General features: G+C 41.0%; 1 protein-coding gene across 2 annotated transcripts; it reads right to left on the bottom strand.

The window, feature by feature from the left end:
* Positions 1 to 12,475: 12,475 nt before the first annotated feature.
* On the bottom strand, positions 12,476 to 54,771 carry CD84 (CD84 molecule). Of its 2 annotated transcripts, XM_049880978.1 has the most exons (8): positions 54,687 to 54,771; positions 29,839 to 30,180; positions 20,603 to 20,854; positions 20,104 to 20,223; positions 19,434 to 19,466; positions 17,824 to 17,921; positions 16,814 to 16,876; positions 12,476 to 15,193 (listed from the first exon to the last, which is right to left on the bottom strand). In XM_049880978.1, exons 1-8 carry the CDS (start codon positions 54,730 to 54,732, stop codon positions 15,128 to 15,130), a joined length of 1,020 nt encoding a protein of 339 aa, XP_049736935.1. In that variant the 5' UTR covers positions 54,733 to 54,771; the 3' UTR covers positions 12,476 to 15,127. The 2 variants fall into 2 exon arrangements, with proteins under 2 accessions (XP_049736935.1, XP_049736936.1); XM_049880979.1 differs by lacking the exon at positions 16,814 to 16,876.
* Positions 54,772 to 60,948: the final 6,177 nt, after the last annotated feature.

Consider the following 60,948-nt stretch of genomic DNA (forward strand, 5'->3'; position numbering starts at 1 on the left):
TCTATGGGGCAGTTCTACTCTGTCCTATAGGGTAGCTATGAGTCGGGATGAACTCGAAGGCAGTGGGTTTGGTTTTGGTTTTTTGTAAATTGGAAGTATAAAACTATCCCTTTTCACAGATTGCATAATCTTACATGTAGAAAATCATAAAGAACTCATCAAAACTATCAGCCTTAATAAACAAATTCAGCCAAGTTACGGGATATAAGACCAAAGCACAAAAATCAGTTGCATTTCAATATACTTAAAGAAAAAACAAACCTGTTGCTATCAAGTCAATTCCGACTCATAACAATTCTATAGGACAGGGTAGAACTGCCCCATGTGGTTTCCAAGTTGTAATCTGTGTGTGTGTGTGTGTGTGCATGCGTGTGCGCGCTTTACGTGAAAGCTTACAGAACAAGTTAGTTTCTCATTAAACAATTAATACACATATTGTTTTGTGACATTGGTTGCCAACCCTGCGATGTGTTAACACTCCCCTTCTAGACCTTGGGTTCCCCATTCTACTCGTCTAGCTTTCCTGTCTCCTCTTGCTTTCTTGTCCTTGCCCCTGGGCTGGTGTGCCCATTTAGTCTCATATACATGGTTGAACTACGTGTGTTATTCTGTGCCACTACCAGCAACACAATGACCAATGATGTTGAGTATCTTTTCATGTGGTCATTTGTGTATCTTCTTCAGTGTACAATTTATTTGCCCATTTTTCAATTGGGTTGTTTGTCTTTTTGTTGTTGAATTGTAGTTCTTTGTATATTCTGTACATTAAACTCTTATCAGATATGTGGTCCCAAATATTTTCTCTCATGTTGTAGACTGTCTCTTCACTTTATTGATAATGTCAATAGATTCACAAAAGATTTTAATTTTGATGAAGTCCAAGTTATTTATTTTTCATTTGCTGTTTGTGTTTTTGATGTCGTATCTAAGAATCCATTGTTGAAAGCTAAGTCCCAAAACATTACCCTATGTTTTGTTTTAAGAGTTTTATAGTTTCAGTTTTTACATGTAGGTCATTGATCCATTTTTAGTTAATTTTCATATATGTTGTGAGGCCTGGATTCCGCTTTATTTTATTTATTTATGCATGTGGAGATCCACTGTTCTCAGCACTATTTATTGAAGAGACTATTCTTTCCCCCATTGGATGGATTTAGCATTCTTGTGAAAAATTAATTGACCATAGATGTATGGGTTTATTTATGGACTTTGAATTCTATTCCATGGGTCTGTATGTCTATATTATACCAGTACAAGGCTGTTTTGATTATTGTAGCTTTATATACATTTTGAAATTGGGACGTGTGAGTCCTCCTACCATGTTCTTCTTTTAAAGATCACTTTGGTTATTTGGGGCCAATTATGATTCCATATAGGGTCGCTATGAGTCGGAATCAACTCGACAGCAGTGGGTTTGGTTTGGATTTTTTTATGATTCCATATAAATTGCATGGGGCTTTTCCATTTCTAAGAAAGCATCCTGGTGAGGATTGGATTGAATATATATGTCAGTTTGTGTTGTATTGTTATCTTAACAGTATTAAGTCTTTCAATCCAGGAACAAAGATATCTTTCTATTTATTTGAGATCTTTAATTTCCTTCAAGAATGTTTAATAGTTTTCATTGAACAAGTCTTTCATGTCCCTGGTTAAATATAAATATAAAATAATGAAATACTTAAGAGTATTGAAAGTATTTTATTTTTTTATATGCAATCTAAATGGAATCGTTTTCTTAATTTCCTTTTCAGATTGCTCTTTGCTAGTGTAGAAACCCAACTGATTTTTGTATGTTGACCGTGCACACTGCAACTTCACTAAATTTATTAATTATTAGCTCTAGTAGATTTCTTGTGGATTCTTTGGAATTTCCTATATATAGGATCATATTATCTGAGAATAGGGACAGTTTTTCTTCTTCATTCCTGGGTTGAATACTTTTTACTTCTTTTTCTTGCCTAATTGCTTTGGCTAGGACTTCTAGTACTATATTGAATAGTAGTGGTGACAGCAAGTATCCTGGTATCCTTCTTCCTAATCTCAAGGGGACAGATCTCTGTCTTTCTCCATTGAGTATGATGTTGGCTGTGGGCGTTTCGTAGATGAGCTTTATCATATTTAGAAATTTCCATTCTAGTCCTAGTTCGATTTTTTATTAACATGAAAAAAGTGTTGGATTTTGTCAAATGCCTTTTCTGCATTGATTGAGATGATCATGTGGTTCTTTTCCTTTGTTCTATTAATGTGATGTATTACATTGATTGATTTTCTAATGTTAAGTCACTCTTGCGTTCTTGGAAAAAATCCCATTTGATCATGGTGTATGATCCTTTAATACGGTGCTAGATTCGGTTTGTCAGTATTTTGTTGAGGATTTTTACCTCTATATTCATAAGGGATATTGGACTGCAGCTATCTTTTCTTGTAGTATCTTTGTCTGGCTTTGATCAGGTTAATGCTAGCGTCATAGAATGAGTTAGGAAGTGCTCCCTCCTCTTCCGTTTTTTTGGAAGAGTTTAAGAAGGGTTGGTGTCACTTCTATAAATGTTTGCTAGTATTCTCCAATGAAGTCATTTAGTCCAGGACTTTTTTTATTTTTATTTTTTGGTGTGTGTGTGGGGGAAGTTTTTAATTGCTGATTCAATCTTTTCACTTGTTATGGGTCTGTTGAGATCTTCTATTTCTTGAGTTAATTTAGGAGTTTATGTGTTTCTAGGAATTGTCCATTTCATTTATCTAATTTGTTGACATACAATTGTTCATAGTATTCTCTTATGATCCTTTTTATTTTCATAGTGTTGGTAGTAATGTCCCCACTTTCATTTCTGATTTTAATATTTGTATCATTTCTTTTTTTTTTTCAGTCAGTCTTGCTAAAGGTTTGTCAATTTTGTAGACCTTTTAAAAAACCCACTTCTGGCTTTGTTGATCCTCTCTATTGTTTTTCTATTTTCTCTTTCATTTATTTCTGCTCTGATCTTTGTTATTTCCTTCCTTCTGGTAGTTTTGGCTTAGTTTGCTCTTCTTTTTTTAAGTCCTCAAGTTGTAAATTTAGTAAATTAATTTCAGATCTTTCTTCTTTTTAATGTAGGATTTACTGCTGTAAAATTTCCTCTGAACACTGCCTTTGCTGCACCTCTTAACTTTTGCTAAGTTATGCTCTCATTTTCTTTTGACTGTATTTTCTGATTTCTTTTTTGATTTTCTTCCTTGACCCATTGGTTGTTTAGTTTTCATATATTTGCATATTTTCCAGTTTTCCTTCTGTTACTAATTTCTAGCTTCACTTTATTGTGCTGGGAAAAGGTACTTTGTATGATTTCAATGTTTTAAAATTTATTGTGATCTAGAATATGGTCTATTCTGGAGAATGATCCATGTGCACTGGAGAAGAACATGTATTGTGCTGATGTTGGGTGGAGTATTCTTTATATGTCTGTTAAGTCTAGTTGGTTTATAGTGTTTTTCAAGTCCTATATTTCCTTATTGATTTTCTCTCTAGGTGTTCTATCAATTACTGAAAGTGATGTATTGAATCCTTCAACTACTATTGATTGAATAGTAGGATTGTCCTATTTCTACCTTCAATTTTGTCAATGTTTACTTCATATTTGGGGTGGCTCTGTTGTTAGGCACATATATAAGTGTTATGTTCTTAATGAATTGACCCTTTTATCATTATATAATGCCCTTCTTTGTCTTTTATAACAGATTTTGGCTTATAGCCTATTTTGTCTGATATAAGTATAGCCACCCATCTCTCTTTTGGTTACTATTTCCAAGGAATTTTTTTCCATCCTTCCATTTTCAACCTTTTGTGTCTTTGGGTATAAGATATACCTCTTGTAGATAGCATATAGATGGGTCATCATTTTTAATCCTTTCTGAAAGCCACTCTCTGCCTTCTGATTGGAGAGTTTAATACATTGACATTTAAGGTAATTACTGTTAAGGAAGGGCTTACCTCTGCCATTTTGTCATTTGTTTTTTGTGTGTCTTATACCTTCTTTTTTCTCATTTTCTCCAATATTGTCATCATTCATGTTTAGTTGATTTTTTTGGTAGTGAACCATTTTGCTCTCCTTCTTCTTTCCTTTTGTGTATGTATTTTAGATATTTTCTTTGTGGTTACCATGAAGATTACATTAATATCTTAGATTTATAACAACCTAGTTTAAATTGATACTAACTTAACTTCAGTAACATGTAAACCCTTTAATCCTACCATTCCTTCCTCCTCCCCCTTATGCAGTTGTTATCTTTATACATTATGAGCCTACTCTAATCAAGAAATGGTGGGAAACCTCCCCAAACCCAAGTTCTTAGATGCCAGTTAAGGGCCAACTTTGTAAGCAGGTCTTTCAAAGGATAGCAGCCTCAGGCCTGTCTGTTAACTCTTTTCTCACAGGAGGTAAAATTAATAATATTTTTCTACTGCATTCCTAATCAAGGGTTTTATAGAACGGCACTGGGTTGGTTTTTATCAAGGAAATAAACTTAAGAGTAAATAAAGTGATATTTTTGTCATTGCAACATGTATTAAAGGATTGCCACATTAAAATGTAAAGAAGTTAAAAGTTGCACAGACTCTTGCATTTTCATTAATTGATCAAAATATTATACATTGAGGACTTTCTCTGTACTGTGTACTGTGGGTACAAATTGTGAGCAAATCCAGAAATGGTCTGTGTCATGATGGAGCTCACAGTTCAGTGGGGACAGAGAGACATTAATCAAATAATCTTACTGGAAAAATATTTAAAGACAAAATTTGAAAATTGCTCTGAGGAAAAGAGGCATGGTACAATGAGAGCAAAGAGGGGTGGTGACTACTATCTGGAGCACCAGGGAGGACTTCCCCCAGGAGGGGACATTTGATCTAAGTTCTGATGGATGAGTGGGTGATAACTAGGTGAAGGTGTGTATTGGAGGTAGTGAGGGCAATGAGGGGGAGGTAAGACTTGTAAGACAGAGGGAGAGTCCTAGCGCCGACGAGTAGATTAAATCAAATGAAATGTGCCATCAGAAGGCACTGGAAAAACACTATCCAAATTTTTGTGAATATTAAGTTGGAGTATAAATATAATAACTGTTATTGTTGCTGTTGTTATTATTGTCTCATGTGGTGGCTGTATCTGCTCACAGAGTTTCTGTACAGGGCCTCTGTAATTCTTGAGGTAGCAGTTTAGTTTTAGCCCCACAAGAAGAGGATGAGGTGATGTAGCTGCGGAGCTGGAAACCAAACACACCTGCAATGAGTGGTTCACAACAGAGGATCTGGGGCTTTTTTATAAGCAGGGAGTAAAGGAAGTGGCTTCTTAGGTCTCGCAGCTTCCATTTCCTCTCACAGGCAACACCATTTAGAAAGTCACTTTCCCTTAGGGTTTTGTAAAAACATGCTGAGGTCCTGAGTCAAAGAGACCCACAGCCTCATTCTCTTCACTGAAAAGTCTGGTTCTTTTATCCCTTTCTTGCAAGTGGCACTGTGGGTCACTCATACAATTCCTACTCTCTGATTTCCTAGACTCAGACTCTGGAAGTTGTTTCCAGTGCCTCCCATTCCCTCTCTTGGTACTCTGGACCCTAATCTGAGTTCAGTTCAACAAACATTTATTAGCCTCTAACAGATTTTGAGGCATTGAGGTTCAGTGGCAGAATTCTTGACCTCCATGCAGGATACCCAGCCTTAATTCCTGGCCGATGTACCTCATGTACAGCCACCAGCTGTCTGTCACTGGAGGCTTGCATGTTGCTATGATGCTGAACAGTTTTCAGCAGAGCTTTCAGACTAAGATGGACGAGGAAGCAAGGCCTGATGATCCACTTCTGAAAGTCAGCCAGTGAAAACCTTATGGATCACCATGGTCTCACCCCTAAACCCTCATGGGGATGGCACAGGACCAGGTAGCATTTTATTCTGTTGTGCACGGGGTCACCATGAGTCATGGGCTGACTTGATGGAAGCTAACAAAACAATAGCAATACTAGTGATTGGCTCCTGTGACAGAGTGCTGTGAATAAAAAGATGAATGAGGCAAAGCTCCTGCCTTGGAGGGGCTTACAGTTTTGTGATGGAGATGAGCCCCAAAACATGTGACTTAAGTACCCGATTTCCTTCTCTCTAGATGATCAAGGTAGAACCCCCTTCTCTCTAGCCACATGATTCTGCTCCACTCTGGTTTCCCATTATTTCAGGCATTTGTACTCCCTGTCTTTTGCTTCTCAGTCCTCTCCCAGAGTCCCAGTCATCTCTCCAACATTGAACCTCCTTTTCTCCCTTCTCTGCCTTCCCATTCTTAATCCCTTGGTCTCCTTGTGTCTACTCAGGGTTTGGATTTTCAGGCTGCACAAAGTCTTTATCATGCTGACTATCTCCTTTGCTGTCTCAGTTACTTTATCTCTTGTCTGAAAACAGAACAAATTAAAACACAAAAAGAATATATGCATTATCAAATAATATTTATTATGTTTACCTGATGAAATGGAGCCTGTAGCCCAATTTCTTAGACACTTACAAGGGAAAATATATGAGCAATATTTTATTAATGGAAATTTACAACTGCATGAAATTGAAGATGACTTGTAGAGAGGATGAGATATCCTGGCTTCTGATACTGGTTCAGCAGCATTCGCTACTAGTAAGCATAATCTTCATGTTTACATTAATTAATTAATACAATAAGCAGTTTTTGAGGATCTAAGGTTTATCAGATACTGGGGACACAAAGATGAGGAAGAAAGGTCCCTGGCCCCAAACAACTAATTGCCCAGTAGGAGACAGTTAAAAAAATACCACAGCTATATAAACATCTTAGGATGTAAAAAGTGCTACTACTATGCACTTCTTTTATAGAAGCTGGACTGTATGAAGAAGAACTCAACATCAGGACTGGAGAAGACCCATTAACAACCTGCCATATGCAGATGACACAACCTTGCTTGCTGAAAGCGAAGAGGACTTGAAGCACTTCCTGATGAAGATCAAAAACCATGGCCTTCAGTATGGATTACACTTCAACATAAAACAAAAATCCTCACAACTGGATCAATAAGCAACATCATGATAAATGGAGAAAATACTGAAGTCAAGGATTTCATTTCACTTGGATCAACAATCAATGCCCGTGGAAGCAGCGGTCAAGAAATAAAACGACATATTGCGTTGGGCAAATCTGTTGCAAAAGACCTCTTTAAAGTGTCAAAAAGCAAAGATGTCACCTTTAGGACTAGAGTGCACCTGACCGAAGCCATGGTATTTTCAATCTCCTCATATGCCTGGGAAAGCTGCACAATGGTTAAGGAAGACTGAAGAAGAATTGATGCCTTTGAATTATGGTGGTGGTGAAGAATAACGAATAGACCATGGACTGCCAGAAAAACAAACAAATCTGTCTTGAAAGAAATATAGTCAGAATGCTTCTTGGAAGCAAGGATGGCGAGACTTCATCTCACATACTTTGGACATGATATTAGGAAGGTCCAGTCCCTGGAGAAGGACATCATGTTTGGTAGAGAGCGAAATAGAGGAAGACCCTCAATGAAAAGGATAGATACAATGGCTGCAACAATGAACTCAAGCATAGCAACAATTGTGAGGATGGCTCAGGACTGGGCATTGTTTTGTTCTTTTGTACGTGAGGTCATTTTGAGTTGGAACTGACTTGATGGCACCTGACAACAACAACACTAAGCACTTGTATACTAAATGCTGTAGGAGTGTAAATACCAATTACTGTCGAATCAGCTTTGACTCCTGGCCACCTGATGTGTGTCAGAGTAGAACTGTGCTCCATAAGGCTTTCAAAAGCTAATTTTTTCAGAAGTAGATCTCCAGTCCTTTCTTCTGAGGCACCTCTGTCGACTTGAACCTCCAACCTTTTGGTTAGCAGCTGAGCTCTTATGTATTTACACCACCCAGGGATTTCAGAAGTGTAAATCGGGAGCTATATATTTAGCTTTTGGTGGGAGGTTTGCTTTGGGAAGTACACACAGAGGAGATGTTCGATCTGGTTCTTGAAGTATGAAACAGTCAGAGACACAAGGGCAAGAAGGGCATTCCAGGCAAAGGACACAAAATGGGCAAAGGATTTGGTGGGAAAGAATTTAGGGGACTCACAGACCTGTGATAGTTCTGTCTGACTGGAACCTAGGAAGTGGGCAGGAGAGGGGACAGGAAGATCCGAGGGGTCAGATTGCTAAGGAGTCTAGTCCTGTAGGAAAAACTTTTCAGTAAGGGAATGGAGTGATAAGATTTGTGTTGTAGAGAGATTGCTTTTTGTGTGATAGCAGCCCAGGCAACATGATGTGGGAATGATCTGAAGAAGTAGGCATGGAGAAGGAGGGTGCATTTTAGAATTAGGTAGATTGAGGGGGTGCAGCTGAAAGGAGCCATGGAGTTGGAATTGACGGTATCTAATGGACTCTGGTGGCCAGTGGTTAAGAGCTACGCCTGTTAACCAAAAGGTCAGCAGTTTGAATCCCCCAGCAGCTCCTTGGAAACCCCACAGGGCAGTCTACTCTGTCCTATAGGGTTGCTAAGAGTCGAAATTATCTCAGCCGCAATGGGTTTAATGGTCCCTGGGTGGCACAAATGATTCAAAAGTTTGGTGGTTTGAATTCACCTGGTGACACTGTGAAAGAAAGACCTGATGATTTGCTTCTGTAAAGATTTCAGCCAAGAAAACTCTGCGGAGCATCTCCTCTGTAACACAGGTATCTCCATGAGTCAGAACTGATGCAACGGCAATGTTTTCTGTGTTTTTTTTTTTTTTTAATGACTGATTGGATGTGGATATGGAAACCCTGGTAGCATAGTGGTTAAGAGCTATGGCTGCCAACCAAAAGGTCACAGTTCAAATCCACCAGGCACTCCTTGGAAACTGTATGGGGCAATTCTACTCTGTCCTATAGGGTTGCTATGAGTTAGAATTGACTAGACGGGAACGGGATTGGATATAGGGGGACGTTAGGGTGACAGGTAAGAAAGAGGGAGGAGCTTGGGTAGACGCCAACTAGTGAGGGACCCTAGAGTAGCAATTCAGCACACAGCCCCTGGAGTTGGAAGTCCTTGGGTTGAACCCTGGCTTTTCTATTTACTTGGATGACTTACTTAGCCTTTTTGTGACTCAGTTTCTTAATTTGTAAACTGGAAGATGATAGTATCCATTTCAGAGGGAGATGGGTTTTAATGAATTTCTTTTGGGTTTTAAGTGAGTTAGTACATTTGAAACTTTAGGACAGAGTTTGGTACATAACAAACACTCAATAACTATTAGCTATTACTATTATTGCAGATCATTAACTAGGATGGGGAAACAGAAGGAAAGCATGTTTGGTGGGGTGGTGATGGTGGTCATGGAGAGACCCATAAGTTCAATTTTGAGCCCACTGAGTTTGAGGTGACTACAGTAAGACCTCAAGAGAAAAACCTGTATTTCTCATTTGCAAAGATATGGCCATTTTCTGATCATATAGTTGGTACAGTCCAAACCCATAAACTTGAGTAGGGGTGTTCAGAACTGTCTGGGCAATCAGCCAGCGAGAGTTAATACTTATCATCCGAAGAGTGGCTAATTATGTTCCCTTATAAATTCTCAAAGTAAATTTCCCAAAGTCAGCACGTCTTTAGAGAATGTACTGATCATTATTTTATTTCCTCAAATCAGAGTTGAGGATTCTAGCTAATGGTCTTTTCATATGTTTTGAACAACAACCAAGGGAGGACACTTGGCCAGGGGCTCATTAAAATCTCAAGGTACACAGCTGATTTTGAAGCATCAGAAACAGTGCAGCAGAATTCCCCAAACTCATACCCTTTCTTCCTATCCTACTCTTCCTGTGATGTTAGTAGTCGGAATTCACACTGTATTTCTCTCGTTTTGTAACAACTCATCAGAAGTGCTGATGAACAGGATCTCTTGCTTGCTATAGAACCAGCTCTCTCAAAATGCAGACAGAGGGCTCTATCCAATCTTCTTTAATAGATATTTCCAACAGGAAAGTTGAGTGGTTACTCAGATGACAACAGGATCAATATTTAGTGCCTTTAAAATATTATTATACACACCTATTTATGCAACAGACATTTGTGACCCACCTATTATGTGCTGAGTAAAGTGCTACACACCTGGGACAAAATGCCAGGTGCTGGGAATCTACAACAGGTAAAGGGAGGCGGTGTGGCAAAGTGTAAGTGCATGGCCCTTGGTGACGATGGTCTTGAGTTCAAGTCCTATCTTCCCAATGTTCTGGCTTTGGTAAGTAAGATATTTATTCTCTTAGTCTTCATGGACATAGAAGAATTAATTTTTACCTTACAGGGTTGTTGGGAGTGTTGACAGTACTGTATAAAGCATCTAGTAAGTAAACTCTAAATTAGTTATTAATTTGGCACAGAAATTCAACTCTAATTATTACAGGCTCCTTGCCCTTGAAGAGCTCGCCATTTTACTGATTATTAATATTCAAACACAGCCCCGCTCTCTCAGTCTAGTTGGAGAGACAGGTAGAGCATCAGATAATTAGAGTGTAATTAGAGTGAGTGAAATAATACAGGGTCCCAGACATTGCATATAACAAAATAGATCTGAATTTAGGAGGACTGAGAGTTAAAAGTTGGGTATATACAGCATTAATATAGCATCGTATCAGCTGCACATCTATTGCAAGAAGCTTATTTCATAAGTTTGGATTAGCATCTTACGAAGGTTTCAGACCTATCAGAATATTTTGGATAGCTAGCATTGACTGAAGGCACTGCCACGTGCAGGCATATTCTTGCACCTCTCATAATCCCCACATTAACCCTACAAGGTGGAAACTATTATTAGTGCTATTTTACAGATGGGCAAACTGAGGCACCCAGAGGTTAAAATAACTTGGCCAAGGTTACATAACTACTAAACCAGGATTCAGAACCAGGCATTCTAACATCAGAGCCTGTGTTTGGCACAGCTCATTACACTTCTTCCTACGGCTTTTGTTTTTTCCAGGTTCACCTTACAACTAGTGGAGATCGTCACTAATTACTCTTAAGAAAATTATAAAATCCAGAGGAATTCAGGGAAAACTCAGGGAAGAAAAGCAGTGGATCTGGAAGAAGATATATCCCAACCCACTGCCGTTGAGTCGATTCCGACTCATAAGACAGAGTAGAACTGCCCTATAGAGTTTCCAAGGAGCGCTTGGCGGATTTGAACTCTTGGTATATATAGCACTTAACCACAGGGTATATATCCCAGCCTTGCTTTTTTCCAGGTGGAACCTAAGAGGTGCTCACAGTTGACTCAGCCCAGACCCACCAGGCTCGTTCTTACCTAAGCCCAGTTTCCAGAGATGGCCCAGCCAAGCTCTGTCTTGTGACTTATAAACTCTTGTAGCTTACAGTGTTTTAGAGATTAAAAAAAAAAATCGTATTTTCAGCCAGCCGCAGTTTCTTCTCCTGAGGGCTATTTGCTGCAACAATTCTCATTTTCTCAGTTCCCCGCTAAGGAAGCACTGAGAGGCTGAATGACTTGTCTGAAGCCAGTGGTAACTTGAAGGCAGAGGAAGGATTGTCCTGGTTTACTGGTGCTTTCCATGAGAGGATTGCCCTGGGATTTCAATTTTGTTGCACGCACATTTTAACAGCTGGAACATCTTGGTCTGGTACAAGATCCTGTTTCCTTGAAAGAGTATTTTGGTTTTATAGTACTGCTGGCCACACTCTAGTTAGTCTGGAAAGTTATGAAGGGGAAAACAAGATTACACTCATTTTACAGAAAAAGAACCTGAGAACTGATACCTAGTGAATGGGGTAAATAGCTCACGTCTTCATAAATCAGAAGATTCACAGGAAAGAAGCAATACATAAGAGCAGGGCGGTCCTGAACCCTCGAAGCCACCTTCAGAATTCCTTGGCACCGGCTTAATCCGATTTCACTCTCCTGGAAGCCCTAAGGAACTCTTGCTCCGGATTCATTATTATTATTATTTTTTTTGGTGCTACATACTGGGACATTACTTCACACACACACCAGTTGCTGTCAAGCTGACTCCAACTCATGGCAAACTCATGTGTGTCAGAGTAGAACTATGCTCCATAGGGTTTTCAATGGCTGAGTTTTTTGGCCTTTCTTCTGAGGTGCCTCTGGGTCGACTTGAACCTCCAACCTTTCAGTTAGCAGCTGTTAACTATTTGTACCACCCAGGGACTCCACTGGGGCCTTAGGACACTACGGATTTGACTGAATGAGCTCATCAGCGAGAGGCAAGGATGTTGCAGAGTGATTCCCCAACTCATCTGCAGGGTGAGGAGTGATTTTATTTCTAGGGAAACTCGGCCCGTTCAGTATCGCTTTGGAACTTTTCCATCCTTTATGTCCAAGTCTCTTTATTCCTTCCTTCCTGCCCCTCCCCAGGACATCTGCCTTTCACCTCCTCACACATGGTTCATTCCTTTAGTTGACCTCTTAGTTGGCCTTTCTAACTGGGCGTCTTTTCTGTCCAATATGCCCTTTCATGAGAACAGGCTCTGAAGCCTACATCTTGATATTTAATGCTTACTATAATTTGACTTCATTATGTGACGCTGAGGAACAATATTGAGTCTACCATGAACTGCCAGAAGAACAAACAAATCAGTCTTAGAAGAAATACAACTGGAATGCTCCTTAGAAGCAAGGATAGTGAGGCTTTGTCTTGCTTAGTTTTGATACAACATCCTGAAAGACATCATGTTTGGTAAAGGGTCAGCCAAAACAAGGAAAACCCTCAATGAGATGAATTGATACAATAACCTCGACAAGACTGAAACGTATAGATCATGAAGATGGCACAGGACCGGACAGCATTGCATTCTGTTATACATAAGGCCATGAGTTGGAACCAGCTCGATGGCAACTAACGACAACAAATGTTTATCGGCTTCTTTCTACTTCTGCTTCTAACAGTTTATTGCTCACAAACTGGGTACAAGATGCTATGGTGGATGCAGAGGTGAATAAAGATAGGAATAAGTCATGGATCTTGCCATCAAGTAATTTACAAAGTAGTGTCGGAAACAAATAATAATCTATACTGTAAGACACAATGAGTTACACTGATGGGAAAAAACAAAACAAAACAAAAACCAAACCCATTGCCGTAGAGTCGATTCTGACTCATAGCAACCCCATAAGAGTAGAACTGTCCCACAGAGTTTCTAAGCAGTGCCTCGTGGATTTGAGCTGTTGACCTTTTGGTTAGCAGCCATAGCACTTAACCACTATGCCACCAGGGTTTCCAGTGATGGAAGGGCTGGGAAAAAAAATGAGTACAGAGTCATGATTAATTTTGACTGGTGATACCAGGGAAAGGTTCATAGAGGAGGTGACATCTGAGCTGGGCATTGAAGGATGTACAAATGGACAGGGTTTGGGGGGTGCATATTCCAGTTCAGGTACTATGCCATGCATAGGCAAAGGACTGTCAACACGTATGGCATGTTTGGGAGGTGCCCTAGGTATACCACACAGATCCAGGCCTCTGCTAGTTTTTTTCATGCTTCCCTCTCTTGAATGCCTCTGCCTTCCTCATTCTCTGTCCAAATTCTATTTATCCTTCAAGGCCCACCTTCAGCCCTGCCTTCCCCACAAGATGTTTTCTGACTGCTCTAGCTCACGACTCTCCTTGCAGCATGCAGTTTGGGATTTAACTGTAGTGTCTATACTGGAATTGCCTCCACAGGTAGACAAAGGCAGACATTATATCCATCTTACACTTTGGGGCCTGAGGCCTTAACACAGTGTTAATGGCAGTTGGTGCTAGATGATTCTATGGGTCCATACCTTCATTTTGCCTAAATGCAGCTTATTTCTGCTGTTTAGCCTGGAATTGTTCAAGGGAGTTTAGGATTTAGCTGGTTATATTTGATAACACTTAAGGGAGTTAATTCTGCAAATGACCATGTGAATGTCCTGTTCAGCTGTGGGTGATCCCTTCCCAGTGCTGGTAACCAGAAGTTAACGTCTGTGTAAGGCTGGTTGTGTTTTTGTGGGTGTTGCAGGGGTGGGGACACCCAATCTCAGCTTGAGCCTCATGGCTCTCTGGGCTGAGCCTTAGGAAATAGAATAAACCCTGGTAGTTTCATCATCCACACCATAATCTTCCAAGTTCTCTCTGTGGAATGACTGCTTCCTTCAACGTCTCTTGTTTTGATGGCTGGGTTATACCTAAAAAACAACCTAGTTCCCCTAAACTGCCTTGAAGTGCTTCTCAATTTCTTGTGAAGAGTAGGGGAACTGGGTAAGGCTTCTACTTCTTGCTGAGGCTGCTTGGAATGACACAGAAGGAGACTTTGGCCAGAAAGAAAACCTTACTTGGCTTCTGAAGAAGAGCCTGGAGAAAAGTGCTGCAGCAGTACAGTCCCTACAGAAAGAGATTTCTCATTTGGAGAGTGTCTCTGCACGGCTGAGATCCACAACTCTTACAGCCATGCCATCACGTGTAGTTGGGTTGGTTGAGCACAAGCGTTCCTGGGCAAAGGGGCTTGGAGAGCTGACATACAGCACCCATTCTGCTTGCCAAGCCATTCACTTGGGTGTGGAGCTGCCTCTGCCCCAGTGGAAGGGTGCCATTTCCTAATTTGCTTAAGCTGCTGTGTGGACTAGTGGAGACCATACATCAGGGCTCCTCACAGAGTGTGAGCAGTTTCCCAGATGGCGTGCCATGGTATATTATAGGTGTGCAAAATATAGATCACCTCCACCCACAGGGTTGCTGAGCAGGGTCGTCAGCTCCAGTCACAAGAAGCCTCCAGGCATGTGCAGTCTACACACATCATAAGCAGTCTTGATTGTTTACCCTAGTGTGCCATAAAAAGATTATTTTCTATGTGTGCTACGAAGTGAAGAAGGTTGGGAAGTACTGTGCTAGGGAATCTGCCTTGTCATTCATCCAGAAGGGAGCCGTCTTGGAAAGGGTGCCAGCCCATTTGTCCATCTAGGCACAAGTTACGCCCAGCTACAGAGGGTTTCCTGCTTTGCTTGCATGTTGGAATGTGGGGATTTGCAATCTTCCAGTAAGACCTGGGCAGAGGATCTGGGTCCAGGACACCTGCCAGTAGAGTTGGTTGTAGTTCAGTTTCTGGAGAGAAAACGCTGCCTGGAGCCTAGATCACAACTTCATAGTTTGAAGTCCCAAGAGGTTTTCTGTCACATGTGCTGCTTTTCCCCATCTGTGCACAAGAGGGAGATGTGAGGACATGTTTACCAAAAGGTGCTGCTGAGGAACTCCAGGCCCATGGGGTACCCAGGGGAGATAAGCAAATAGCGTGGTGATGCCTTTGACTTCACCGGTGCTGGGGAAATCTGGAGTAGCAGATCCTTGTCCTCTGCTGAGTCCCACACCTCTGCTCCAGCCACCCCACTTGAGAACCCTTGGTCATTCAACTTTTTAGAACAGAAAAGAGAAGGAGGAGGGAAGGGGGTGTTATTTGGCATTGATTTACAATACAAGCTGAAGAAAAATTCCAGGCTGAATCTACCTGCCTTCCTTGTTCCTAAGTGAGCCCTAGTTCCTTCTGTACCCCAGTAACTCCACCTTTGCCTGTGCATGGTGGTGAGTCACTAGTAATGTTTCATGTGTTCTGGTCACTTAGAGTGTTACAAACAACATTCCCACTGATTTAAAGAGTCTTAGGGTTTAAATTACACAATAAGTAATTCAACTTGTCTGTAAAGATTTATTTTGAAATGCTTCAATCGAGGACCCCCTAATTAAACCCTCAAATCTAGTCCTTTCCAGCTGAAAAGTCAGGTTACTCATCTTCCTCCCACTCTCCTTCAGATCCTGGCTCAAACATTTTGGGTACCTGGCCCCTTACTCCTTGCTTCTCCTTCCCCTTTCCTCCTCCTCTTCTTTCCTCACTCCTCTCGTTTTCCTCTTCCCTCTCCTGATTACTGAGAAAGCAAAGGTCCTTCGGCCTTATTCTCCAGGACATTTAGTTGATCTTTAGATTCCAACTGAACTCTGCTTCAAGTCCCTCTTCAAATGAAGTGGCACCTCCTTGCTTATCCAGCTCCTAGACATCCTCACTATGGCCTTGTAGAATTAGCTCTTAATTCTTATTTATGGATCCATTTGAAACCCTTTCATTTCCCTTTTCCCCAGACTCCTGGGTTCGAATGTATCTTTCATTATTAACTTCCTGTCTGGTAGCCTAGCTATTAAAAAGGAACATTTACAAAGGATTCACCAAGAGGCCTCAAAGGTGTCCTCCCCACTGTAGCAGAAGTGAGAACCCTCAGACGGTGATGACCCCTTACCGAATCCCCAAAATGTAAAGTCTTTGACAGAGCTGGGTTTATCTTCCCTCTTTGCATATTCCAAAGAGGGAAACTGAGACCTAGACCACTACACATGGTTGTGCAAGTTGTATACTGTGAAAGGGCCGCTGAGAGAAAAAATGGGAACTGAAATTCAGCCTTTGTTTCACTTGCTAATTCACACACCTGGTGTGAGGCTGTGTTTGCCCAGAGTAGGGCACCCCTGTTTCCTAATTGCCAAACTATGACCTACCACTGGCCCTGAGTGTCATGCAGGCTGGAGTTTCTACGCTGTAGTTCAAACATATGGAGGCTCCCGCACTTGAAGGGGGAGATCAGTATCCTCATCAGGCCAACTTATGGATGGCCGTGGACCTGGGAAGCAGGGCTCTGTGCGTGGATGAAAGCAGCCATAAACCAAAGCCCTAGACAACTACTCCTGAGAGGTACAGAGAAGAGTCCCAAGGGATGGATGGAAGAGGTACAAACTGAATGGATGTAACAGGGGTAAGGAGCCAGAAAGGATTTACCTTATCAGAGCACTGCACTATGGAATAAATCGTGTTCACTGTCTCTTCTTTGGAGGGAGGCACCTGTAAAAACACCCGTCTTCCCCTAAGTGAGTGTGCCCAGGCCAAATCTTATGAGTCCCACTTCCCATTTCTGTCCCTGCCCATCACCCCTCCCTGGCCCTACTTTTACTAGGCAGCCTCCTGTCCTGGCTTCAGCTCTGGTTCCATTCAGACCTGTTAGAAAGGATCAGGATCAGGTAGGGGGAGAGTGAGCAGCAGCTGAGCAAGACCTTCAGGCAAATACCTCAGGAGCCAAGAGGAGGGGTCTACATGGTTCAGACTGAGTCTTGCTCAGTCAACATATTAGCTTTCCATGGGCTCTATGGATCCAGGTGCTCTATCAGTCCAAACACAGTGCTAGATTGACCAGACGGACCTGTTTACTCCTTCAGTCCTTGTAGATTTGTGGGGAGCAGGCTGATGGAGGCACAGGGGAAGGACACGTTGGAGAATCCTGATCCAGAGTGGAGGTAAGGGAGGGGCAGGCAGGTGAAAGGCAGGTGGGAGGAGGGAGTACATGACAAAGTGACTTGGAGTCTGAGGAAAGTAAGCTGCTGCCAGCTAAGAAAATCCTTCAAGGGGGATTGTGTCCGTTCTTTGACCTCTGAGAGCCCTTAGCAACCTGCTCACCCTGTCAGTGGCCACATAACAGCTCTCAGCTCACTCCAGGGCTTCCTTGTTGTTTGGCCCCCATAGGAGCTACTCCAATCCTAGTCATGACTTTCCTCTAACATTGCAGCCAGGGCCTCATCCCCTGGAGGCTTCCATGGGGTGACAGTTGACTTGGTCCCTGTCCTCACAGAGAGGCTTGGGGCATCATTTCCCCAACAGTGATATTTCTTGGTTGGACCCTCCAGACTCCCATCTGTGGCTGCTGTCAAAGCTACACCAAGCAGAGGTCAATAGTTACCCTTGACTCCCTGTCCTAGGGCGCAGGGGATGGTGGTCCCTGAGTAGCATCAGCTCACCTTGGGCTGGGAGATTTCATCATAGATTCTGGTCTCTCCTGGCTGGGTGTCTCTTGGAACCGTGATTTGTTCATACACGATTTTCTTTGAAACAGCATCTGTGTCACACACACACATACACAAAAGGCACACAACCACAGTATATGAAAGGTGGATGAATTTTTAGAGATTATCTATTCTAATGCTTCCTTTTTAAGATGAAGAAATAAAGGTCTTAAGCCGTCAATGACTCCTAAATCTTCTTGACTCTGAATCGAGAACTTTTTCCAATATGTCTTGCTCTAGTGACCTGTACTTACCTCCTTCCATGTCCCCATCCAAGGTATACTGGCTCTGACCTCATCTAGATTAAGGCCTGGAGCTGCTCCCACTCTGCCTGGTGCCCACATTCAGGGGTCTCATCCCTCTTGAGAAGGATGCGTGGGTCCTCAGGCTGTCGCTTCCTTGTCTTGGAATTGTATGTGTAGAGGAGGCATCTGGGTCAAGCCTCACCAGAGATCAGTGAGAATTCTCTTCTATTCTAGAGGCTAAAGAAAATTCGCCCAAGGCCTCGTGTTTGCCATCAAAGGCAGCTCTTCCACCCAGGGTGGAATCCCACTGCACTTAGTGACACTGGCTTTTAGCATTGACTGCATTAAACAGCTAGTTGGCTTTTCATGTGAGTGTCTTAATTTCTTAACTATCTTGTATCTAGTTACATGCTGTGTTGGAGTCTTCTGGTACACACCTTCCTATTACTACTTCAAAGTTGAGCTCATAGTGATGCTCCACAAACATTTATTACTTGCTAGATTGATTCACAAGGTCATTAAACATTTATTAAGCTCCTTCTATGTGTCAAGCTCTGTGTGAGGTTGCAAAGAAGCAAACAGGAGAGATAAGTTCCTATTTCTAAGAACTCATTGGCTGATAGAGGCATTCATCCCAGCGTACTCTTTTTCTTTGGTATGACATGGGGCCAAGTTGAAAGGAGATGGCAAGAATTTGGGGCCTTTGTATTCCAGGGCACCTTAACATATCCACAAGTAACAGACCCAGTGAGCTAAGCAATGTCACAGGGCTCCAATGTTTCAGAGTCTAGTCCCATCCCAACCCCTGGTCCAGGCTGGCCTGGACTGAGTACTCCCTCTTATCTCATTTATAGATGCAAAGAATAATCCTTTTTCCTCCCCAGGAGGCTGTCAGGGATGAGGACAGATGTCTTCTGAGGGACCCTGCAGATCACCCATGGCCTGAGCAGGCCATGCAATTCTCCCCATCGTGAGGCCATTTGAGTTCTATCACAAGCCCCCTTCCCCTAGGAGGCCTCCTTCTGTGCTATGTCCAGGCCTTTCAATTATAATAGCTAACATTTCGTGAGTGCTTAATATGTACCAGGTGGCAGATCAATTATTTTGTATGGGTAATTCCATTTAGCCCACTTAATAATATGCAGCAGGCCTTATTATTGTGCTGATTTTACAACTGAGAAAACTGAGATTTACAGTGATAAAATAACCGGCCTAAAATCCCACAGGTTCATTCCAGGCTGACTGCAAAACACATGATTTTAGTCTTAACCCCAATCCCTCCCAATTGTTATCTAGGTAACATTGTGGCTGAGGACTTACCAGAGCTGTTATTGGAGGGCTTCAAGGAGGAACCTGAGGAATCAGACCCAAAGGAGAGTCAGAAAGATGGAAGCAGAGATAGAGCCTCTCTACGCCCTCACTTGTTATTGTGATTGGTGGAAAAGGAAGTGTTTGGGTGGACATGGGAGGAGGTGGAATAGCAGGGTTAATGATTTGCCCAAGGGCCCAAGATCAGGTATTCTGAATTGAGAATGGCATAATTACAGAAGAATCCAGAGGGGTTTAGAGGAATCTAGTGACGGCCATCGAATGCAGAACAAGTGCATGTCCCTCGATGACTCTCCAAGAGTCATACTAGAGTTAGAAGTGACCCTGGAGACCCTCTGGTCCAAACATCATTTCACATATGATGACACTGTGCCAGAGAGGTAAGACACTCATCCAGTGAGGCACAGCTTGTTAATGACGGGACTGAACTAGAACTCATGTTCTGAGTCCACCACACTGGTGATCCTGGGAACAGATTCTGGAAGCCATTCAGGGTACTGTCATGCAGTTCTCAGAGCTATCCTTCTGGGAGGCAGTGATGGGGTGGGGTGGGAGTTGCAGAAGGAACTAAGGACCTCTCCACATCACCTTGGGTACATGACTTTTGTTTCAGGAAGAAGGAAGGGGCATTTCCACATTTTACCATCTGGTAAAATCCTACCTTGTCTTCTCTTGTACAAATGGAGCAAAAGCACTGGAGATAGAATGAGAACAAGCAAAAGGGACACAGCCAGCACACTCAGCAACCCAGTGTGGTAAGTACGAAGGCTCATTGCGGTTTCTGCAAATAGAAGATACAATGAGTCTTGACTTCCCAGGAAATGGACCCAAGGGGCTGGGTGGGCTTGGCTGCGCTCAGGGGTACCATCACAATTGGGTTCCTTCCTGGGGAGTACCAAAGCTCCTAGGGAAACCGTACTTTCTGCTGTTAAAAGCCAGGATTAGGAACTCAGAATCAGAGGGCCATGCCTCAGAACACCTTGAAATGCCTGGCATCGATCAGAAGGCTTTGGGCTCTTTCCCAGTGGGCTTACTGGGAGGAGAAGCCCTGAGGGACCAATTCTGGCATAAGGAGGTACATTCTCCCAGAGAATGGGGCCCAAGTTCAGGTCTTCAGAGTGATTTCTGAGGCTCCAGGGGGGCTGGACAGAGCTGGTTACCTGTACAGAGCTGCTGGGCGGAGATGGAGTCAGAGTTGTTGCTGACAGGATTCCAGGCTGTACAAGTGTAAGTCAACTCTTGGTCCTCAGAGGTCTGGAAGATTCTAAGGACATTACCCTCTTCTCCCAGGGGACTCCATTTGTATGTCACATCCTTTTCTTCTTTCTCCACAGAGCAGGTCAGTGTGACATTACAGGAGCTGTTCATAGATGTCATTAAACTCTGTGTAATTTTTGGCTTCCCAAGCCGACCTATGAAGGGAAAACACACAAGCGAGTAGTGAGCTGGAGCCATTGTACCAGCTTGTAAGAGCCCATTGTTAAATTTTCAGGAATTTTGCAAGATGGTTGTTGAACACAAACATCATTAAAAATTAAAAACTTACAATTAAATTATATTAAAAACAAAGGTAACAAATACTCAAAACTCCTCAGTTCTAATGATTTTTTTGACATTTGACTATTGTTTATGTTCTTGAGGTTATGTACATCTTTTGTTTTGGCCCTTTGTAATGGTGTACTTCTGGGCCTGTCTTTCCAACTCTGCGTGTCTTGAAATCAGCCACAGAAACTGGCAAATGCTACAAACCAGGGCTTGATTTACTATTTTATTGGCTGTCTCTCTAGACTTACAAAATGTTATTAATGCAGATTGAACTTAAAAGTAGATCATGTCTGTAGCCATGATATTGTAAATCGCACACACACACACAAAGTCCAGTATTCAAAAACTTTTATCCAATTCAGCAAAGATGTCGCTCATGTCATTGATGAACAAGCAAAGTTCCAATATATATACATGTCTTTGTTGAATCACTCTTTTCTTATTTTGTTGTTGTTGCTGTTTGGTGCCGTCAAGTTGGTTCCAACTCATACTGACTATATGTACAACAGAACTTAACACTGCACGGTCTTGTGCCATCCTTGCAATCATAGCCATGCTTGAGACCATTCTTATTAACTTAAATGACAACATTAACTAATATTCATTTTGGAACTACACTCACTCATTAATTGTAACCATAGGTTGGCTAGGGATATAAGTGTTTGGAAAAGTAAACAAAAGCATTTTGTGACAATCAATTGGTTATATGGAATTTACAATAAAGAATATTGTATATTTTATTATCATTATGAAATTGTGTTCTACAAAACTTTATATCAGTAAAATCTATAATAAATTTATATGCCCTATCCGAAAGGTCAGCAACTGGAATCCACCAGCTGCTCCTTGGAAACCCTATGGGGGCAGTTCTATTCTGTCCTGTAGGGTCGCTATGAGTTGGAATTGACTTGATGCCAATGGGTTCGGTTTTTTAAATATATACATGTGTGTGTGTGTGTGTGTGCTATTGACCATATAATGGCTACAGACATGCCCTACTTTTAAGTTTAGTCTGTATACAGGCACACATGCCATGGAGAGCTAGTCGAACATTTATCAGCCCACTGCTGCTGGAAGCAATCCTTTAAAAAATTTTTTTTGGTTTTGTTTTCTGGTGTATGTGTGTTTTCCTTAAGTTTTTTTGTTCTGTTTTGTTTTAAAGTGTCCATGGTGAAAAGCTACTTCTTTACAAGTCCGTTTTTTTAAATGCAGCTCTAACTCATGGTGACCCCATGTGTTACACAGTAGAACTGCTTCATAGAATTTTCTTGGCTGGATCACCAGGCCTTTCTCCCACACTACTGCTGGGTGGGTTTGAACTGCCAACATTTAAGTTGGTAGTCGAGAGCAAATTGTTTGTACTACCTAGGGTTACTACTAAAAAATAGTCATGTTTAGGCAAAAGGACAAATATTGTTTAAGACCACTATTATAAGATCTTGAGAAATAGTATAAACTGAGAAGAACACATACTTCTGTGGTTACGAGGGGGGGAGGGAGGGAGGGTGGGAGAGGGTTTTTTACTGATTAATTAGTAGATAAGAACTGCTTTAGGTGAAAGGAAGGACAATACTCAATACATAGAAGGTCAGCTCAACTGGACTGGACCAAAAGCAAAGAAGTTTCCGGGATAAACTGAATGCTTCAAAGGTCAGCGGAGCAAGGGCGGGGGTTTGGGGACTATGGCTTCAGGGGACATCTAAGATTGTTTTTTTAATGTTGAACCATCCTTGTATACCTGGGTATGAATCCCACTTGTTCATGGTGAGTTATTTTTTGGATATGTTGTTGAATTCTATTGGTTAGAATTTTGTTGAGGGTTTTTGCATCTAAGTTCATGAGGGATATTGGTCCATAATTTTCTCTTTTTGTGGTGTCTTTACCTGGTTTTGGTGTCAGAGTTATGCTGGCTTCATAGAATGAGTCTGGGAGTATGCCACCCTCTATGCTCTGAAATACCTTTAACAGTACTAGTGTGAACTCTTCTTTGAAAGTTTGGTAGAATTCTCCAGTGAAGCCGTTGGGGCCAGGGCTTTTTTTTTTTCTTGGGAGTTTTTAAATTACCTTTTGAATCTCTTCTTTTGTCATAGGTTTATTTAGTTTTTCTGCCTCTGTGTTAGCTTAGGTAGGTAGTGTGTTTCCAGAAATTTGTCCATTTCCTCTAGGTTTTCAAATTTGTTAGAGTACTGTTTTTCATAATATTCTGTTATGATTCTCTTAATTTCAGTTGGGTCTTTTGTGATGTCCCCACCTAATTTCTTATTTGGGTTATTTGCTTCCTCTCCAGTTTTTCTTTTGTTAGTTTGGCCAATGGTTTATTGATTTTGTTGATCTTTTCAAAGAACCATCTTTTCGTCTTAACTCTTTCAATTGTTTTTCTATTATCTATTTCATTTAATTCTGCTCTAATTTTTATTATTTCCTTTCTTCTGGTACCTAAGGGCTTCTTTTGCTGCTCTCTTTCTATTTGTTCAAGTTGTAGGGATAATTCTTTGATTTTGGCTCTTTCTTCTTTTTGGATGTGTGCATTTATTGCTATAAATTTACCTCTGAGCACTGTTTTTGCTGTGTCCCAAAGGTTCTGGTAAAATGTTTTCATTCTCATTTGATTCTGCAAATTTCTTTATTCCATCCCTAAGGTCTTCTATAACCCAGTAGTTTTTGAGCAAGGCATTGCTCAGTTTCCATGTGTTTGATTTTTTTTTTCCTTGCTTTTTCTGTTATTGATTTCTACTTTTGTGGTAAGAAAAGATGCTTTGTAATATTTTGATGCTTCAGATTCTGTTAAGGCTTGCTTTATGACCTAATACATGGTCTATTCTGGAGAATGTTCCATGTGCATTGGAAACGAAAGTATACTTGGCTGCTGTTGGGTGGAGTGTTCTGTATATGCCTATGAGATCTAGTTGGTTGTGACTTTCAGATCTTCCATGTCTTTATTGAGCTTCTTTCTGGATGTTTTGTCCTTCACCGAAAGGGGTGTGTTGAAGTCTCCTACTGTTATTGTGGAGCTGTCTATCTCACACTTTTCAATGCTGTTAGAGTTTGTTTTATGTATTTTGGAGCCCTGTCATTGGGTGCGTAAATATTAATTATGGTTATGTCTTCCTGGTGTATTGATCCTTTAATCATAATATAGTGTCCTTCCTTACCCTTTGTGGTGGATTTTACTTGAAGTCTATTCTGTTGGAAATTAATATTGCCACTCCTGCTCTTTTTTGATTGTTGTTTGCTTGATATATTTTTTCCTCCTTTGAGTTTTAGTTTGTCCCTTTAAGTCTAAGGTGTGTCTTTTATAGGAAGTATGTAGATGAATTGTGTGTGTGTGTGTGTGTGTTTTAATCCATTCTGCCACTCTCTGTCTCTTTATTGGTGCATTTAGTCCTTTTACATTCAGCATAATTATTGATAGGTATGAGTTTAGTGCTGTCATTTTGATCTTTTTTTGTGTGTGTCATTGACAGTTTTTTTGTTACACTTAATTTTCTATACTGAGCCATTTTTCTTTATGTATTTTCTTTTCACCTTTTTCATTGTTGTTGGTTTTGTATTTGCTGAGTTTTTATGTTTTTCTTTGTGAATTTCTTTTGCTTTTGTTTTTATTGAGACTTTATTTTATTTTTTCTCATTTTGATGAGTAGGTTGTTAACTTTCTTCGTGGTTACCTTGAAATTTACTCTTATCTTCCTAGGTTTGAACCAGTCTATTATTACTTGGTATCACCTTGCCTTCCTCTCCATTAGAAAGTTCTATACCTACACTGTTTATTCCTTCTTTTATTGTTCTGACGTTGTCATTTACAGATTAACCTCTCTGGCCCTGTTGTAGTTCTTTTGGTTTTGGGTAGTTCTTGAGAGTTCATTTCCTAGGTTGGTATCTGGCTGGTACAATCTTGCATCCTAGATCCAGGCTGTGGTCTGATGTTGTTTGTTCTCAAAATATGTCATCCCATATGTTACCCATAGCCTTCTTGCCTGCATGGTTTCTGCCGAATAATCAGAGCTTAGCCTCATTGTTTCTCCTCTGTATGTGACTTTTTGTTTTTCTTGAGCTGCTGTCAGGATTTTTTGTCTTTGGTTTTAGTGCGTATGATTATGATATGCCTCGGTGATTTTCTTTTGGGGTCTATCCTCCATGGGGTTCGCTGAGCTTCTTGGATAGTCAGCTTTTCATCTTTCATGATATTAGGGAAGTTTTCTGTCAGCAACTTTTCAGTGTTCCTCTCTGTGTTTCTGTTTTCTCCCCCTGTTCTGAACCTCTGATTACTCGCAAATTTTTGCTTTTGATTGTATCCTACACAATTCTAAGGTTTTCTTCATTACTTTTTCTGCTTTTTCCTCAAAGAGGGTTGTATCCAAGTGTTTGTCTTCTGCTTCGCTGATCCTGTCTTCCATCATTTCAATCCTGCTCCTCAGCCCTTCTATAACACTGCCCATCTCTGAAATCTTGTTGTTTAACTTTTGGATTTCTAGTTGTTGTTTTTGTGTGATTTCTAGTTGTGAATTTATTTTGGCATTTTGTTCCTGTATTATTTTCCTGAATTCTTCCATTTTTTTGTCATTATTTTCCACAAATTTTTCTGCCTTTTCCATGAGTTTGTCTGTTTTTTCCTCATTTTTGTCTACTTTTTGCTTCATCTCTTGGATAGCTCTGAATATTAGATATTTGAATTCCCTATCAGGTAGTTCTAGTGCCTTTTCTTCTACTGGAAAGTCATCTGGTGTTTTATTTTGGATGCCTACTGGAACCATCCTGCCCTTTTTCTGAGCGGGCAGGCTGTGCGTTCTTTGTTGTTTAGTCATCTGTAGTCATGATACTTTTCACCTCCTTGTCCAATGGGCAGGGCCAGTTGCTCAGTTACAGTGCAGCAGGGCAGGTCCAGCTGAAGAGGAGGGGTTGGGATGGGTTGTTTGTGGCATGTACTAGGGCTGACAGGGTGGGTTCAGAATTAGTGCTGGGTAGGTTCCAGTAGGCAGTACCTGTGCTGCTCGGGGGTGTGATGTTCAGTGCCTGGTGCAGCTAGGCAGGAAGGAGGGGGGAGATTGTGATGTGTGGAGCTAATACGGGTATAGGAAAGATGAGAGAGAGGAGAGAGAAACAGGAGCCAAAAGCAAAGAAACAAACAAAAGAAGTGCTAAGGGAGCTTGAGTTTGGAGTGATGAGAAACCAAGAAATGGAGAAAAGCAAAAAGGAAAAAATAAAGAAAGAAAAAGGAATAAGAAAAAAAAACTAGACAAAAATTTGGAAAAAAGAAAAGCCCCCAGGGGTCCCACTGGTGCAGCTGCAAAGATCAGGAAAGTGGCTTCTAGCCTGCCCAGTATAACCTGGTTAGAGGGGGTATAGATGTCACCTAGTGCCAGGTATTCAGAAGACAGGAAAAGAAGGTAAGTACTGAGAGACGAGAACTGAGAAATGAAGAAAGACAGAGAGGAAAAGAGAGAAAAAAAAAAGAAAAGAAAAAAGAAATGCCTTCAGGGATCCCACCTACCTGGCTGCATGGATTGGGGAATTGGCTCCTAATCCATGCAGTGCAGCCCTGCTAGAAGGGGCTCCCAAGCCACAAGAAGAAAAGCAAGTGAATAAACCAAACAAAACAGAACAAAGCAAAACAAAACACAGAAATAAAAAAGTCCCAGGGATTCCATCAGTGTGGTATCACAGGCTGAGGGAGTGGTTCCCCAGTCAAGTCATGCTTCACAGCCTTTGAAGAGGAAGCAAAGATGGCATATGGAGCCAGGTGTTTGAGAGAAAGGAAGGGGAGGTAGTGGGAGGCATGGAAGAAACCAAAAGAAATGGAAAAAAACAACATCAGCAACAGACAAATGGCACTCAGAGAGTAGGCTAGTGTGGGCGGGGCGAATCCTAGTGGCCTGGGGCTGAAGCAGTTGCCTCTGGGCCAAGAGAGTGCAGCCAGTGGGAAGCAGAGGAGGCCGGGGGGAGGGGCGAGGAGGAAGAGTGGGGTTCAGGAAAGTGTGTATTGTTGGTTACCAGGTGCTCTGTCTCCTGCTGTGAACTCTGTGAAGCTGCTTTCCCGTACTCCCTGTCCACTGATCTCTGATGTGGATGGGACAAATCCAAGTGGCACGGATGCTGCACTTTCTGGCAGGCCAAGCCATTGCTGCCAGCCAGGAAGCACGTAGGTAGAGCAGCGGGGAGAGGATGGGAAGTTGGAAAGTGTGTATCACTGGTTACCAGGTACTCTGTCTCCTGCTGGGAGCTCTGTGAAACTGCTTTCCTGTGCTCCCTGTCTGCTAATGTCCGACAGGAGTCCAAGATGATGAATCCATGCTGTGTTAGCTGATAGTGGACCTTGCACATATCTCTCCTATTCTCTGTAAGTTTCTTATTCAATTTGTGCTTGGCTGAGTTCTTTATCTCTTCATTTGACACTTCAGGTTCCAGGGCTGATGTTTGTCTCTGTTTTACTTAGTTTTTCAGGTCTTTGCTGTGGAGGGACGGCGTGGTGCTTCTGTCTATGGCACCACGTTGGCCAGAAGTCCTTCATGTTTTTTCTTTTGATTTGTAGGATTGTTAGTTTCCTTTGTGGTTACCTTAATATTTATCCCTATTTTTCTAAGTTTAAACCAATCTTTTATTTCTTTATATCGCCTTGACTTCCTCTCCATATGAAAGATATATGACTACTTATTTTAATCCCTCTTTTTTGTTTTAATGTTGTCATCTTTTACATACTGACATCTCTGGTTCCCTATTTTGAGTGTCTTAGCTTTGATTTATTTTTGTGACTTTGGTCCTTTCTTCTGGGTGGATATCTGGTTGCTCTGTTCTGTGTTCCAGTCTTGGTTGTTATCTAATGTTATTGATTTTCTAACCAAAGGACTCCCTTTAGTACTTCTTGTAATTTTGGTTTGGTTTTTATAAATTCCTTAAACTTCTGTTTATCTGAAAATACCCTAATTTCACTATGATATTTGAGAGACAATTTTGCTGGATATATAATTCTTGGCTGGCAATTTTTTTCCTTCAAGGCTTTATATATGTCATCTCATTGCCTTCTTGCCTTCATGGTTTCTGCTGAGCAGTCTAATCTTAGTCTTATTGACTGTTCTTTGTAGGTGACTTTTTGTTTATCCCTGGATGCTCTTAAAATTATCTTTGGTTTTGGCAAGCTTGATTATAATCTATCTTGGTGACTCTCTTTTGGGATCTACCTTGTGTGGGGTTCAATAAGCATCTTGGATAGATATCCTCTCATCTTTCCGATATCAGGGAAATTTTCTGCCAACAAATCTTTAACAATTCTCTCTGTATTTTCTGTTATCCCTCCCTATTCTGGCACTCCAATCACTCAGGTTATTCTTCTTGATAGGGTCCCACATAATTCTTAGGGTTTCTTCATTTTTTTTTTTTAATTCTTCCATCTGATTTTTCCTCAAATAAGTTGGAGTCAAGTGCTTTATCCTCAAACTCACTAATTATGACTTCCATTGCCTCAATTCTACTCCTATGACTTTCTATTGAGTTGTCTAATTCTGAAATTTTATTGTAAATCTTCTAGGTTTTTGTTGGCTGTCTCTCTGTGGATTCTTGCAGCCTGTTAAATTTGTCATTATGCTCTTCTATAATCTTCTTAAGTTCCTCTGTTGCTTTGTTTGTGTGTCCCTTGGCTTGTTCTGCATTTTGCCTGATCTCCTTCCTGATCTCTTAAAGAATTCCATATATTAATCTTTTGTAGTCTATCTCTGATAATTCCAGGAAATTCTCTTCCTCTGGAAGATTTCTTGATTCTTTGTTTTGGGAGCTTGTTAAAGCCATCATGGTCTGCTTCTTTATGTGATTTGATATTGACTATTGTCTCCAAGCCATCAATGTTATTATATTTATTTATTTTATGTTTGCTTACTGTGTTCTAGCTTGTTTTATTTTGTTTTGATGTGCCCATATATGCTGCTTGTGTGAGCTAGTTTGACTATTGATGCCTTTTTCTAAAAATAATTTTTATTGTGCTTTAAGTGAAAGTTTACAAATCAAGTCAGTCTGTCACACAAAAACTTATGTACACCCTGTTACATACTCCCAATTACTCTCCCCCTAATGAAACAGTCTGCTCCCTCCCTCCACTCTCTTTGTATCCATTTTGCCATCTTCTAACCCCCTCTACCTTCTCATCTTCCCTCCAGGCAGGAGATACCAGCATAGTCTCCAGTGTCCACCTTATCCAAGAAGCTCACTCCTCACCAGCGTCCCTCTCCAACCCCTTGCCCAGTCCAATCCATGTCTGAAGAGTTGGCTTCAGGAATGGTTCCTGTCCTGGGACAACAGAAGGTCTGGGGGCCATGACCACCGGGGTCCTTCTAGTCTCAGTCAGACCATTAAGTCTAGTCTTTGAAGTGCATGTATAACGGATGAAATCTACGCAAGCTCTGTAGAGTGGACCAGTGTCAGTTTCCGGCTTTTGACATTGCACTGTAGCTATTTAAGATGTTAACATTGAGGGAGGCTGAATGAAGGGTGCACAGGACCTCTCTGTATATTTTTTGTTTGCATTTTTCAATGAATCTATAATTATTCAAAATAAAAAGTTTTAAAAAATCAAGCACTTTGTATACATTTTCTCAGTTAATTACACAATAACTCTGGGATATAAGTACTGTGATTATTCCCATATTACAAAAAAGGGAAACAAGGTCCGGGTACAAATTGTTAAAGGAAGATTACATAGCTAAAAACTGGCAAAGCCTGGACTAAACTAATGCCATGTTTTCTTTATAAATGTCAATGATAGTAAGAAGATTTAGGGAATCCAATTGTTATAAACACAGATGTTCTGTAGATAGTAAATTTGCAATGTAAAAACAAACAAAAAGCCCTCTGCCTTCCCACAACTTACGGTAGACTTGAAGGTTGTAGTTCTTGGTGATGGTGTTGGCAGAGGATCGTATATTTATGTCTGCTTGGTAGAACCCTGCATCTTCCATCCTCAGATTGCTGATCACCAGGTTGTAGTTCTGACCTGAGACATTTAATCTCTCATAATAATTTCTGTGAGTCACAGTAACTTTAGGTGCTATTCCTGCGTCTCCTGGTTGCACAAAAGCAACAGACGTTTTGGAAGTCCAAGCAATGTTGATAACTTTTTGTGGTTCTTGGATATTTATGGGGAAAGTAACTGACTCTCCAAGAGTCCCATTCACCACGAGGATGTCTGTTTCTTTTCCAGTTGCTTGTGGCCCTGAGGAGACAAATAGAAAACTGTAGACGTCTGACTGTTGCACCTTATGGAGTTCCCTGTTTGCCTAGCTCTGAGTCTCTCTGAGCTGCCATGAGCCCAGCTCATCCAGTTTCTTAAGGGTGACCTTCTTTTTGGCATTCTAAGTATGTTTAGTATGTTGTGATTACTAAATTTTCTAAAGTATTCTCATTCAAAAACTAAGTTTCTCAGTGAATTTCAAGGGATCCATTTTACTAAAAACACGTTTATTTAGAACTTTTAAACTCTGAGATCTAGAAGAGATTTGAGAGGAAAAGATCATAAATCTCCATGAGGGCCAAAATTAAGTGTGTTCCTTTCCCAAGATCTTATTAACAGATGGTGAAAGAGCCAGGACCAAAGATTGGAAGGTCTATGTTGCTGGACTCTGATCATTGCTTTTTCCTCTACTGTGTTTTCAAAAAGCAAGTTATATTTGTGTCTCTATTCCTGGAAGATATAAGCAAAGGGTGCTTTGTAGGCTCTGGAGTAAATGTTCCCCAAGTTAGTGAATCTTGGGGGTCTTTTTGTTCACTTCTATAGCCCCAGTTTCTAGAATAGTACCTGACACACAGTGAGTGCTTAATAGGTATTTGTGGATTGGAGAGTGTTGTAAGGCAAAATGGCAGATTAGGAAGCTCTGAAGGTCAGTTTCTCCAGCAAAGCAACCACTAAGCTGAAAAAGCCTTTAGAACTAACTATACTAGAACTTTGGAACTTGATAAGGCACTTATAACAACCAGGGGAGGGCTGAATGAAGGCAGAGGCTGTTGTTCTTAGGTAAGAAAGCATGCATGAACCACCTACCATTCTTCATTCCTCAGCCCCACCATGGCTGTTAGGATAGTGGCCCACATTGCTGGACTTGCCAGGAAAGGCAGTGGGGACCCTTTCCTCCAAAAACCTGGAGTTGCACATTTTAACTGGTCTGGCAGTTTTCTGAGGGACTGGTGCAGGCACTGCCCTGGAGGGATGCTGTGGCTTCTCCTGGTGGAATTTAAGGAAATATCTAAAGGAACAGAACCCTTCCCTGCTCCTTTTTGGAGCCAGACATTGAAGAAAATCTTTGTCAGGTCTCTGGCTGACTGCAGAGATAACAATACAGAAACTTCAGTGATCACACACAACAAGGAATGCACACTTTGTGAAAGTAGTTTGGAAAAGTCCCAAACATGGCTGCAGCCCTCAACAAGCAAAAACCACCTGAGAGGTGGGAGAATCAGAGCTGCAGAGTATCATAGTATAATACTTAGAATATTCAGTTCTCAACAAAAAAAATTACAATGCATACAAAGAAACAGGAAATTATGACCCATTCACAGGGGTAAAAATGACGGAAACTATCCCGGAGGAAGCCTGGATGCTGGAATTAATAGTCAAATGTGTTACACCAACAGTTTTAAATATGAGCTAAAGAAAATCATGAATAAAAACTAAACAAAATCAGAAAAACATTATTTGAACAAAATGAGAATATCAATAAAGAGATAGAAATTGCAGAAAAAAAAAAAAAGAAGAGCCAAACAAAAATTCTGGACCTGAAACTAACAGTAACTGAAATGTAAAATTCAGTAGGCTAGCTAACAATGGATTTGAGCAGACAGAATAAATGATCAGTGAACTTGGAGATAAGGTGGTTGAAATTATTCAGTCTAAGGAGCAGAAAGAAAAAGAATGGATAAAAATGAACAGAGTCTGAGAACCTGTGGGACACCATCAAACATGCCAACATGTGCATCATAGGCGTCTCAGAGAGAAAGGGGCAGAAAAAAAGAATATTTGAATATATAATGGTTGAAAACATCCTAACTCTGATGAGAAACATAACTGCAGACATCTAAGAAACTCAACAAACTCCTAGTACAATAAACTCAAAGGGGTCTACACTGAGATAATTATATTCAAATTGCCAAAACCCAGAGACAAAGAGAAAATTTTGAAGACAGCAATAGAAAAAAAAACTTGTTACACGCAAAGGATTCTCAAGAAGATTAACAGCTAATTTATCATCAGAAACCATGGGGCCAAAACCAAACCAAACCCATTGCCACAGGGTCGATTCTGACTCATAACAACCCTATAGGACACAGTAGAACTGCCCCATGGGGTTTCTAAGGAGCACTTGGTGGATTCGAATGGCTGACCTTTTGGTTAGCAGCCTTAGCTCTTACCCACTATGCGACCAGGGTTTTCATGGGGGCCAGAAGTCCTGAAAAAAGAAATAACAACTGTCAACCAAGAATTCTATCTGGCAAAGGTATCCTTCAAGAATGAAGGGGAAATTAAGGCATTTCCAGATAAACAAAAGCTCAGGGAGTTCATTACTAGTAAACCTGCCCTAAAGAAATGCTAAAAGGAGTCCTTCAGGCTGAAATGGAAAGACACTAGACAGTAACTTGAAGCCATAAGAGAAAATAAAGAACACTAGTGAAGGTAGCTATATATGTAAATATAAAAGCCACTATTATTGTATTTTTGCTTTGTATCTCACCTTTTTATCCCATATGATTTCAAAGATAAATGTATAAAACAATAATTATAAATCTGTGTTAATAGGCAAACAATGTATGAAGATACAATCTGTGACAATGACAATATAATGGGGGAGGACAGAGATGTATAGAAACAAAGTGTGTATACTATTGAAACTAAGTTTGTATTTTTCAAACTAAGCTGTTATAACTTTAAGATGTTAATTGTAACCCACAAGGTAACCACTAAGAAAATAAATTTAAAATATACAGAAAAGTAAAGAAGATACGCTACACAGAATCATCTAAACAAACAAAAGGGAAGTAATGAAGGGTTTGAGGAACAAACAAACAAAAAAAACAAGACATATGAAAAACAAAAAGTAAATGACAGAAGCAAATCCTTCCTTATCAGTAATTACTTTAAATGTTTATGGATTAAACTCTCCAACTAAAAGGCAGAGATTGGAAGAACAGATTAAAAAACTCGATCCAACTATATTCTGTCTACAAGAGACTCACTTTAGATACAAGGACACAAAGAGGATGGAAAAATGTATTCCACGCAAGTAGTAATCAACAGAGAGCTGGGTGACTATATTATTGTCAGACAAAATAGACTTTAAGTCAAAAAGAATACAAGAGACAAAGAAGAATATTATCTATTGATAAAAGGTTCAATCCAACATGAAGATATAACAATTATAAACATATATGTGCCTTAACGACAGAACTCCAAAATAAATGAGGAAAAAATTGATAGAATCAAAGGGAGAAATACACAGTTCTACAATAATAGTTGGAGATTTCAATATCCCACTTCTAATAACGGATAGAACAAAAAGACAGAATATTAATAAGGAACTAGAAGACTTGAAAAACACTATAAAACAAACAAACCTAACAAATATTTACAGAACATGCCACCTAATAAAAGCAGAATACACACTCTTCTCATGTATATGGAACATTCTCCAGGATAGACCATATGTAAAGCCATGAAATAAGTCTTAAATTTTAAAATATTGAACTCCACAAAGTATCTTTTTGATCACAATAGAATGAAACTAGAAATCAGTAAGAGAAGGAAATCTGGAAAATACACAAATATATGGAAATTAAACAACACGCTATTAAACAACCAGTGGGTCCAGGAAGAAATCAAAGAGAAGTCAGAAAATACTTTGAGTCAAAAGAAAATGAAACCATAACATACAAAAACTTATTGGATGCACCAAAGGCAGTGCACAGAAGGAAACTTATAACAGCAAATACCTATATTAAAAATAAGAAAGATCTCAAATTAATAGCTTAACTTTACAACTTGACAAACTAGAAAAATAAGAGAAAACTAAGCCCAAAACTAGATTTCTCCTACTCAACTGGCCCTCTGTTAATCTCTGTAAATAGAAGGAGCTAGAGGGAGACTGTAAGACTGGAGGAGAAGGAAGGGACAATAACTTTCCTGTTTGCTTCCTGTATCTAGCAGTGTCAGCCCCAAAATGTATCTTTCTCTGAGCAATGGTAGTTTGTTCCAGTAACAGCAACACCTGATTTCAATTTATAGTTTTTTCAGTGCTCCCAGAACCAGCCTTATTCTGGAAGCACCAGCATCAGTGGATAATGCCTCCTCCTCAGAGGCCTGGGTCCCAGCTCCCTGAGGCTCCTTTCCTGAGCCCCTCAGGCCCCAGTACCAGCTGAGCACTCCCTCCTCTGAGGTCTTAGTTATAGCTCTGTGGGGCCACTCCTCTGAGCTTCTAAATTTTAATAATTTCAACATCTTCCGTTCGTTCCTCTAGTTCTAGGGGTGGTAGCTGTTTCCTGAGGTTGCCGTCTCCATGTTATCTTTTTGCCTTTTTACTTTTCCAGTTACAACCAGAATATTCCTTAGAAGGAAGGATGGTGAGCTTTCAGCTCGCCTACTTTGGACATTCATCAGAAAAAACGAATCACTAGAAAAGGACATCATGTTTGATAGAGAGTCAGGTGAAACAAAGGAAATCCTCAATGGATTGACATAATAGTCACAATGGACTCAAACATGCTAATAATCATGGAGATGACAACGGATCAGGCAATGTTTCATTTTGTAATACACGGGTTGGAGCCGATTTGACAGCAGCTAACAAAAACAACAGTTCTCCAGTACCTAGTTATTAATTATTTACATTAACTTTTCTCTCTCTCATTTGATCCTGACTAATCCAACAGCCAAAATGAGTTTGTCCCAAAAATGCAAGGTTCTTTTAAAATTAGAAAACCAATTACTGTAATGAATGGATTAACACTGAAGGATAAAAAATATGATCATACCAATAGATGAAAAACAAAAAGATCAACAGATGCAATAAAATCCAACATCCATTTGTGATCACAAAAAAACCCTAGGAGAATTTGTAATAGAAGAAAAATTCCTTAATCTGATAAAAGATAGCTACAAAAATCCTAATGCACACATTATATCTAATGGCGAAATGTTCAAAGTTTTATTTTAGGTTTGGAAAAAGACAGTGATGTCTGCTAACACCTCCTTTATTCAACGTTGTAATGTACATCTGGTCATGAAATAAACAGTTAAATAATAGTATAAGCATTTAAAAGAAAAAAGGTTCAAAACAATACTTACATGTGATGTGATTGTGTATATAGAAAATCTAAAAGAATCTACAGGTGTATTTATTAGTATTAATAAGAATCTAGCAAATTTACTGAATATGAAATCAATATATCAAACAAATTTCATGTCTATAAACTATCAATAAACAGCTGGGAAATAAAAGGAACCATTTACATAGGATAGAAAAATTATAAAGTACCTGGGACTAAATCTAACAAAAGATATGGAAGATCTTTCTATGGAAAAGTTCAAGTGTTTAAAATATTAACAACAACTTAAATAATTAAGAAGGTATACTGTGTTTATAGAATGGAAGACTCAATAATATAAAGTTGTTAATTTTCTCCAAATTGACTTGTAGATTCAATGTAATCCTTACCAAAATCCTGACAGATTTCTTTTGTAAAAATTGATAACCAGGTTCTGAAATTTATATGCAAAAGGTCAAGAATAGCCTAGACATCCTTGAGAAAGAAGAGCAAGATGAAAAGACTTGTCTTACTAGATAACTAAACCTGTTATAAAATAGTTATTAAAACAGTGTGGTACTGATGTAGATATGGGCAAAAGACCAGTAGAACAAAACAAAGACTCAGAAAGAGACACATGCATAAATGAACATACAATATAGGACAGAATGGCATTGTGGATTGTAGGGAAAGGATAGGTCTTTCAGTAAGTGGTGCTAGGATCATTGGGTATCTACCTGAAAGAAATTTAAAAAATCAATATCTTCCTTATACCATATACAAAAATCAATTCCAATTGGTTTAAAGATCTAAATGTGTAAGTCAAATGAAAGGTGAAATATCAAACTTCTGGCACCATAAGGAAAAAAAAACGTTAAACTACTTTAAAATTAAGATGCTCTTAATGAGAATGAGAGTCGGAGAAGAAAGCTGCAAGAAACGTAATTGAAAAAGGATTAGCATTTAGCGTGTACAACTATGTTCTATGAATTGAGAAGAAATATAACCCAGTAAAAAATTGACCAAGGGAAGAGAGAAAATTGAAATAGCCAACAAATACATAACATAAAGGCAAATTAAAACCACAACGAGATACCATTGCACACTTACTATTTAGTCACATTAAAAAATTCCATTCGATTTTGATTGAAATTACATTAAATCTATAAATTAATTTGAGAATAGACATCTTTGCCATATTAAAGCTTAAATTACAAACTCTGTAAAAACGGTATGTATCTCTCCTTATTAAGTTTATGTAATTTAATTAAAATTTCGCTAAATGTATCTGGTTTCTACAGGTAAGTATTTCACATTTCTTTTTTATTTGGAGCATAAGCCCTATTTTATTCATCTGGAAAATTGAGGTAACGTTTGTTATCTTCCCTGCCTTGTGAGGATCAACTGAGGTAATGAAGAACAGTATTTTTAAAATGGAAAAAAAAATTAAGGTTTATTTTCTCCGTCTCCCCCTTTCCTCCATTTCTTTGTGAGGATAAATTGATGTAGAGTTTATAAAATGAAAGGCAATATTATAAGGTGTTATTTTCTCTTCATCCTCTTCCTCTTCCTCCTTTATTATCCTGTGTGAGATAAAACTTGATTTAGCCTTTGTCTTTGGTTCCTGAAAGATAATTCTTAGAATTTCCTGAGTAATCAAGGTGTCTTTGTTATTTAAAACCATCAGGCAACATTTGAGAATCTGCAAATGAGTAGGGGCTACACAGACTCCACCTGGCCAGCTAATCTCAGGAAGGGAGGAGAGTATGATCTAATCAATCATGCATATTCAGTAAGTCAATCAATCATGACTATGCAGTGAGGCCCCAATAATGACTATGCAGTGAAGTCAATAAGAGGTCCTGAACATGAAAGTAGCTTGGGCATTCCTGTTGGTGAGAACGCATGGAAGAGGCCCATGCATCCCTGGGGACAATGGAAGCTCTGCTCTGAGGCCCCTCCCGGACTTTACCCTCTGCATCTCTTTATGTGTATCTTTTTTGATTATAATAAATAACTGTAAGTATAGATTCTCTCCATGAATTCTGTGAGTTGTTCCAGGGAATTAATGAACCCACAGGGGCTGTACTCTACCTATTTGACAGCCTGAAGGACTGTGTTCTTTTAACTTGTGTGCCTAGCTCGAGGTGGCTAAGATCAGAGAAGGCTCAACTAATCTGAAGTGGACAGAATCATGTGAATTTCCAAACTTGTGGTTAATGCCCACTGACCTGGCCCCAGGTGCTAGGGATGAGGGAGAAGACACCAGTTGGTGTGAAGTGGAGGGAGTTGGTCCAGCTACTAACCAAAAGGTTGGCAGTTTGAACCCACCAGCCACTCCACGGGAGTAAAGACCTGGCAATCTGCACCTGTAAAGATGAAACCCAGTGCTGTCGAGTCGATTCCGACTCATAGCGACCCTATAGGACAGAGCAGAACTGCCCCATAGAGTTTCCAAGGAGTGCCTGGTGGATTCGAACTGCCAGCCCTTTGGGTAGCAGCTGTAGCACTTAACCACTGCGCCGCCAGGGTTTCCCCTGTAAAGATTACAACCTAGGAAATCATGTGAGGCGGTTCTACTCTGTTCTATAGGGTCACTGTGAGTTGGAATCGACTCAATGGCACACAACAACCAGAGTCTCCAGAACTGTAAGAAAATTAATTTCTGCTCTTTAAAGCTACCCACTTGTATTTCTTTCACGGCAGCACTAGGAAACTAAGACAGGCTAGCATGGGTAACAGTCAAATTATTTAGTAATCAATATGACCTGGGCACTGACCAATTAGAAAAATCAGCCATCAACAACCCATTGGCTGTTAGGATGAAACTGGCTGCATGTCAGCCTTGAGGATCAGGGTCACTTTATTTTCCGCATAAGTAGGTTCAGGCTGGCCCCAAAGTTTATCCAGGGCTCCACATATTGGGATCAAGAATAAAGGTCATAGAGCATAAAGGTCACTTTGGGATGTCACTAAAACAAAAGATTTCTTAACCTGTGGGTGCTATCTCACCATGGCCACAATTGCCCTTCAGTTCAGCAAGTACTGAAAGAGCCCCAGTGGCTGTTGATGTAAACTCCTTTCCTTTCAGACCCAACTGAGATTTTTCCTAAGAAGGAATTTCCTGGGTGTTATGGATTGAATTGTGACCCCCAAAATATAAATTGGAATCCTAACGCTTATCCCTGTGGCTGTAATCCCATTTGAGAAGAGTTTTCTTTGCTATGTTAATGCAGCCATGTTAGCATAGGGTGTATGCTAAACCTAATCACATCTGAGTTATAAAAAGAGGAGATTAAACACAGGAGCAAGCAAAAATGGGGGAAGATAGATGGCATGTTAAGATCGCCAAAGAATCGAGGAACGCTGGGGCTAGAGAAGCTGAGACAAGGGTTTTCCCCCAGAGTGGACACAGAGAGAGTCTTCCTCTAGAACTGATGCCCTTGAGTTGGACTTTTAGCCTCCTAAATGGTGAGACAATTAATTTCTGTTCTTTAAAGCCACCCACTTGTGGTATTTGTATTATAGCAGCACTAGCTAAGATATCAGCAAGGCCTAAGATGAGGCAAGAAGGAGATGTAACATGGTTCTGGGGTTGGTGGAGAAGACCAGGGACACTTATCCACAGTTATTAAGTGCCAACTATGTGCCAATGCTGTGTCAGGGACATGGGCATGAATAGGATATGACTACAGCCCCAAGTAGCTCACAGCCTAGAGTACAAGACAGTACAATGGAAGACAGAACAACGTAATGAGTGCTACATGGTAAGAGTGATAGAACAAAGAGGCTAATACTGCCTTCTGGGGTAAGGAGTTGCAGTTTGTCAAAATCTATTTGTTTGAACATAAATTCTCCCCAGATAAACTGCTACACTGGGATGATGGGGTCTGGCAGAGAGGTGCCTGGAGTGTCCCAACCTCCCCAGATATCCCAGACAGGGCTGCCTCGTGGACATGTGACACATGCAGACACACAGCATCCTGTGCTCAGAAGGGCCCCATGCTTGATTTAATGCTGCCGTGCTGCCTTGAAATTCTTAATAATATTTGAACAAGGGGCCCCACATTTTCATTTTGTATTGGGCCCCGCAAATTATGTAGCTGGTCCTGGTTCCAGATCCCCCATGTCTCTTAAGGCTTTTTTGAAGTCAAGACCCAGCTCCTAATTGCCACTCACTCTTTATACTTGATCTTAGCCAAAAGGTTGAGACACAATTGCAACTTGCTGTTTAGTTTCAGGTTAGGTATGAGGAGTTGGAAAGGACCTGCCTTTCATAGACTCATAATCCTGGTGGGGTTTCCCACCAAATCACAGGATGTGTGGGGCAATTTGCTAAGGAGGAGACTTTCTCAGTAGCAGCCACATAGCAATGTAGGTGTGAAATGCAGTTATTCTTCCATAGCAAGTTGTCCAGGAAGTGATGCTAGGGTATCAAAGGGCTATGAGGCAGAGAGGAGGAGGGTAAGTGAAACCGGAGGAAATCCTGCTGCTATTTATGGCACTGATGGTGTTGCTGACATTGCTGTGCTTCCTGAGCTGGGGCTTGCAGAGGCGTGAGGTGAGGACTCTGTACAATTCAACACTTCATCTGGGGTCTTAGGGGGTGAAGGGTCTCAAAGTTACAGCATGTAGTGGAAAGATAGGTAGGCAGAAGATGCAGGTGCTAGTACTTCCACTTACAAGCTGAGCAACCTTAAGCAAGTCTCAAAATCTTACTGAGTCTCAGTTTCTTCATCTATAAAATGAAAGTATTGGCTATATTTACCCCATCTATTTTGTGAGCATAAATGATGTGATATAAATCAACGTGCTTTGTGAACCATCAAGACAAAATAAATATTAGTTATTTCTGAGGTTATTATTAACGATGAAGAGAGGATCATCATCACCATCTCCTTCATCATCTTTCTAACAATTGGCACATATCTTTTAGGGCTTCCCTAGTCCGTCCCTAATGATCCCTTATGATGACCTGGGTAACCCCAGGGCCATATTGGAGCATGTATGAAGAGCTACTTTTAAAGGCTAATTTAAGTAAAGCCTGAAGGAATGGTTTCTTAGTCATCTAATGCTGCTGTAACAGAAACACCACAAGTGGATGGCTTTAACAAAGAGAAATTTATTTTCTCACAGTCTGGTAGGCTAGAAGTCCAAATTCAGGGCATCAGCCCCAGGGGAAGGCTTCTCCATCTCTCAGCTCTGGAGGAAGGTCATTGTCATCAATCTTTCCCTAGACTAGGAGTTTCTCTGCACAGGACCCTGAGTCCAAAGGACGCGCACTGCTCCTGGCGCTGCTTTCTTGGCGGTATGAGGTCCCCAACTCTCTGCTTGCTTCCCTTTCCTTTATCTCTTGTAAGATAAAAGGTGGTGCGGGCCACATTCCAGGGAAACTTCCTTTATATTGGATCAGGGGTGTGACCTGAGCAAGCGTGTTACACTCCACCCTAATCCTCTTTAACCACAGGCAGAAATTAGAACACATAGGAAAATCACAAAATGGAGGACAACCACACAATACTGGAATCATGGCCTAACCAAGTTGACGCATATTTTGGGGGGACACAATTCAATCCATGACAAATGGCTTTGGGTATTCTTGGTAGAGTTTACTTTGCTGTTAAAGAGCTTCAGATAAAAAAAAAAAGAGAGAGAGAGAGAATCTCCATATCAATTAACACCAATATTTATTTTCCTAGGTACTGAAGGGACTCAAACATTATATAACTTCTGAATGAGACCTTAACCTGAGCCAAACCAAATCCAATGCCACCGAGTCAATTAGGAAAACCTAATTTCTGGGAGAACTTGTAGCACAAAACTATCTTGAGGATTAATTATGAAATGTATTATGAGCAAGACAAGTTCTATTTTTTTTTTTTAGCAATTTTATATCTGGTTAGGGAAATATGACATGCACACACATGTAACTCTCACTTGCAATATGAGAAAATAAGTGGTAAATTCCAGTGAATGGTAGAGATTTCCAGTGAATAGTAGAGACAGTAATTGCAGTAGGAATTCAAAGAAGGGCGAGATCACTTTGAGCTGCAGTGGTTAGAAAAAACTTCTTAGAGAAAGTAGACTTGGAGGAGTACCTTAAAGAGTCAATAGAATTTTACTGGATCAAAAGGGAAAGCACCTCTTGGGCACAAGAAGCCCCCTGAATAAAAGTTTAGAGGCAGGAGAACTTGTGCTGTAGGTTGGATAAATATAGATCTGCATAACAGAGTAGAGAGAGATAAGGCTGGAGATAAAAATTGAGTTTAGATTTAAGACAGTGTCTTAGTTTTCTAGTGCTTCTCTAACAGAAACACCACAAATAGATGGCATTAACAAATAGAAATTTATTCTTTCATGGTTTGAATTGTGGTGTTGGTGAAGAATATTGAATTATATCATGGACTGCCAAAAGAAAGAACAAATCTGTCTTGGAAGAAGCACGGTCAGAATGCTCCTTACAAGCAAGAATGGTGAGCCTGCATCTTATATACTTTGGCATGTTATCAGGAGGGATCAGCCCCTGGAGAGGGACATCATGGTTGGTAAAGCAGAGGGTCAGCAAAAAAGAGGAAGAACCTCAATGAGATGGATTGAAACAATGACTGCAACAATGGGCTCAAACGTAACAATGATTGTGAGGATGGCGCAGGACCTGGCAGTATTTTGCTCTGTTGTACATAGGGTCACTATGAGCTGGAACTGACTCAACGGCACCTAACAACAACAACGTGGTGTAGGAGGCTAGAGGTCTGAATTCAGTGCTCCAGCTCTAGGGGAAGGCTTTCTGTCTCTTTTGGCTCTGGGAAATGTCCTTGTCTTCTTTCAACATCTGTGGGCCCAGCTTTCTTTGGAAATCTTCATGTGTCTTGGTATCAATCTTCCCTTGGGTCTAGGAGGTTCTCAGTGCTGGCACCCTGGATCCAAAGGACACGCTTTGCTCCCAGCATTTCTTTCTTGGTGGCAATGAGTCCCTCTTCTCTGTGCACTTCTCTCTTCATTTGTCTTTGTAAGATAAAAGCTGTGACTCAAGCAAGGGTGGTGCATTCTACCTAATCCTTATTAACATAACCTAATCATGCCTCCTTAATATGATGGACAACTCACTCCCAAATGGGGCCATAACCACAGGCATAGAGGCTAGGATTTACAACACATAATTATATCAGACTGCAAAATGGAGGACAATCACACAATACCAGGAATCATGGCCTAGCCAAGTTGCCATGAATTTTAGGAGGACACAATTCAATCCATGACAGACAGCCTTGAATTTAAGGTACACACCATAGGTAGAGGGGAGCTATGAAAGTTTTTGAGGATGAAGTTTAAAATGATGTTTTAGGGTCATAGTAATATGGTAATGATGTGTAGAAAGAGTAAGACAGAAGAAAATATGGGGGTAGACTTTCAGAAGACTATTGAAAGTCTAGGCACGAACCAGGGGATGACCGTGGGGATGGGAAGGAAGGGCTGAATTTGACAGATAGTGCCAAGGAAGGCACTGGACAAGGAGATATCTAATAGAACTCAATTATTCAGCAATATTTTTTGAGTGTGTACTTTGTACTAGAAAACTGATATAATGAAAATAAGTCAAAAGGGGAGACAAGCCTACTGTTAGAAATGTTGAATTTGAGATGAGGGTGAACCATCTGTATAAGAAGTTGTAAGGATGGAAGACAAAGAGAGACAATAGAGCTTGAATGGGGTTGTGGCAAAATCTGCCAGGTGATTTCCAATATCTGTTCTCTCCTTCCTTCTTAGTAATAGAATTCCTAAGTTTTAGTTGGGCACACGGTCACCAAGAATACAAACTACGTTGTCTAGCTTTCTGCTAGCTAAGTTTGGTCATGGGACTAATTTCAAGCTAATAGGATACAAGTAGAAGTGTTGTATATGACTTCTGAGTCTTTAAAAACAGGACAATTTGGTTTTTGTTTTTCCCCATCTCTTCCTTGTTTCTTTCAGGCTGGAATGCCATGGCAGCTGGATCTCAGACAGGTATTTTGGACTATGAGGAGGAAGCCAAGTATTAAGGAGGGTGGAGTAGGAAAATAGAAATAAGTCTGGATCTCTGATGACCTTCACAAGAACTATTCCACCAGCTGTGAACTGCCAACTCCAGGCTTTTTTACATGAGCAAGAAATAAGCTTCTTTCTTGTTTAAGCTGTTCTTACTTTGAGTCTCTGTTACTTGCCATCAAACAGAAATTCAAGTGATTTAGGAGTCATCCACAGAGGGAGGATTATTGAAGGAGAGGAGGGTCATTCAGGAGGAGTAGAGCTGAAGTTCAAGGCTGAACATTCAGGCAAATTGAGTAGACCAACTGGTAATAGAGGCAAGAGAGGCACCTATAGCAGACAATATGATGGAACTCAAGAGGACAGAGAATCTCAAGAAAAGAGTCATTGCTGATGTCTCATGATTCAGAGTGTTCGAGCAGGATAAAATTGAAAATGGCTTCTGGATTTGTCCATTAGGAGGTTATCGACGGCCTTTGGGAATGTTGTGCTAGTAAAACAATTCAAGTAGAGGCCAGACTATGGAGGATTGAGGACAGAACAGGTGACAAGGAAGTGGAGGAGAAGCTTGGTAGTGAAAGAAAGATGATAAAATAGAACAATAGTTAGAGGGTCAAGTAAAACTAATTTATCCAATTTTTTTTTTTTTTTTTTTAAGATAAAAGAGATTGGTGGGGGAGAGATGGTAGGGAGGGAGAGCAGAGAGAGATTTCTCTGATCCACCCTGCTCTATGTTAGGTACTCCTACCCATGGCATCCTTGGTGTTCTGTTTCCCTTTCATAGTACTTGCCACAATATATAGTAGTCATGAATCCACAAGTCTGTATTTCTGGATACCATGAACTCCTTGTGTGCAAGAACCGTTCCTTCAAATCCCCAGTACCCAGCACAGTGCAGAATGCAGGTTTGTCATGGAAAAAGACATGAAAGAGAAAGGATGGGCAGTGGAAGACATGACTTTTCAAACAGAAGTGGAAGGGATGATGGGGAAAGGAAAGGATGACAAAGGACAAGGAAAGGTATTTTGAGGGGTTGTTAAGGGTAGGGTTAGAAAAAAGCCTGATTTGTGAGGTAGAAGGGCACAGATTTGAACCAGATGAGCCTGTGTTCAAGCTCTAGCCCTGACATTTACTGAGGACCTTATCTTACACTACTGAAACCCCAAACCAAAGGAGTTGATTCTGACTCATAGTGACCCCATAGGGTTTCCAAGGTGTAAATCTCTACGGAAGCAGACTGCCACATCTTTCTCCCACAGAGCAGCGGGTGGTTTCGAACCACTGACCTTTTGGTTAGCAGTCAGTCACTTTAATACTTTACTAAAGGTGTACATAATGCCTGCCTCATAGAATTGTTGTAAGGGCATACAGAAAGCACTTAATACATAGTGAACATTTTGGGGTAAAGAGGGTAGAATGGAAGAAGGTCATGTTTGATGGCATTCATCTCTTCATAAATGTCAAAGGTGTGGGCATCTGCTGAGAGTCAGGAGGCAAAGGTGGGACTGGTTAGGAAGTATAAAGATTAGGGGTACAGGTTTTGAATCCAGGTATATTCAAACTTGGCTATATTCTCCTGAGCAGACTACTGAAACTCTCTGATTCTCAAGTTCCTCACCTTTTAAAATATGAATAATTATTAAATGTGATTATGGAGATAAACCATTTAGCACAATTTCTGGCACATATAAATGGTAGTTGTTATTTTAACATTTATTAATGCCACGATGAAGAATGGAGTCCTGGTGGTGCAGTGGTTAAGAGCTTGGCTGCCAACCAAAAGGTCAGCGGTTTGAATCCACCAGCTGCTCTTTGGAAACCCTATGGGGCGGTTCTACTCTGTCCTATAGGGTTGCTGTGAGTCAGACTCGACAGCAACAGGTTTGGTTTTTTAGGATTTATGAGGAATACCATAGAGAGTCACCAAGAGATTAACGAAGAGGATTAAGGGGTTGCTGGCCTTGGGTGGAGAAGAGGTAACCTGAATGTATGACATCCCTAATGAGTGTGATTTCCTGACTTTTACATGCCAGACCACAGAGAAAGGCAACATCTCCAGAAGAGAGGTGGATGGAAAAATCTGTTTACTGTGTCTCTTAGGTACCTATATGGTGAATAGGAAACCTGGGATTGAAGGACAGGATGACACCAACTTGGACAGGGAGCATTGTGGGCAGGCTGTTCATTGCAGGTGGCCCTCCTCTTCTGGTTGGACCTGGAACACCTTCCCTAATGCGCCTTTGTGTATTGGGTTGTAACCGGTAACCCTTGTTTTCTTGAATGATCCCATGCATATGAATGGACTTTACAAATATACATTTCATGATTAAGTATCTGCCAACAACCTGTGTACCAGAAAATGCCATAGGGGTAGCAAGAAAAAGAAAGATATTTGACAAAAAAGGAAATTTCATCTGGGCTAGAAAGGATAGGAGCCTTTAACTGGCTAGAGGAAAATTCCTCAGGGATGGAGAAGAGAAATTTTTTTTAAAAAGCGTTGGGTGAAACCAAAAGAGATTTTGAAATATTAAATATTGATGATAATGGAGAAAACATTTTAACTACTAAAATCTAGTAGTTCTACTCAGATTATCCTTAAAACCCAAAACCAAACCCAGTGCTGTCAAGTTGATTCCGACTCATAGCGACCCTATAGGACAGAGTAGAACTGCCCCATAGAGTTTCCAAAGAGCACCTGGTGGATTCGAACTGCCGACCCTTTGGTTCGCAGCCATAGCACTTAACCACTAGGCCACCAGGGTTTCCAGATTATCCTTGGATTCTATTAAAAACAAGAGATAGTATGCATTTGGGGCTTGTGGGGCTCCCTATCTCCTTTTCACATACTTTACCGTCATCTACTGCACCCTATCTGATCTGGCCCCTCGTTCCCTTTGCCTTCTCATTTCCCACTCATGTCTCCCTCACTCATGCAACCACACTGGCTTCCTTGTTGTACTTCAGACAGCCCAGGAACACTGTTAACTACAGACTTTTGCACTTGCTATTCTTTTCTACAACACTCTTCCCAGCGCTCCCTCGCTTCACTTAGGTCCCTGGTTCAGTATTTTCCCATCAGAAATCACTTTCTCTACCACTAAATTTAAAATAGCAACCCTCACCCCATCATTTTCTATTGCTTTGCCTTACTTTATTTTTCTTCATAGCAGTTCTCACTCACTACTAAAGTACTGTATTCATTTATTTATTACCTCCCCCTCACACACCAGTACTATAATGTAGGTGCCAGGAATGAAGAGTCTTTGTTTTGGTCGTATTGTTTCCCCAAGATCATGAGTGAGTCGTTTACTTGCTAAGTCTCAGGGTCCTAGTCAGTAAATGAAATAAAAAAGATCTGCTTTGCCACTTTGAGGAACTGTGAGGATTATGTCTGAGAATGCTCTAAAGTATGTATACTGTCTAGAGAATAATCTAGAGATCTAAGGGGAGTCCCACCATGAGGAGCACTCTTTACCTGCCCCCAAGTAAGGCACCATGACTTTATTGATTAAGAGCCACACTATTCAGGCTTAAATCCTGGCTCTGACAAGTACTAGCCATGAGACCTTGGGAAAGTTAGTAAACTCTCTCTGCTTCTGTTTCCTCATCTCCAAAATTAAGCTACCTGTAGGATTTACCTCATGGAAGTATCATGAGGGTTAAATGAGTTAGCATTTGTAAACCTCTTAGAACAGTGCTTGGCATATGCTGAGTGCTATATGTGTTTGTTAGACAAAACAAATACTCATTGTTACAGATATTTAAAAAACACCTCTGGCAACTCTGAAGGGAAGAGGAAGTATTGGGGGTATCGGGAAGATGTTCCAGACGGTTGGCTTGTACCTATTAATGACAGTGGAAATGAGGAAGACTGTATTCTTGCTTAATAACCACAGTGCTCACATCCTTTGCTTCTTCAGGATCTTTCAAGTAAACGTTTCTGATTCTTCTTTTGTCACTAGCTAACCTTGCCCTCCTCTCCTCCCATCTACTGTTTCCTACAGTCAGTATGCACTTTACTTAAGTAGGAGTATGTGGGCACTGGGAGTCACTGGGTGGTGCAAATGGTTAACGTGCTTGAGTGCTCACCAAAATGTTAAAGGTTTGAGTCTACCCAGAGGTGCTTGGGAAGAAAGACCTGGCAATCTTCTTCCAAAAAATTAGCCACTGAAAACCTTATGGAGCACAGTTCTACTCTGACACAAATGGGGCTGCGGTGAGTTGGAATCAAATTGACAGCAACTGCTTTTCTTTGTTGTTGTTTGTTTGTTTTTAATGTAGATGCTGCATGGGACAGGGCACCATAAGGTCGCCCCAGCTTTTCTATACTTAAGGCATCATTCTCTTCTCGGGTGGCTGGAGTCATCAGGCCCAAAGAGGAAAATCTGCTTTTCCACCCACCTCCCATGACTGCTGTGTGCTGTGTGTCATGCACGCTGATTCAGACACTGGTCTCTGTTCTTACTCCTTTGATTAAACTGTGATGGGACGGGGCAGCTTTATCATAACTGCCTCTATAAAAACAGAAGAAAAAATAACATTTGAACAAACTTGAGAACAGTATCTTGGTCACAGGGAATCCCAATGACAAGGCTTAGAAATAACACAGCCAGTAGCTCAGGAACTCAGGTAATAGGCAGCGTTGATGGCCCTGTGAGATTCACAGGGATCAGTGAGTGACCTCAGGGAGATCTACTGGTCAGAGGATGGTTTTAGACTGGGAAAAGGCAGGAGAGAAAGGAATTAATCCAGCTCCTCATAGACTTTTGCCAAGTGAGTACCTCAAAGGAAACTTTTAGAACAGAAGGAATGGGTGGGGGGAGGCTTGGCCTAATACTTTGTGGGGAAATTAAGAATGACACTGATGATGATTATGTCCTGTCTGTGTGATACTTCATCGAGTTTGATAAATGTAACCAACCTATTCATGAAAGTAAGTCAGACATACGAAAGAGAGTTCAAGGTACAGAAAATTTCTGTTCTGAAGGGGGTTGATAGCCATCACTATTTCCTTCTCTAAAATCAATTGTGTTGCTGGTCTCTGAATCTCCCATCTTCCTAGAAGCACCAATGTGCTGTAGCATCTTTGGCCAAAGGTAAATATTAATTGCTCTCATAAAGTAAAGAAATATTTGCTTACTCAATAAATTCTATTGAGCACCTTCCTACTCTGGCCGGGCACTGGGCTAAGCATGGGGAATGCAACAGCAAGAAATTACAACCAGGGGTCCCCATTTTATCTTTAGTTACTGGGTGGTGGTTTCAAATGATAGTTGTCTCTATCTTCTTTAGTTTTAATATTTTTCTTCAAAACCATCATAGGAATTGGACTGCGCAGGACACACATTTATAAAATTGCCATTTGATACAAATGTACGATCCAACATATGTACATTTGGCAGAACTCGGCTTCTGCAATGTAGGGAACTAGTGGGGGGAGAAATGAAAGGTGGAACCTCCCTGGATATTGCAGCCCTGGGAGGGTGACCAGAGATAGATGAACCATATAGCATCCAAAGGAGAGTCAGATGTAATGGTCATACAGAATGAAGAAAAGTAGAAGGAAAAAGGAAACAAAGGATTGGGCAACCAGAAGTTTTGTGTAACTACCCATATTGACGGGAAGTCCTTAGTCATGATGTTTAAAGAAAAGAGACCTATTCAAGTCAACCCACATAACAGTAGGACTATTTCTCCCTGGAATTTTTTCTAGATGTCATTTTTATTGAGATGTGGGTTGACTTGAATCAGTTTCTTCAACACACACACACACATTCTTAAAACAAAGATGGGTTTGAGGCTATCCACTGTTTATCACTGCTCCCCTCTATTAGCATACAATCAAAAACTGAGTATGACAAAGGAAACATGAGCACTGGGATGACTCTACCAACATCCCTGCCTCCCCACCCTCCACTCATTGCTTTTACCTTTCTTTTCCAGCTTCTCACATAAATGAGCTTGTTGTTAGCTCTCATCAAGTCAGTCCTCAACTTGTGGCAACTCCAGGCACATCGGAACAAACTGCTACCTGTGTCATTCCCACGAGTGGTTGGGGGTCAGGTTGTTGTGATCCGCAGGATTTTCACTGGCTGATTTTTCTGAAGTAGACTTTCAGACTTTTCTTCCTAGTCCATCACAGTCTAGAAGCTTCACTGAAACCTGTTTAGCATCATAGCAACACGCAGGCCTTCACCGACAGACAGGTACTGGCCGTGCATGAGGTGCGTTGGCCAGAATTGAACCCAGGTCACCTACGCGGAAGTCAAGAATTCTACCACAGAACCACCGCTACCCACTAGATGAGCTTAGTTGCCCCCGAACTTGGAGATTCATCCCTCTCCAAGGTTCAAGACAAGAAAAGCTTGATTCAGGAAATCCTTAGCAGCCTGAATGGCCTGGCACTGATCTTTGAGCACCTGTCGAGAAGGTGCTCCGGCTGCCTCATCTGCCACCATATTGATCTCCAGGCTATTTCAGCAGAGGAGTTGAGCTTCTATTCCCTCCCTCCAGAATCCTGTTTCATCACAGAGATGTGATAAAATCCCGCCTCTATTTGGAGACTGGGTTTTTGAGATGATGTCCTGATATTCAGTTTTCTCCAAATGTAATACGTCCCCATTTCTATAACTGGGCTTCTGCTTTTGAGCCCATTTTGAGTGTCAGTGGTAGTAAATGGCTCAAATCTCTTTCTACAACAGAAACTTTGTCTTGATCTTAGAGGCCCCTCTCTGCGAGGACTTCAGACCAGTGGTAGACCTGGCCCCTTCCCCAGGCATGAAATCCTGTCTCTGACCCCCAGAATGATGGTCGGGGCCTAGATATCCATGTACAGATATCTAGATGGGGCCACTTATCTCTTTTGTAAGTATTGTAAGTATTGACTGCTGTAATGCCCCATGACTGTGCTCTACATCCAACAGGATATCAAGATGTTTTGGAAGCTCGTTTCTTTTCAAAGAAGCTAATTTGAGTCAACCTAAATCATAACGAAGTGAATGGTACTTGAACCATGTCTGGGAGGGTCGTTTCTTTGAATTTTCTGCCTTGCTGGTCTGCCTAAATATTCCTATTGGCAAGGACCTTACCACCAGCCTCTATGCTCCTCTGTGATTGGGTGTAGAGACAGGCCCAGCCTCTGCCTGAACAATCCTGTCTTGGGACTAAATAAATCACTTCTCTTTACTGGCAGATTTCAAAATGTGACAGCCATCAGTAGTGGGGACAGCATTTTACTCTGCTTCAGCACTGAAGTGGGTGAAGGCAGCATGATCAGTGTTTAAGACTACAGACACTGGTGCTCAAACCCTACTTTGACTAAATGACCTCTAACTTTCTGTGCCTCCGTGTTTTCATCTCGAAAATGGGGATGCCACTAGTACCCATCTCACAGGATATTGTGAAGATTAAACAAAATAATAAATATAGACAACTGAGAGTAATGACGGACATACAGTGACTGTTCCATAAACGGTTAGCTATTGCTATTACTGATGGGAGTTAGAAGAAGAGAACAAGAGGAGGGGCTGAAGAAACAGAAGCTAGGAAGGGGTGGAGGAAAGGAGGATTTAAAAGAGTATGAGAGAACATGTAGGGGAAAATGGGCATGGAGCAAAAGTGCTGGACTCTTCTGTCCTCCTGTCCCTGAGGGTGAGTGACTACTAGGACATGTGGAACGACAGCCAGAGTCAGTGTTCCTAAAGTCATGATGAGAAAGCTGAGCTCAAACCACGAGACCGTTAGTCTTGATCCTTAACAGAGATCTTTTCCCACATAGAGCAGTCATGAGTCTGCAAACTCAGCGTTCTCCTATTTTAGGGGAACTCAGGGGAAAATACAGATTTTAACTTCATGTCTCCATTGTGTCGTGGCTGCTTCAACCGATCTGAACTTCAGAGTTCACTCCTAAGCCCAATGCCGAATAGAAGGGACCACGTATGCCAGGAATGGCAGCAGGAGGAATTTAGGGTAGATTTCTGCACCCCAAAAATGCTCGTAGAATAATGTTTAAGAGGTGAACATGGCCATTTAGCAAAGGTAAATGATATCTGAAGACACTTCTGGCTTTACTTCTATAAAAATAAAGCCCCAACCCCCATTTTATGGGTCCCTGACAAAATTAATGTCTCATCCTCAATTTTCTTTCTCAGAACCCTGACAGCCCACACCTGAAGTAAAACTTCCAGCATCTTTTCTCCTTCTTCTTTTCTTTGAACCGTCCTAAAAACAAGAGTGTGTATTGCCCAGCATTTCTGTGTAAAAAACCACAGGCCCTTTCAAATTTGGCATAAGAGTAAGTGTGAAAAACAATAGGAATATTAGCTAATATTTGTGAACACTTATACTATGTTTCAGGTACTGTGCTAAATACTGTACGTGTATTATCATTTTGATTCTGATATCCAAATAGATATCATTATAGGTGATTCCTACTGGATAGGTACCAATAGCTCTCCATTTTGAAGCTGAAGTTTGAATGATTTACCACTTTCCAACCTGATCACTTCGACTTCAGTTTCAGTAGATCAGAGAAGACAAAGAGGATATTTAAATGACTGAACAGGCACATGAAAAGATGTTCAATGTCATTAGTCATTAAAAAAAAAAAACCCAAACCCATTGCTGTTGAGTCAATTCCTGCTCATAACGATCCTATAGGACAGAGTAGAACTGCCCCACAGGGCTCCCGAAGAGTGCCCGGTGGATTTGAACTGCTGATCTTTTGGTTAGCAGCCATCACACATAACCACTATGCCACCAGGGTTTCCCATTAATCATTAGGAAGATGCAAACCAAAACCACAATGAGATACCACCTCACTCCCATTTGAATAAACAACAACAAAAAAAACCGAAACCCATTGTTGTCAAGTCAATTCCGACTCATAGCAACCCTATATAGGACAGAGCAGAACTGCCCCATGTGGTTTCCAAGGAGTGCCTGGTGGATTCAAACTGCCGACTTTTGGTTAGCAGCTGTAGTTCTTAAGCACTATACCACCAGGGTTTCCCCCATTAGAATCGCAATGAGGAAACAAACAACGGCGTTGAAGGGTGTTGGTGAGGTTGTGGAGAAACTGGAACTCTCATTCTTTGCTGGTGGGAAAGTAAAATGGTATAGCCACTATGAAAAACAGTTTAGTGGTTCTTCAAAAAGTTAAACATAGAACTATCATATGACCCAGCAATCCTAATCCTAGGTATACACCCAGAAGAAGCCAACGAAGCACGGCAAACAGAAACCTGTACACCAATGTTCATTACAGCACTTTTTGTAATAGGTAAAATGTGGAAGCAACTTAAATGTTCATCAACGGGTGGATAAAGGAAATGTGGTATATACATACAACGGAATATCATGCAGCCATAAAGAGAAATGAAGTTCTAATGCATGCCACAACATGGATAAACTTTGCAAACATTATACTGGGTAAAGTCAGTCAGTCACAAAAGGACAAATATTATATGATCTCACTTATAAGGACTAGGCAAATATATAGAAATTGAAGTGTATTATTAGTGGTTACCAGGAGTGGGAAGGAGGGGGAAAAAGGGAAGTTTTTGCTTAGGGGACATTGAGTTTATGTTAATGGTGGTGGAATAATTTGGAAAAGGATAGCCATTATGGTTGCACAACTGAGTTATTCATGTAGAAGTTGTTGAATTGGCGGAGTTTTGTTGTGTATATTTTCACCACACACACACACAAAAAAAAAATTATTGAACACTTAAACAAAAAGAGAATTCCAACTCATAGTGATACTATAAGACAGAGTAGAACTGCCCCATAGGGTTTCCAAGGAGCACCTGGTGGATTTGAACTGCCGACCCTTTGGTTAGCAACCAAACTCTTAACCACTACGCCACCAGGGTTTCCTAAAACCCATTGCCATCGAGTCGATTCTGACTCACAGCGAGCCTATAGGACAGAGTAGAACTTCCCCATATAGTTTCCAAGGAGCATCTGGTTGATTCAAACCGCCATCCTTTTGGTTAGCAGCCTTAGCTCTTAACCACTACGCCACCAGGGTTTCCAAGAACGTAGGCATGAAAATTGTGGACTGCTTTGCAAATTAAGTAGTATCAAATGCCACACTGTCCAGCTTGTCTCTGGATGACTGGATAGGACCTGAGAATTCCACTTAGGTTCTACCCAGCTCTTTTCCTAATTTACTTGCATTTTCTGTCTGCCAGACCAGGGCAACCACGATAGGGTTCAAAAACTTGACCAGCCTAGAGGTTGCAATCTCCACGAAGCTCAAATTAAGGGAGCTACAGCTTTCAATGGTCCAGGAAACCAGAAACCAAGGTGCATTATCCCACCTTAAGAAAATCTTTACTCTTCAAGTTCCCTGGGTTCTAAATCGTGCCAGAAATTTACTATAGCATTTTCAGAGCTGTAAGACACACTAGAAATAATGATTCGGAAATGTCAAACACAGTCAATTTTTATACAAACAGGACAATTGTTTGCAGTTAATGAGATAAATATGTGAAATAATAAAGCATCCTCAAATCTATGTTAATGCTACATAGTTCTCCTTGTAATAACAACAACCAATTTTTATTTTATCCTTTATAGTTTACCCTAAAGCCATAAGTGAGAAAAACAAGATTTTTAGCTCAAGTTCTCCACCTCATTTTTGAAACTTAATTTATTCGTAAAGTAGGGTAATAATCTCTTCCCCATTTATTTTAGAGGGTTTTGGAGGATAAAAGCAGAGTACTAGCTCTGAACATGCTTTGAAAATAAAGGGATCTTATAGAAACGAGGGCCTGGTGGTGTAGGGGTTAAGAGCTACGGCTGCCAACAAAAGGTCGGCAGTTCCAGTCCACCAACTGATCCTTGGAGCAATTCTACTGTGTCCTATAGGGTTGCTATGAGTCGGAATCGACTCCACAGCAATAAGTTTCATTGATTTTTATAGAAATGAGGTTTTTACGGTGATAATCATAAGTAATGCATTACTATAACATGATAGAACAACGAAATATAATCAGGAGAGCGTATCTTTATCAAAAACCAAATAACACATTCTAATGGGTAAAAGAAATTGTTTTTTAAAATTTTTCAAGGTTTTAGATTATCTATGTTTTTGCTGGGCTCTGTGGGTGGGTCTACTAAGCGCTGACTGTCCTGAACAACGGGTTTTATCTCAGACCTTTGGAGACTGGGCACAGATAAAATTCAGAAACGTCAACTCCAGAGCTGAAAAATATTTAGGTTGAATCTTAGTTTCTCCCCAGCCTTTTTTGAGTACAGCATATACAGATTTTTTTTATACAGAGACTCAAGGTGTTTCTGTTAAAAACACACATCAAAAGGGCACTTCAATATCTTCCTCAAGGACAATTTCTAAAACTTTGTGGAAAGACTAGGAGAGGGTCAGCAAGGGTCAGAACTTACAGGTTTGCATGCAAAGCAGCAAGATCCACAGGCGGTGCTGAGCCATTTTCTTCCAGCGTCTAATCTTCTGTGGACAAGAAAGGCAGCCTTCAAGAAGAGAGTTTGTTTCACTTGAGTTTTCTTTTTATAGTCACGTTTTAAGAAAGGAAGTATGAGTTAACTGTTTTAAGGGGCACTGGTCTTTGTATTATGATACTAGTTTTTCCTATTACATAACATAAAGAGCCTGGTGTTAGTGTATATATTTATTTCTTCAACAAATATTTATTGAGTGCCTACTATGTGCCAGGTAAAAAAAAAAAACAAAACAAAACAATTTTTGTTTTTTTTTTACTACATGCCAGTACTATTATTCTAGGCACTGGCAATATAAAGATTAACAAAGAAGCTGATCTTTCTTGGTTAGTTGCCACTTAGTTACCATAAAGAGTTCACAGAGTGGTCACAGTTACACAAAAGCCCCTTGGAAATAAACTGGCAACATTAGGTTTTGGCTAGGTTACAAGGGGAAAAAAATCACAATTTCTTAACAGGCAGAACTAATTCCACAGGTTTTCTTACACAGAATGGATGAATATTTAGGCTGTTTCTAATTTTTGTCTATTGTAAAAAGTGCTGCAATGAACATTACCCCATAGAGTTTCCAAGGAGTACCTGTTGGATTGAACTGCTGACTTTTTGGTTAGTAGCTGTAGCTCTTAACCACTATGCCACTAGGGTTTCACTTCATCTGGGTGTATACGTAGGATTAGGATTGCTGGGTCATATGATAGTTCTATGTTTAACTTTCTGAGGAACCACTAAACTGTTCTTCACAGCGGCTATACCATTTTATTTTCCCACCAGCAATGGATGAGGGCTCCATCTTCTCTATAACCTCACCAACACCTGTTGTTTTCTGTTTGTTTCATCATTGCTATTCTAATCGGGGAAACACTGGTGGTGTAGTAGTTAAGAGCTACAGCTGCTAACCAAAAGGTCGGTGGTTCAAATCCATCAGGATCTCCTTGGAAAGCACATGGGGCAGTTCTACTCTGTCCTGTATGGTCACTATGAGTCAGAATTGACTTGATGACGATGTTTTTTTTTTTTTTTTTTTTTGGTTAATTCTAATGGGGGTGAGCACTTAACTATTGTACCACCAGGGCTCCTTGCTTCTTCCGTCAAAAACCAAAAACCCATTGCTGTTGAGTCAACTTGTGACTCATGGTGACCCTATAGGAGAGAGTAGAACTGCCCCATAGGGTTTCCAAGGGTATAATATTTATGGAAGCACACTGCCATATCTTTCTCCTGCAAAGCGGCTGTTGGGTTAGCTGGTGGGTTTGAACTGCTAACCTTTTGGTTAGCAGCTGGCACTTAACCACTGCGCCACCACTGCTCCTTGCTGCTATCCTAGTTTCCTGTATTTCTCCTCTTGCAACATTTATCACACTATATTGGAATTGCCTATGTAATCTTTAGTCTCCTCAGTAAGAGTATAAGCTCCATGAAAGGAGGGTGCTGGTTCGATCTTACCAGCTGCTCAGCAGGAGAAAAGACCTGAGGATCTGCTCCTGTAAAGACTATAGCCTACAAAACCCTACGGGGCAGTTCTATTCTGACATATAGGGTTACTATATGTCAGAATCCCCTTGATGGCGCACAACAATAACAACATAAGAGTAGCAGGGGCATCTAACCCTAACTAGGGGGGTTTGGAGAAGGCTACCTGATGGAACTCACAACCAAGCTGAGACAGATTGAAGAATGAGTCTCTGCTCACTTCACTCTTTTACATCACAAAAGAGATTCACTTCATCTTGTAGATCTAGTCTTGCCTTACTAACATAACTGCCTCTAATCCTGCCTAATTAACATCATAGAGGCAGAATTTACAACACATAGGAAAATCACATCAGATAACAAAATGGTGGACAACCTCATAATACTGGGAATCGTGGCTTAGCCAAGTTGATACACATTTTTGGGGACACAATTCAATCCACAACAGCAGCCAAGCTCATTAACTGTTTGTACTACCCGACGACCCGACGACAGGAGCTTAATAAATGGTAGCAATTAATATAATGATGATCATACCTTATTAGGGACAAAATAAAGTCACGATAAAGTTCAGAGTTCAAAGGGATTTTGAGACTATATGGTCTATTTTGCAGATAGGGAAGCTGAGGCTCAGAGAGGAAGTGATTTTTCCCAAAATCACTCAGTGAATTAGGGAACTCAGGTAAATATCAGCGTGTCACTTGCTAAAGATTGGAACTCATGGGCATGAGATAGCAGGCACAGAGAGGCATGCTTAGGCTGGGTTTGAGCCCCCAACCCTGTTACAAGAATAATTGTGTGTGGCCTTGTATGTGGGGAAGTGGAGGTGGGGTTGGTGATAGGTATAAACATCTGGACTCAGAAACCAAGCAGCCTGAACTTGGACCCAGCCATTTTGGGGAGTACTGGGAAAGCCGGGGACATGGCCCCTGGTGACCTGGGAAAAATAGGATTGTGTACAGCCTTTCCCGCTTAGAGAAGGAGTCCTCCAGCCAGCTAGCTCCTTTCTAGACAACTTAAGCCTTTGGAATCATTCACTGGACAATCCTGCTGATGGTTCCCCCACATATACTTGCTCTGTGTGGAAGAGTTGAGTGCCTTTATGTAGATACAATGAAATGAGCAGATATTTCAAAGAAGGGTTGAAAATAAAAATGAAATTTCCCAAATTCATTATGATTTCATTTCACAAGGTTAAACCATATTTCCTTCGTGTTTTTTTTAGCAAACACACTGTGATCACTAGGGTTGTGTATAAACTTGGCTGGGCCATGATTCTCAGAGGTTTGGTAGTTATGATGTAGTTTGGCAGTTGTATGATGATGTGATCACTTCCATGATGAGATTTGATATAATGTGATCTCCCCTATAATGGGATCTGCTGTGAGTAGCCAATCAGTTGAAAGGGAGTATCCTTGAGTGTGTGACCTGCATGGGATATAAGTGAACATTCTGCTCACGGGCTGTTTGCTCACTCTGCATCCTGCGGCTGGCTCCTGTTCATCTGACTCCAGTTCTTGGGACTTGAGCTAGCAGATTACTTGCAGCCTTGCCCACTGATCTTGGGATTCGTTGGTCTTCACAGCCTGTGAATAGGAACCCTGCTTTCTCACTTACCAGTCTTGGGTTCCTCAACCCCTGTGGCTATGTGAATTAGGAGAAGCCTCCAGTCTGACCCATGGATTTGGGACATGCCGGTTTTTACAACTGTGTGAGCCATTTTCTTGATATAAATCTCTCTCTCTCTCTATTTGTTTACATACTTTACTGGTTTTGCTTCTCTAGAGAATCTAGCTTAAGGCATGCTTTACTGAAATATGGAATTACTACATGTACAAAAACACATACCTATGATGTGTTAGTTGTATAGAGAAGTGATATGGAGACCCTCTTAGGCTGGGTTCTCCAGAGAAGCAAAACTAGTAATGCTTATAAATATATAGAGAGACATTTAATTAAAGAAACAGCCCACACGATTGTAGGGGTTGGAACGTCCCAAGTCCTTGGATCAGGATAGAATCCTTTCCCAATTCATGGAGCTGCAGAAGATGGTGAACCCAAGATGAACAGGTTGGAGAGCAGGGATTCCGCTCTCAAGTTGTGACGGTCGAGGAATCCCAAAGGTCAGCAAGCAAGACTTCAAAGTTTCTCCTGAGTCAGCTGCAGGGGCTGGCAAACCCAAGATAGGCAGGCCGGGAGCAGGACTCTTGCTCACAGGTTGTGACGATCGGCTAATCACAAGATGGACAAGTAAGCTGCTAGCTCAAGTCCCAAGAACCAGAAGTCAGACAAGAATCAGCTGCTGGATCCAGAACAACCCAAAAACCTTTGCAAGGTGAGCAGGAAAAGGAAGTAGACTTTGGAAGGCGGAGAGATGAAGAACTTACCCCCACCGGTACTGCTCAGCACATTCCATCATGGGAGTGATCACATATCAAATTTCAACAGGAAAGTGATCACATTATACAACTGCCAAAACACTAAGTATCATGGCCCAGCCAAGTTGACACACGATCTTAACCATCACAGTCTACCACTTGTCAGCTTGGCATCTGTACACATTCCCCCAAACCATACATAAGCTCTGAATAAACACAGTTACAAAGTTATACTTGTGCCTAACATGATACAACAAACAGACGTAAACCAAAAATGCACTGGCCCTGTTTACATCTTGTATTTTATAAGTGAAGAAAACAAAAATATCTGATGCACACGTACAAAGCAGAAATACTCATAACAATTACAGTCCTCATTTCTGCAACTGGTCAAGTGGCCATAACTGGTATTTAGTTCTACCTTCTTCCACTACCCATTCTGTATTCCCTTTACCTTCAGCAGGCACCTCAGCTGCTCTTGGTTCTTTGCCTGGTAGGGTAACCCAAGCCTTCATTCCTGAAGGGTCTGGGCAATTAGTAGTCATGTCGGAATTGGGTTGGTGTAGTTTTTCATTGACTTTAATCACAGGACATGGTAGTACTAAGAGACATCCTAAAGGATCTCCTGCATTCCAGACACACACTTTTTTACCTCCACCATGTAATATCAATCTGATTTCCTCTTGGTAGTCTGGATCGATCACACCAGCCAATATGGTAACTCTGTTCTTTGCCTGTTGATCCAGAGGCATAAGGAGCCCAAAGTGGCCAGGTGGCAATTCTTAGCTTCCAGTTCAATGGAATCAGTGATGTGTCTCCAGGTGGGAGCATTCCTCCCTCTGGAACTAAGGCCTCTAGGCTTGCAGAGCATAAGGTGGTAGGGACAGGAAGCAAAAATCTTGGAAGTGGGTTACTAGGGGTAATAGTGAGTGGTGCCACTCCCATTTCCACCCCTTGATTCCTGGACTTATGAATCCTTGCTATGAGAGAAAAAGCACCATATATTGGATGCTGATTTAGAACATATACAGCCTCCTGGCGAACACTGTCCCAACCCTGCAAGGTATTGCCACCTAGCTGGTGCCATAATTGTGTCTTTAGGAGACCATTCCATTGTTCTATCAATCCAGCTACTTCAGGATGATGGGAAACATGGTAAGACCAGTGAATTCCATGAGCACGGGCCCATTCCCGCACTTTGTTTGCCATGCAATGAGTCCCTTGATCAGAGGCAATGCTGTGTGGGATACCATGATGGCGGATAAGGCATTCCACAAGTCCACGGATGGTAGTTTTGGCAGAAGCATGGCGTGTAGGGAAGGCAAATCCGTATCCAGACTAAGTGTTTATTCCAGTAAGGACAAAAACACTGCCCTTTCCACTATGGAAGTGGTCCAATGTAATCATCTTGCCACCAAGTTGCTATCTGGTCGCCTTGAGGGATGGTGCCATATCGGGGACTCAGTGTTGATCTCTGCTGCTGGCAGATTTATCACTCAGCAGTGGCTGTAGCCAGGTCAGCCTTGGTGAGTGGAAGTCCATGTTGCTGGGTCCATGCATAACTTCTATGACTGCCACCATGGCCACTTTGTTCATGAGCCCATTGGGCAATGAGAGGAGGGCCTGGGGAAAGAGGATTAGTGGTTTCCACAAAATGCATCATCCTATCCACTTGATTGTTAAAATCGTCCTCTGCTGAGGTCATCTTTTGGTGAGCATTCACATGAGACACAAATATCTTCACTTCTTTGGCCCATTCAGACAGGTCTATCCACATACCTCTTCCCCGTAAATCCTTGTCTCCAATTTTCCAATCATGTTCCTTCCAAGTCCCTGACCATCCAAACAAACCACTGGCCACAGCCCATGAATCAGTATACAATCACACATCTGGCCATTTCTTCTTCTAAGCAAAATGAACAGCCAGGTGCACTGCTCAAAGTTCTGCCCATTGGGAGGATTTCCCTTCACCACTGTCCTTCAGGGAGGTCCCAGAAACGGGCTGTGGTGCTGCTGCTGTCCACTTTCGAGTGGTCCCGGCATATCGCAGAGAACCATATGTAAACCAGGCTCAAGTTTTCTCTTCTCCAGTCAACTGGTCATAAGGAACTCCCCATGAGGCCATAGGTGCAGACTGGGAGATGGAAAGCAATGTGACAGGAGTGGAGACCATGGGCATTTGGGCCACTTCCTCATGCAACTTACTTGTGCCTTCAGATCCTGCTTGGGCCTGATCTTGTATATACCACTTCCGTTTAATGATGGGAGTGCTGCCGTGCACATCCAACTTTATGACTCTGTGTTTCAGACAACACCCAGTTCATGATGGGCAGCTCAGG

The sequence above is a fragment of the Elephas maximus genome, chromosome 3 (assembly GCF_024166365.1).
Source record: "Elephas maximus indicus isolate mEleMax1 chromosome 3, mEleMax1 primary haplotype, whole genome shotgun sequence".
In the NCBI taxonomy this organism is placed as follows: domain Eukaryota; kingdom Metazoa; phylum Chordata; class Mammalia; order Proboscidea; family Elephantidae; genus Elephas; species Elephas maximus.

Coding starts and splice junctions, on each gene's coding strand:
- CD84 (XM_049880978.1), bottom strand. CDS start 54,732: ATGGCTCAGCACCGCCTGTGGATCTTGCTGCTTTGCATGCAAACCT. Junction 17,922..19,433: donor GCCCTCCAATAACAGCTCTG/GTAAGTCCTCAG, acceptor TGTGTGACACAG/ATGCTGTTTCAAAGAAAATC. Junction 16,877..17,823: donor ATGAAATCTCCCAGCCCAAG/GTGAGCTGATGC, acceptor GTGTTTTTACAG/GTGCCTCCCTCCAAAGAAGA.